Source organism: Quercus suber, unplaced genomic scaffold (genome assembly GCF_002906115.3).
Source record: "Quercus suber isolate HL8 unplaced genomic scaffold, Cork oak 2.0 scaffold_249, whole genome shotgun sequence".
NCBI lineage: Eukaryota > Viridiplantae > Streptophyta > Magnoliopsida > Fagales > Fagaceae > Quercus > Quercus suber.
The window spans coordinates 37,909-90,333 of NW_027069705.1; the positions used below are offsets into that span (position 1 = coordinate 37,909).

At 33.4% G+C, this 52,425-nt stretch overlaps 2 protein-coding genes and 1 long non-coding RNA gene across 6 annotated transcripts; 2 read left to right on the forward strand and 1 right to left on the reverse strand.

Moving 5' to 3' along the window:
• The first annotated feature begins 12,338 nt into the window (after window positions 1–12,338).
• On the forward strand, window positions 12,339–14,488 carry LOC111999980 (fasciclin-like arabinogalactan protein 7). The gene is made up of 2 exons (XM_024032084.2): window positions 12,339–12,565; window positions 13,490–14,488. Exon 2 carries the CDS (start codon window positions 13,533–13,535, stop codon window positions 14,325–14,327), a length of 795 nt encoding a protein of 264 aa, XP_023887852.1. The 5' UTR covers window positions 12,339–12,565; window positions 13,490–13,532; the 3' UTR covers window positions 14,328–14,488.
• Window positions 14,489–26,829: 12,341 nt separating this feature from the next.
• LOC136070643 (uncharacterized) lies at window positions 26,830–28,476 on the reverse strand. The gene is made up of 2 exons (XR_010631884.1): window positions 28,006–28,476; window positions 26,830–27,464 (listed from the first exon to the last, which is right to left on the reverse strand). It is a non-coding gene; the product is annotated as an uncharacterized LOC136070643 (long non-coding RNA).
• Window positions 28,477–43,192: 14,716 nt separating this feature from the next.
• Window positions 43,193–51,751, forward strand: LOC111999982 (fimbrin-5). Of its 4 annotated transcripts, none has more exons than XM_024032087.2 (15): window positions 43,205–43,454; window positions 43,883–44,014; window positions 44,148–44,318; window positions 44,544–44,782; window positions 44,878–45,049; window positions 45,168–45,206; window positions 45,369–45,437; window positions 45,553–45,669; window positions 46,121–46,332; window positions 47,653–47,808; window positions 47,885–48,084; window positions 49,422–49,588; window positions 49,677–49,773; window positions 49,922–50,013; window positions 51,191–51,751. In XM_024032087.2, the coding sequence occupies exons 2-15, from the start codon at window positions 43,928–43,930 to the stop codon at window positions 51,446–51,448; spliced, it is 2,076 nt and encodes a 691-aa protein (XP_023887855.1). In that variant the 5' UTR covers window positions 43,205–43,454; window positions 43,883–43,927; the 3' UTR covers window positions 51,449–51,751. The 4 variants fall into 4 exon arrangements, with proteins under 4 accessions (XP_065636917.1, XP_023887855.1, XP_023887854.1 ...); XM_024032086.2 differs by having other exon boundaries at window positions 43,888–44,014; XM_065780844.1 differs by lacking the exon at window positions 43,883–44,014.
• Window positions 51,752–52,425: the final 674 nt, after the last annotated feature.

Below are 52,425 nucleotides of genomic sequence, written 5' to 3' on the forward strand. Positions count from 1 at the left end.
CTACCTCCCTCCTCTGCCCAAAAAAAATAAGTAAGAGCAATATACACAAAAATTTGAACAACATTTTTTTGCTCTTTTTGATGTGTCAAGGGCAAGTTTTATATTGGTTCTTATTTAGGCCTACAACTAACATCAACTTTTATATGTTAATGCGTTTTATTTTTTAAGTATTTTCTATTTTTATAAGTGTTATATTATGAACATATAATTTTATAAGTGTATATGTTATGGAACATGTAATGAATTTTCATTATATAGTGATATATGTATGAAAAACATAATTTAATAAAAAGATTTGAATTTCATAGTTATAATATGTTTTACATTTTTGGAGAAGATGTTATTAAAAGAGATATTTTTTAATGTTAAAATGCAAATTGCACTCTCTAATTTTGACTGAAATTCATTTCAGTCATTTAACTTTACTTTCATTCAATTGAGCCATTTAAGTTTCAATTTTATTCAATTTAGGTCTTCCCTCCAATTTCATTGAAAATTTGCCATTAAAAATATATCATTCTCACATGAAAAAGATCTATAAAATTAATTAAAATATTTTATATATTTTTCTGTTTCTTTTTTTAAAATTTTCATTAGTTAATTACAAAATTTTTAACGAAATTGGACAAAAGACCTAAATGGAATAAATTTGAAACTTAAAAGGCTCAAATAAACCAAAGTAAAGTAAGTAAAGTTAAAGATTTTGAAATAAATTTCAATCAAATTTAGAGTGTATAATTTGTATTTTAACTTTTTTTATATATATAAATTTGGCCATAATCAGTCGACTAATTTGAACCTCTTGAAGAATAATAAAAAGAAAAAACTGTACATCTCCAAATCCATTCACATATTACATGTTACTTTAAATTTAAATATTACATAAGTTTAGAATTGTAACCAATTTTTGTTTTCTTTATGAATATCAATATAATGCCTATAATTTTTTTTTTTTTTGGAGAAACAAAATATATGTTTTTGTGCTATTAACCACCGTATACGTAACAATCAAAAAAAAAAAAAAAACCACCGTATACGTACCAAATTTTAAGGAGCTCAAATATGGAATGAAATAAATTCATTTGTTGTATTTATGCTTATTTGTGATTATTAAATATTTATCCTAATCAATTCCTTTTGAATGGTTTAACAATCTTCTCTTTCTCAAGATTGCGTTTTGTCTTTCCTTGGCTGGTTATTTATTCATCTCCTTAAGTATCAATTTCACATAACATTAGAAATTTCAAGTAGAAAAATAGCAAACATACCTTCGGTAGTTTGAATTCAATATCTAAAAAGGCTATGTTCATTGATCTTTAAAATAAAACTACAAAACTTTTTGTGAAAGACATATTAGTCCAACAACGAATGGCAATGCACACTTCGAGTCTATTTGGTTCAGCATTTTGGGAGCCTAAATGCACATTTTAAAATCTCAAAACTCTATTTTTGCAATAGCAACTTCTCATAACTTTTTTACAAATGCTTATTTTAAACTCAAAATACTGTTTTGCAACAGTTTATCCAACCACACCCTTCAAAGCATTGTGCATTCCTCATATGGCCAAAATAAAAGAATAGCTACTCAAAAACCAAAACAAAATTGTAAGAGCATACTCGCTACACTTTTTTAAAACATTACACTTCCTATCCATAAAGCCATAAATAAGACATTTTTTTTGTGTGGATAATATTGCCCACTTATAATTTAAATAGGAACAATATGTTCAAGCGCTTGGTCTGTGCTTTGTATAGTACTTTAATTATTAAAAGAAATACATAAGTTTTCGTTGGGATAAATTGGAGAATTAATTCTGTGAAATTTAGGAGCTTATCTAATACAATTGGTGAATATATGCAATACCTACATAACATTTTCTCATATACATTTTTCATGAGATATAAAAAAAGTTGAAAACAAAATTGTAATCTCTCTCCATAATTTGTTTTGATTTGTTATATTAAATTATCAATGGTATATCCAAGCAAAGACAACGTCTTGAAGGACCAAATAGGATCCATGACAAGAAGTGGGTAGTGATTGTCTATGGTCTCATCATTTACAAATTGTTCAAGTTGACGATGACAAAGTTTGGAGGTTCAATCCTTTGATTCTAAAAGCTTTTGGTTTTTTTTTTTTTTTTTTTTTTTGGGTGGGGGGGGGGGGGGGGGGGAGGTGGGGTGGGATGGGGGTGGCCTGTTTTGTTGCTAAGAACCCAGGACAAATATCCATGGCGTCAAATATGATAATTTGGTGGGGGCTTCCTAGTGGGAAGGATTGGATTTTGCATTGGCCATAGGTTAGGCTATTAGGCTCCTTATCTATGGAGGGAGAGAAATTACAGATATATATAGAAATAATAAATCAATGGGTGTTTTATTTCAGAGAGGCAACAATTCAACATTTTGAAAAACCTCTTGATCAGGAATGGGAAGAATCACCACTAATCAAGAGGTACATATTTGAAAAATGGCTGAATTAGTGCTGAATTAGTTTTAATTGTAAGGCAAAAATAAGGGAACGGTTTGGTGAAGTAGATGGGTGTTGTGTTGATACCCATTTTCACGACACATTTTCTACAAGCCTGATTCAACCAAACCCGACTTCCTTGTGAGTTCAATTCATGTATTATATTATATTTTATTTTTTTAAGCATGACTCAAGCCTATGCGACTTATTGGGGGAAATTGAGGAAGTGCGGTTTGGAGGGTATGTGTCGGTTTTTTTGGGACCTTATGCATGAGCCCAGCCAGTGAGTGCTACCAAGTGGGCAAGGGACACTAGTAGCACCTCAAGCTCATGAAGGAGGTCTTGTATTCAAAATTTCCATTCTAAAATAGCTTTTATGCTCTAGGTGACTATGACCCAACTTTTTTGCTCTACCATTTTTTTGCCTAAAACACAAAGCTGACCCTAAGTGGCTGGCCTTGTCTGCTACAACAACTAAATGCAATCTCCAAGGACCTGCTATGTCTAGGAAACATCAACTCATGAATTTAGGCTACTTTATTTCCCAAATTATGCAAAAAGCAAGGCATCCCTCTTACCCAATTAAATCAAATCTGACCATGGCTTCTTTGATTGATACCTTGGGGTTCAAAATCTCTTCTATTGACCAAAAATAGTCACTTAGAGCACCCCAAGTTCAATACAAAAGGCCCCAATCAAATTCAAAAAGGACCAACCACATTCTACTCACAAACCTGAAACTTCAGAACAAAAACTCATTCAGTCAGTCAACAATCTTATAATTCCAAAACTTGGTGGTGGAAATATGGGTACAGGGGAACTTTCACTCTCTTCCTCACAACCTCTTTCAATTTTCTCTTCTCGTTGACTGTGGGTAGACATTTCAAACCTGTTATGTTTTTATGCTTTTTCTGCACTTTTGTTATTAGCATTTTAATTCTCTCTTGTCAAAGCACCATTAGCCTTTTGTTCATTATACATTTGGAATTTTGGGCTTGATTCTTCACAATAATTGCAAAAGGAAGGGAAAAAAAGAAAGAAAGAAATGTGTGGATCTGATGTGGCATCTTGAGAGAAGAGCAAAATTAATTGCAGATGTTTTAGTTTATATATAATTTGTCACATTAGTAGGTCTCAAATTTTTTGTGTTTATAGACTCTTTAAAAAATGAGAAAGAAAGAAGAAAAAAGGTGTATGTAAACAACATATTCTTGTGTGAAGAGGGGGGGGGGGGATTTTGAATTGGATTATGAAACTATAACTACTATTATTTTTTAATTCATAGAGTATTATTGCAAAGTCAAACATTTTAAATGTGTCCCATGGACGATTTTAAATACACTTAGCAGCAGGATGTGTATCAAAGTTTTCTGACTAACGCAACCATGTCGGTGCAGACAATATTGTATTGGTAGGTGGCAAAACTCACATGATAATCTCCCAAAAAAAAAAAATTTTGAGCAAGAAATAAATTTTTTTTTTTTTTGGGTTCGAATATTGAGTGATAGAAAAGTCTTAATTATTCTTCTTCTTATTATTATTTTTGGAGTTGAGCATTAAAAATTATGAAAATAAAAAATAAAAATGGTTAAGCCCCAAGATTGAAAACTGTTAAAAGATGCAACAAATATTAGGTAGACCGTAGACCAGAACAATAAAAATGGTTCTCACTTCGCAAAGTTTCAAATGTGACCCTCGAAAACAAGAGGCTCAAATGCAAGATGCTCCCCTTTCCAAATTCCAATATAGCAACCGTAGTTTTCTAGAATGAACGTATTAAAATTTAAAGGGCTCCTATCGTATCTTCTTTGTCATGTCATTTTGTTTGAATTTGATAGAGCACTAACGTAACGAGGTTGAGAGTCAAGACCAACCAATTTTAGACGGGTACTAGAATCAGCTTTTGATACTTGATAGTGCTATGCCAGCTGCTACCCCACATCTGAAAATTACCTTTTATCTTCTCACCTCATTTACTAATTCTTAGTTGACATTTATGTATAGTGGACTAGTCATTAAATTTTCTTGACTACTTCTTAAGTATCAATCTTTCTTTTTCCTTTTGCATTTCTTGTTTGTTTAGCAAAGGAGCTTGAAAATGATATGATCTGTGCAAAATAAGCTTAAATTATTTTATAATATTTTTACAAACTATTAATATTATAAATTCTTACTAGTTCTAATCTAGAACTACCACCAACATTATATTTTTACTTATAAATAATTTTTTAGAATTTTGAATTATGTAACATTACTCAAAACAAATTAATATCTTAACTTGATGATAAAAATTAATCATTATAGAGCCGACGTCATAAGTTTAAAATACAACTTTCCAATAATAATAATAATAATAACCTCTAATTAACCCACTTAAAAAACTACTAACAACTTTGAAAAGCCACCGGCTTTCATGGATCAACTTGACAAACACAAGCTTACCTATAATTAACACATTGAAAAGCCCCTCGAACAAAGCCATTCCATGTAGGGAATCACGTTTATTTATTTATAATTGGAATTGCTTTGCTCATATCAAACGAGGAACATGTGCATTAACCCATATCCCAGCCCCACTGATCGGCAGGATTAGACATTGCCAGTGCCACCACACCTTCCCGGATACTAGTACACCAATCTAACCTCTCTAATTCAGTCAAACTTCATTTACTTAAATCATTAAATTAAATTACTAAAAACTAGATTTGACCGCAAATTCCAATGAGCTTGCACATGCCTCTACAGTACTTCAACAAGAGGGATCTTCTTATCGAGCTTCGAAGTATGCATTGTAAGCTTCCATTACGGAATACCCAAAAGAGACAAATTAACGAATAGTAAATAGGAGTATTAATTTGAGCTATAATGTCTATTTTTCGAAAAGTCAAATATATTTTTCGAAAAGTCATTGGTTTATAAGTATAAATTTATTGTGATTGGTTATGTTTTTGTTCATATGTGTGCACAACTTGATTTGATTTCTTTTTTAAAATTCATTAATACATCATTTAATTTAGCATTGAGAATCTGTTTACCATCAAATTTTTGGTTTTTTTTTTTTTTTAAGTCAAATAAATGGCCGTTAAATACATATTAACTTTAAATTTTGGAGGGTAAAAAAAAAAAAAAAAAAACCACTTTAACTTGTGTCTTTAGGATACTTAACAAAACTCATTATTTAAGACTAAAGCTTAGATGTAGTTTCTTCAGTGTTGTATCTTATGTTTCTTAATTAAATTTAATAAACGTGATTGCATTGACCAAAAAACCATCTTGTTAAATTTAATTATTCGTAAAAAATGATAACAGTATTATTATTGATTTAATTAAAGAATAAGTATGATTACAGTCAATTAAGAACTTAAGATAACCTTTAAAAACTCTACCTAAGTTTTGTCTATCATTTAGGGTGAGATTTGAGTCTAGTGTCCAGTTGCACTGGACCCATTAAGATTATAACACGTTTCTACTTTTGAACACATGTCACTATCTTAACGGGTCCAGTGCACTACATGCACTTGACTCAAACCTCACCCCATCATTTAAACCTCTTAATTCATCATGAACAAGTAGTTTTGATCTCGAGCCACCCAATACAAATAGTTTATGCAAAATTAAATTATTTCTTAAAGTCATACCTAGAACTTACCAAATCTTGTCAAATTAAAATTAAAGGATTCAATTAAATCATTGTTTGAGCGGATCCATGAGTAGAAAACACAAAGTTAATGTTGCTCCCAACCCCTTTTAGAAAAGAAGAAAGAGGAAGAAACAATTTTAGATTCACATTCTATAATTTGACATAAATAAAAAAATGATCTTGCTAACAAGTGCCTTTAAGGTATTGGTTAATGACCCATTTTAGGAAATTTTTTACACCACTTTTTATGGGAAATGAAAAAACTGTCAAAATATTAATTATTTTTTTTTCATAAAAATTTTCTTTAAATGAATTATTAACCAATGTTTTAAGGGCATTCGTTAGCATTTCTCATAAAATAAAATAAAATAAAAAATAATGTTAGGTGGCTAGATGTATCATGTCCAAACGCTTACAATGATTCGTAATTATATCATAGAAATATTATTAATTTCTAATTGTTCCTATTAATAATGATAAAAAAATTATAGTATTTATTATTGGCATGTGATTTCAAATTTGGAATTGTGATTTTATGACATGAAGCTAGCGTGGCAAGGGAGGCGTGGTTGGCTTGGGTTGGGAGTGTCGGCACGGCAAAATGTATAAGTAAAACATAAGGAAATGGTGTCGTTTCGTTTTGCCTCGGTCTTTGCTAGCGTGAACCAGGGGGCCTTAGGGTAACTGTCTTACTGAGGTGCGCATATTTGCATTGCGGTTTTGCCAAATCATTGAACACAGTTGGCATTGGGCTTCTCTCTCACTCTTAGTCGTCATAGCAATGATCCGACAGCCAATGTTGGTTGCCCAAATCTCATGGTGGGGCCCTTCAAGAAAACCAAGCTTGTTTTTTCTTTTTTTTAGGGGAGAAAACTAAGGCCCCAGTTTGGTAGAGTTGTTAAACAATTCATTTTCAGTTTTTAAAAAACATTATATACATTTTTACACACACGTATTTCAAAAAGTTACAAATAACATTACTTAAACTCCTCTACTAGACAGGCCCCAAACTTTTTAAACCCATGATATTGTGATCAATATTTAGTCCTTTATTTTTACTATTTTTTTTAATGAAATATGTGTCAAAGTTCAATTTTGTCTCTAAATTATCTATTATGTTAATTAATTTTATAATTTTTAGAAATGATTTTCTGTAATTTTCTCAATTTTAAGTATTCCATTGAGGGTAATTCGAATTGATTCCTATTACAAAAAATTTCAGTATTGTGATATAGTGTTGGGACATAGTTTGTACATTTGAAAATATGAATATTTTCTTTTTCTTTTTTTTTTCTTTTGAAAACTCTCATAAAATAAACTCTCATTATCGAATATAAAAGGTTTATAAGATGAAAATCATGAACAATAATCAAATCTTTTCAAATACTCATCCTATAATTATTCTCAAAAGAAAAACGAAAATAAAAATTTTTAAATAGAAAATTAAAAACTAAGCGTACTTGATTAAGTTTGATTTGGGGGAAAAAGGTTATCAAAACGTTCAAAGTCTGAAAATGCATTTATACAATAAATGCTGGTCAAAACATAATCGAGTTCAAAGCATTGGTATTGTTTACCTTTACTTTCTTTTTTCGAGAGCAAATAATTTTTATGAATTTGAAACCAGATGATTCCATTTTTATCCCTACTATATATGACACTAAGAGCATCCGCATCCGGATCTTATATCCCATCCTATTTTACCATTCCAAAAAGCTACTTTATCACTTATACCATATCATTTTACAATTCACCTAACATTTCATATTTCATTTTTTCATTCTATTTATTAAAATAATATAAATTACACAATAAAATAATATAAAAAATCTATCTCTCTTCTCTCTTCATCTCTGTTCCCCGTCTCTCTGTTTTTTCCTCTCTAATCCAACCACCACCAACCCAAACCCAGAACAACCACCCAACACGCCTGCAACTTGAAAAAATCCTTGATTTTTTTTCTTCTCTTCACTGCTAATTCAGCCATATTCACAAAGAAAGAAAGAGCAGAGATAAAATTCAAACACCATCCATATCAAACACATACCCAATTCAGCCATACCCACCTCTTCCTTAAGCCATCGGTCACAAAAAAAAAAAAAAAAAAGAACCCAGATCGCAACCCAGAAGAACCTAGACCCCTTCCTTTAGGCATCGGTCACAATGAAAAAAAAAAAAAAAAAACACACACACACACACACACACACACACAAACCCAGCAAACAACGAAACCCACCATCGAAACAAAATCCAACCCAACGCTGGAAACCGAAACCAAAAACCCAAATAAAAAAAAAAAACAAATAAAACCCACCAAAATATGAAAGCAACCCAACCAACCAAACTCCGGCCACCAAACCCAGAAATCGACCACTATATCATCACCACCAAACTCACCAAACACCGATCTCTATGCCGATCTCCACATCGGTCTCCAAGCCGATCTCCACTGCGTTGACCTCCAGCCACCACGCCCATCACAGCCGCGCCACCAGCATCGCCACCATGCCGATCTAAAAATCCGATTCGGCGTGAGCTTCGATCTGGCTTGGTGATTCGGCGTGAGCTCTAAGAGAGAAGCTTGACAATGGCGAGAGAGAGAGGCAATGAGAAACAGAGAAGGGCAGAGAGAGAAAAGAAAGAGGAAAAATGAGAGCTGAGAGAGAAAATTGCCGAGTAAAAAAGCATTAAAAAATTATTTTTTATACCATACAGCTATAGTACCATCTTACATTTAAGATGGTACTGTAGCTAAATCTTAAAAAAAAAAAAAAATAGCTTTTCCCATATGGCCTCCCAATTGCAGAGTATTTGTTGGACTTGTATGCCAAATATATCTAACATTTAGCATATGGAAAGCCCACTGCGGATGCTCTAAAGGTTCCAAAATGCATAATTTTTATGATTTTGATAATTTGCTTCAACATCAAGTGGAGATAAGGATCTCAAAAAAAAAAAGTGGAGATAAAGATAACATTGAACCATTTTCAGAACTTCTAGATTAAATCAACATAATTGATAGTTTATGAGCGAAATTGAATTCTAGCAATGTCCAAAGACCAAAATGATAGTTGGTCTTCTTTTATTTTATTTTTTATTGTTTTATGTGCACCTAGTACCCTAAACGAAATTTGACCTATCTTTCGCTCTACTCATAAGTCATAAATGTTCGGGGTACATTTTTATCCAAAGATTTTTTTTAAGAAAATAATTCAATAGCTACAACAATGGGGAGTCAAGAAAGGGATTAAAATCCTAATTCTTCTTGTTAAAGAGTACACACAATGCCATTAAATTTGTACTTTCAAACATAGTTATATATAAAAGTCCAATTTGAGCCATTGTTTGTTAAATAAAATCTATTTTGTTGTTGGTCTAATATTAAGTTACTCTATTTATAAATTAAAAAAACAAAAACAAACAAAAAAAAAAAAAAAAAACAAAAAAAAAGGGAAGAAGAAGAAGATATTCTAGGCCAAAATATGGGTAGCAACTCTTTCCTAAAAGGAGCTAATCTAATTGGTTGGATTCAATTCTAAGATGAAATCTTTACACGAGTATTACCATGTCTCAATTATCCTCGTCATATATTATTGTGTGGCTTAGTTTTATTTTTATTTTTATAACAAAAAACTTTATTGAAAACCAAACAGGCAAAAACAAAACAACAAAGGGGCTGCCAATAAATTTACAGACATGCCTCACCCAAGATTACAATTACAACAACAGAAGGGCTATTTTCCAAATCAGAATATCTAAAAACGGAATTAAGCATAAACCATCAAATTAAGGAGTGGGCTGCTCTATTTGCTTCGTGACTACTAATCTATATATATATATATATATGATTGATTCTCCTATTTGTCTGGCCTACACAATGGCCAAAAATGCTACAATATTAAAAAAAAAAAATGCTACGATGATTACCCATGCTCTACTGTGAAGTCCTATGCTCTTTTGACAAGTCCTTTGGAATATAAAGATTCCTTAGGCTCATAATTATGTTCTTGGAAAAAAGAAAAAGGAGTTTACTCTCAGACTTTTGGTCTTCTCAAGCTCTCTTTCGGCAAAAACTTGGCACTTTAGGTTGAAGAAAATGATAAGAATTTGCTGCTGATTTTTGGAGTCAAAAAGTGAAAAAAACATTGTTCACTTTTACTGTAGGGTTAGGATTTATGGCTCAAGTCCAAAATAATGAATTTGTAGAGTAAGAGTTAAAGAGCTAGATTGACTACGAAATTGACAACAGATAATCACAACCCCTAAGTATAAACCAGCATAAATTTACACGTAAAAGTGAAATGAATTGGTGTCCGAAGAGGCATATCATTGATTATGTAGTGATTACAGTTCTTAGAGCTACAGTAATGCCTTTCTTTCTTTCCTATTGCTCTTTTTTCTCCTCCTTTTTATCAGGAGCTTCTTTCCTTTATATGTCCTCCTTTCTCATCATCTTCATCGTCCACTTGTACTTCATCTGTGAACCTACTTGAGTATATGTCACGTCAAGCATCTCCTTTGGCTCTGTGTAAGTGGCGGTAGGTGAGGTTAGACTATTTAGGGTCTTCTCTATATAAATGCGGTCAGAAAAATTGCTGCAGTGCCTTAAATATGGTGGTATCAGCTTTTCCTTTAGATATTTCCTCATTCTTATCGTCTCCAAATATAGTCAGAGCTTATCTTGATCAGTAGGAATGCTCGGAATATCATTCTGACCTTTTATACGTTCTATTGATCCGTACTTATTCGCGTCCGAGGAATAAAATCTCTTCGGACGGACGACGATCTCCTCGGATTGTAACCATTTTTCTTTTCAGGGGATCCTTCTTCTAGATGGGCCTTGCCCTTACCACTTCCTTCTCTTCGGATGCACAGTAACCCTCACATGGGGCTCTAGGCCCACTACGTTAGATTGGGCCTTCCCCCCCCCCCCCCCCCCCCCACATTTACTATTCAAAATTAATGTTCACGGATTACTGTTCACAAATTACTGTTGATGACACTGTTCACTATGACTTTTTGCCTATTTAAGGAAGGTTGTCCCTTAAGTTAAGACATAATTCTCTTCTGGAAAAACCTTATTTCTTTTAGAAGCCTTCCTTTAAGTGAAAGAGTTCCCTATTACTACTATTTCCTTACAATCCTTGTAAGTAGAACTAGTACAAGCTTTATAACTGTTAACATATTTTGTTGAGATCTTGTAACTATTACTATCTGTTGTAAGTGTTTTATTCTACTTTCAATAATAAGTATTTTCAACTTTTAATTTAATATACTACTTATTGTTATCGCCATCTTTGACTGTTCTAAATTTTAATTATATACTACTTGGCTGGTTCTACTGCCTTACTATTGCTTTAAATTATTTTGATCATACTTGCAATACTGCCTTCTTGGCGGGTTTTACTTTGCTTACTTTACTTTCAACATATTTATTATTGTGCTTCCATTTCTTCAGCTGTGCGTCCCTTCCCCCATTATTGGTATATATATAATGTGTAAAGGAGTAACATGATCTCTAATAAGAGATGATATTTGGTGTTTTGTAACTTAGATGTGGATCTTAGTTTTGTGATACCCACATATCATACTTAAGCTGCTTTTGCAAATAATATGGACTCTTTTGTAACTTAGATGGAAGAATGTCCACCTTTCTTTGCATCTTCGGTTTTGCAAGATGCTATGTATTGTATCGCAACTTAAAATGAGTGTATTTCTTAAAAAAAAAAATATATATATATATATATATATGAGTGTATTTCTTAAAATATATATATATATATATTAGATAGTTATTTCTCTAATATGCTATCTAAATTTAATATATATATTTTTAATGGGATATAGGAAAATTTGCGGAAGAGTGACTACCATTCCATAATACATACCAAAGCGCGTAGCATATATATGCAATGGCAATCATCGAATGTCCAGTAAATAATCATGAGATGATAAATTGATGAGAAATTAAGGGAGATAATGATATTGATGGGGGTAGAGTGCAGCAATGGCTGGTGTGTGGAGTAATAAAAAATGGAATTAGTTGCTGTGGTTGCGGTGATTTAGAAAGCCCACCCTACATATACAAAATACATAGGATAGACTCTTTTACTTTACGTGTGAGAAAGGTCTTTCCAATAAAGTCTACCGATTAAATATTTTAGAATCTTCGAGGAACGGAACAAACCAAAAACCATTGCTTCATATATTTTGTTTTGTTTTGGGGTATTTACTCCAGAAGTAGCCCTCTCATCTCATCTCATCTCATGTTACTCTGTCCTTGTCCCTACCCTTTATATTTGTAATTGTTCAGCACCAGCTGGTACCACCACAATTCCCATTAATTAATCCATCTTTATATAGACTCATCACATTCAATCTTCATTGCACTGTCATCACTGCTACCGCCTCTCTCTCTCTCTCTCTCTCTCTCTCTCTGAATTCCTCTTGGTCAGGTCGGTGTCCCTCCCTCCATCTATGCTCTCATTGCACCTCTTTGTTATGGTTCTTTCAGTTTCATGTCTTATGTCTCTCAATTAACATTTTGAGATTTACTAATTTATTGCCTTATATATATATATATATATTTTTTTTTTTTTTTATAATGGGTATGTTTTTATATTTAAGGGTGATATTCTGAGCCGATCTAGATCTTACATTTTGTTGCTGTGGACTTCACTTGTTGTTTCAAAATATTTGTTGACTCGTTTTACTGAGAAAACTTCTAGGGCATACATGCATATTTTTTAGGGAAAAGAAAAGACTAGGAAAAGTAATATACACTGAAATGGGATTTTGATCCAAGTTCTTGAAAGTGATATTTGATCTTCTGGGAATAGCTAGTCTGGTATTTTGTAGGAGTGTTCCCATACAAGAAAATGGCTCACTTATCGATAGATCTTTGATTGCAATTCATGTGTCCATTGTCTCCACATTCCAATTTCAGCTGTCATTGCATCCTTTTCTATCAGATTTAATTTTAATGTACCTTCTTAGACCTTCATTTGAGCTTTCTTTACTCTTTATGAGCTTCCTCTGCTGCTTTTATTATCATTCTATCATTTTTTCCCCCTTCTTGTTAGTACTAAAATTTCTTGATGAGCTGATTAAGATCTGGAATTCGCTTACTAGTGATGCTTATTTTGCATCTGGGCTTTTTCTGGTTCCTGTAGTGGTCTCTTGAGTTGGGTTTTTTGTGTGGAGTATATTTCTCCCAATAAAGTTGGGTTCTTTTTTTAATCTGGTTTTGGAAATGGGGTTTTGATCCTGGAGTGAATTTGGAAGAATTTTAACTCACATTGTTGTTTAAATGAATTTGGACCACTGGTTTTGTGCTAATAGGCTAAAATCCATTTACTCATTGGTTTTAATTACTGCAGGAATTTGGGGAGTCCGGTCACATCAGGAAGCAAGATAAGATCTATGAAAAACATGGAATCTCCAATGATTTTTATTGTCTGCAGTGCCCTGCTTCTTCTGTGTACTTCAACAGCTTATGCTCAGACTGCTAAATCTCCCTCAATAAGCCCAACCCCAATCCCAAGCCCAGCACCAGCACCGGCACCAGAGTATGTCAACCTCACAGATTTGCTCACTGTGGCTGGTCCATTCCAAACCTTCCTTACCTACCTGCAGTCCACCAAAGTCATAGATACCTTCCAAAACCAAGCCAACAACACTCAGGAAGGTGTTACCATATTTGTACCAACAGATAGTGCCTTCTCATCTCTTAAGAAGCCTTCTCTATCCAATCTCACTCAAGACCAGCTTAAATCACTCTTGCTCTTCCATGGCTTGCCCCATTTCTACAGCTTAGCTGACTTCAAGAACCTTTCCCAATTGAGTCCTGTACCTACCTTTGCCGGTGGGCAATACACATTGAACTTCACCGATGTATCCGGGGTAGCAAAAATTAGTTCAGGATGGTCAAACACCAAGGTGAGCAGTAGTGTGCATTCCACTGACCCTGTTGCAATTTACCAAGTTGATAAGGTCCTCCTCCCTGAGGCAATCTTCGGCACAGACATCCCTCCAACCCCGGCTCCAGCACCGTCTCCAGACATTGCACCTGCTGCAGATACTCCATCTGGGACAACCAGTGGAGGCAAGGCATCTACAACATCTTCACCAAGCAATTCTTCATATAAAATGATCAGCTGGGGGATTTGGAGTCAGTTGGTTTTGGCACTTTCAGGTGTGCTGGTCTTGTTCTTGTGAGGGAGGATTTGTTGAATCAATTCATTTTTATTAAGGGGGTATATTCGGATTTGGTTCATTTGCTTTCATATGAAACCATTTTTTGAACATAATTTGTTTTGGAATTTATGTATGAGAATGTGATTTACCATTATTCAAAATGCATTCTGTTTGATTTATAATTTATAAGGGGGTTGGATCTATAATTATTATATTTTTGAGGGGGGGAAGGAACATTGTAGTTTATGATGTTCTATGGAACATGGTTCCTGAGTTATCTCCCTCATTGATACAGAATATTTGCAAGTGGGATATTGATATTACTTCATGTACTGCATAATAAGATGAGCAAGATGTCCCTTTTTGTTGTAAAACAAAATAATCCCACATCATGGTGGTTTTCTTCGAAGGGACTTCTGAAAGTTTCTGTTAATTAGTTCGTTTGCTTTAACAATACTCGAGGTTGAGGGAATAACTGCCACAAAAAGTGACATGTTCAATGATAAAAAAATAAAAAATAAATAAAAGTATCATAATGTGTTTGGTTAAGGTTGTCGCTTTCCCCTTTTTTTTAAGTGGACTAGCCATCTCCATCTGGCTAGTCCAATTAAAATTTTGCTTATAAACTTAAAAAAAAAAAAAAAATCCAATATTACAGTGGACGTTTCATGACCACAATCATGACGAGTTTGACGATAGTGGGGGCGGTTGATTTTCTCATTATTGAGAATTTGAGACAGCCAAGTTTGGTAGGGGCGGAGCTATTAATGTTTAAGAATGAGATTTTTGGCTTTATGGTGACTTTTGTAAATTGTAATGATTTTGGCTCTTACAGCAAATCGACTTAGCTCATTTGCTTATAAATAAGCCAAGTGTAAGTCTTAATTTTTGGTTTGTTTAATAAACAAGCCAAAGTCCAAGCAAAAAATAAAATTGTTTACAAACAGGTTCATGAACATTAGGGCTCGATACAAAGCAAGTTGAGTCTAAACTCTTCTTATGAGCTTGGAAATAAGTTTGATATGAGCTTAACAATTAAACTCATATCCTACTTAAACTTTGAAGTAATTGAGAATTATGATTTACTCATTCAAGACATATAGACTTTATATGAATTTGATAACGTACTTGTGTTGGATTTCAAATTCAAAAGCTTGATATTGAACTTGAGCTCGGCTTGACTAATGAATCAGTTTGATTCATTAGTCAAGCCGAGCTCAAGTTCAATATCAAGCTTTTGAATTTGAAATCCAACACAAGCACATTATCAAGCTTTTGATTGAGTTACTTATAGATCCTCCTCCATTTCTCCAGCTGGATAAAGAGCAAAGAAATGAATTCCTGTTATTTGGTGCTCTAGCTTTAGATTTGATTTGGATGTGGAGAAACAAAGCAATTAATGAGAAATCTCTTCCAATGGAGGGTCAAATTATCAGAAGCATTCAGAAGCTGTTTTTGGAGCATTGGCAGCCCAAAGTTCCAGTGTTGACAAGCGTTCTAGCTAGAAACAGTGCTAGGTGGTGTTGTCCAAGTCAAGCAAAACAAAAAACAAAAAAAATCAAACCGAGCTCCAGCTTTTAGACTTTTTGATGACTCAAGCTTAAATGTCATTTATAGGCTTGGTTCAAACTCGATTCAAGCTTAAATACTCACTACTCGACAAAATTTGGCTCGTTTACTATTCTATTTTTGGTTTCAAATTTGCAGTGAATGTTTTTGTTTTTAGTTAAGAAAGAGAGAAGCATGGAAATAAATAAATAAAATATATATATATATAGTATTTTAATAGAATGGAGAGAGAAAGTAGATAACTGGATGTGGAAAATATACAAGAGTGAAGAGGAAAAATAGAAAATCCAACTTCTTAAAGTTAAGGTGCTGCTACTCTTTTGCCAGATAAATTAGGCCAAACTCAGTTGATATTAAAGCTCCACAGGCAACAGAAGCCGGATTACGGACCACCCATTATGGCACAACAAATATTATCACGGACTGGGCATGTTCACCATCAAATTTAAATCATATGTAGCCGCGACAGACAACTACCATTTCTTTATCACATAGTAGGTGCCAAAAAAAAGTGTGGACTTCTCAAATCCTTTAGGTGTTTACTATTACTATTATTATTTAGACTATTTTTATCACAAGGATATTCTCACCGATTTATTGTTCCCTTAAATATATTTTTTTTAATTCTTTTTTTCCGTAACTGTTTGTTAAACATTTAATAAATCAAGTTCATACTCACAATTTTGTTCAATAACATATTCTTATACTTGAACTTGATTTTTTTAATAATTATATCTAAACTCATGATTAAGCTTAGTCCAAAAACACTCAGAATTAAGCTTGATTTTTTTGTTAAATAAACGAATATATATATATATATATATATAATTTCATTTATATATAAAAAAATTTTAAACAAGTATTTTTCTAAGTTGAGCACGGTATATCTTATAATTATCTCAACACTCAACTCATATTCAGTGAATATCAAAATTAGGTTAAAAAATTTTCTATAGACTTTTTATTTTTTATTTTTTTGCACATTAACATATAATAGTTCCTTAATTTTCTTATGTGTTGATGGGAGGTTTACTTTGTGTAAAATTCTTAGAGGAATCTAAATAAAACTAAGAGAATTTTATTGATCAAGAAAAGAGTCTTACAATCAATTGAATTGAAATACATAGCCTAATGCTACTTATATACAGTTCAAACCAAGCAAAATAACTAACTTCCTAATCTGGCGCTAAAACTGTTACTAGAACCATCTAAACTGTACACGTGGCATCCAGAAATAACAAACTCTTTAACTGCCTAATTTCGTGGAACTAACTCCTCAAAGCTCTGGATGAATAGCTCATGATAGGGAACTTCTTCAATTACTTCTAGAAGATCTGAGCTAACCTAGGTAGGCTCTAATACTATCCTTGTTGCTTGTCTTGTGCACCTTTGCTCATCAGGTGCTGCACTTGCTGCTGCTTGTCTCACGTACCTTAACTCACCAACTTTGTTATGATGATCAGCACTGCCATCTGTAGTGTTAACACTCCCCCTCAAGAGCAGAGCTCTTGCTTCTTGACTTAGTGCAGTAGTCTGGGGATATTCTACAATATGAGCAAAGATATTAATGATGCTTAACTTCTTAATCAGCCTCAAGTAGTCTTCTATCCCAAGGGCCTTAGTGAATACATCTGCTAGCTGATTTTTAGTTGACACATAAAAGGTTTTGATTGTACCATCCAAAATTCTATTCCTCAAAATGTAACAATCAGCTTCTATGTGTTTTGATCTTTCATGGAACATTGGATTAGTAGCAATATGGAGTGCAGCCTGGTTAACAGTACATTAACATAGGTTTGTCATGTTCAGCATGTAAATCCTTCAGCAAGTATAAAAGCCAAGTCAATTCACAAGTTGTTGCAGCCATAGACCTATATTCTGCCTCTGCACTGGACCTAGACATTATGCTTCGCTTTTTGGACCTCCAAGAAATCAAAGCATCACCTAGAAACACATAGTAACTTGTAAGAGACTTCCTTGTATTAGGGCAACCTGACCAATCTGCATCACGATAAGCTTTTAAGTGCAAATCAAAATTCACAGGAAAGAAAACTTCTTGCCCTGGTGTACCCTTAATGTATTGAAGTATCCTAGTTGCTACCTTCATATGTGGTACTCTAGGTTGTGCCAAAAACTGGCTAAGCCTATGCACTGCATATGTGATATCAGGTTTACTCAAGGTCAGATACATCAACGTCCTAATAAGTATCCTATATTAACCTGGATTTGGAAGCAACTCTCCATTGCCTTTAGATATCTTCAATTGTTGTTCCATTGGTGATTGGACTAGCTTACAACTTGTCATTCCTATCTCCTTAAGAACCTCAAAAGCATACTTCCTCTAATTCAAGCTAATTCCTGTCTTATTCCTTGCAATTTCTAATCCCAAGAAATACTTGAGTGAGCCAAGGTCCTTGATTCCAAACTTCTGATCTAAGATTGACTTTAGAGAAGCAACACAAGCAAGGTCATTGCCTGTGATTATCATATCATCAACATAGACTAGCAATGTAGTAAACAAGGATCCTTTACTATAAACAAACAATGAGTGATCTGCTTGAGACTGAACAAACCCAAGCTGCATGATTATGGCTAACAGCTTTGTATACTACTACCTAGAGGCTTGCCTTAAGCCATAGAGAGATTTAACCAACTTGTAGACCTTGGGAGCAGCTGAAGATTTCACAAGTAAAAGATTCAAAAAAATTGAAAAGGGGTACACCATTATTCTTCATTAAAGCCAATTTGGAGTGCCACACATGTGGTGGAATTTTATTTACAGAAAGACCTGCAAAAATGGAAGGTGAAGTTGATTTGCTCTCTTCCAACAAGTAAAGACCATTGCATTCCTTACCCAGACCAAGTGTGCTCCAAAAAGTAAGGTCCTAGATAAAGCACAGATTTCCAAAGAATATAAGACAACATAAAATGGATTTAGCTAACTGACTGATTGAAATGAGGTTGAAAATAAAAGAAGGAACACATAGAACATTATAAAGGGTGAGTTTTTCTGAAATTTTGACAGTTCCTATGTGTGTGACTAAAGCAACTTCACCATTGGGCAGATTGACATGAGTATTCAAGGTAGCAGTGATTGAAGTGAAACATGAAATAGAATGTATCATATGATCAGTGGCCCCTATGTTTATGACCCAATCAATGGTATGAAAAACTTTTCTATTCACTATTTTAGCAGAGAAAATTGAATGTTTTAAGGTAGGTGTGAAAGATAAATTGGGAATGATACCTGACATAGTTTCAATGAAATTGGTATTAGCTAATGGTTGGGAAGAAGTGGAACCCACACCAGCAGCAGCAGACACACTAGAAGCTCCAAAAATTAAGCTAGAAACACCATCACTTGCACTTACAGATGTAGCATGATGACTGTTACCAAAACTAGCTCCAGTGTTGAAAAGGGCTAATAGCTGTTCACTATGTGCCTTAGAAATAGGACATTGAACGGATGTAGTTGAAGTGACCTTAGCAACATTGCTTTGGGCATATGTTTGTTACTAGAGTTACCTTTGGTGTTGGCCTACATTGCAACTGAATCGGGTCTTAGTGTGAAGGAAGTACCATGTCCAATGCTCTTATGTGACTCTTCTTGAAGAGTCAAAGCATACACCTTGCTGATTAAGGGAAAAGGCTCAGACATGAGAATCTGACTCCTTACAGTCTCAAAATTCTTGTTCAGCCCCATCAAGAACCTCATAACATAGGCCTTCTCGTTTGCAACACTCAGAGTCTTCATTGCTCTACAAGTACATGCTGGTAATGGTTCATAATTGAGTAATTGATCCCAAAGCTTCTTGAACTTGGAGTAATACTCAGTTACTAACATTTGGTTTTTGAGAAATATGTGAAATTTCTCTCTGTAAATTGTAGATTTTGGGACCATTGCTCTGAGAAAAGAGATTCTGCTGCTCAATCCACATCTACCTTGCTGTTTCACAATACATGATGCTGCCAGAAACATCAACATGCATGGAATTGATCAACCAAGAAAGAACCATTGTATTGCAACTTTCCCAATCTTCATACAAAGGAGAATCAACATCGGGCATTGTAATTTTTCCATTCACAAAGCCTATCTTCTTCTTGTCAGTGAGAGCTAAAACCATAGTCCTAGACCAAGATTGATAGTTCTTCATCCCAAGTAATGGTTGAGTAACCAAAATATTGCCTAGATTCTCGCTATAGCACTAAGCAAGAATGGATTGGGAGAATTAGGCTCAATATTAGAACTTGAGCCTAGTTGTGTAGATTGAGTGTGATTAGGATTTGAGTGATTACTTGCTTCATCAGAGGCCATTGATGATCTTCACAAGCTTCAATGGAACCTTAATTGGGAAAATTGATAGAATTGGAAGAAAGTAAGAAACTTTCTGAGAAGAAATTCTCTTGACTAACACAAGAAGATCAAGATTCTTTGAATCGAAGAGAAAAATGAGAAATTTTCTCAGGAAAATTTATGTTTGGAGATAGAAGAAACTTCTAGAATCAAAGAAATAAAGCTAGGAGATCAGTAAGAACTGTGCTAGCTGCTCTGATACCATATAAAATTCTTAGAGGAATCTAAATAAAACTGAGAGAATTTTATTGATCAAGAAAAGAGTCTTACAATCAATTGAATTGAAATACATAGCCTAATCCTGCTTATGTACAGTTCAAACCAAGCAAAATAACTAACTTCCTAATCTGGCACTAAAACTCTTACTAGAACCATCTAAACTGTACACGTGGCATCCAGAAATAACAAACTCTTTAACTGCCTAATTTCGTGGTACTAACTCCTCAAAGCTCTGGATGAATAGCTAATGATAAGGAACTTCTTCAATTACTTCTAGAAAGTCTGAGCTAACCCAGGTTGGCTCTGATGCTATCCTTGTTGCTTGGCTTATGCACCTTTGCTCATCAGGTGCTGCACTTGCTGCTGCTTGTCTCATGCACCTTAGCCCAGTGGCGACGCCACGTTCATGTCAGGGTGTTCCCAGGAACACCTTGACCTGAAAAAAAAAATTATATATAATAATTAAATTTTTTTTATTTGTTTACCCTTTAAAAAAAAATTAGGAACACCCTCAAATAAAAATAAAAAAAAAATTTATTTGTTTCATTTTCAACGGGCGACACTACTTATGTCAGTTATGTTGTGTGCTGCATATATGCTTAAATGGTCCTTGAAGCCTAATTACCAAAAATCAGTAATCACACACACACACACAATTTTTATTATTATATAAATATGATTAAATATAAGTGTGTGATCTTCGTTTTATAATGAATATTTTCTATCATTTGATTAACACATCAATTAGTTTTTGAGGGTAAATAGGATTGAAATTCAAGTCTATTCAAGGGACAAGAAACATTACCATTTGGGCTAACTTAAACCAACAAAAAATAGACCATTGTGATTAAAAGGCTTTTGTAGTAAGTTTCCTTCCTATCATGGCATATTAATAAAATGTTTGATGTGTACATTGAGCATTTGCATCAGTACGCTAACAGAAAAATGTGTCAAATTTACTCATTTAACCCCCGAAATACCCATATTAGTCAAGCTAAAGATGTGTAAATTTGCAAAATTACTAAATTAAATGTGTAAATATACACATTAACTGTAGCTTTGTATATCATTATTATTTTTTTAAAATTCTCTCACCTCATCAAATTCCTCTCTCTCTCTCTCTCTCTCTCTCTCTCTCTCTCTCTCTCTCTCTCTCTCTCTCTCTCTCTCTCTCTCTCTCTCTCTCTCTATATATATATATATATATATCTGTGTGTGTGTGTGTGTGTGTGAAGATAATAATAAGTGTGTGTGAAGATAATAATAAAAAAAAGAATGAAAAATGATTATTTAAATAAAATAGAATGTTTGAATAGATAATCTGATGTATGTATTTTTTTAAAGTGGTTGTGTAAAATAGAAAAAAGTAGGTCCCTATCAATGATGGCTCTAGGAATTTTTTCTAGAGTGGTCATTAAGAAATTTAAATTATATAAAATCTAATAAAAAGATAACTTCATCTATTGACAAAAAAAAAAAAAAGAAAAAGAAAAAAGCAAATACATAAAGTTTTGCAATTTCCTTCTACAAGTTTTCTAATTTTGAAATCGTTTCATGGTATTCTCATTATTAATGTTGCAAACTACACATCTTTCAAATTTTTAGTTTAATAAAAAAAGTTTTGGGCATTTTCTTTTTATTTGTAAGGTCCTAATATATTGCTAAGGGAACCAAAATTTAAGGACAAAGTTTGACTACAAACTTAGTTGTAGCCTAAGAGCTAAGACTACAACTCTCACTAAAATAATTAAGATGGCTACAAAATTTGAAAATTTAACTTTTGAATTGCATGTTAGGCAATTCAGGGATGAAATACTTGAGCTAATTGTCATGGTGGCTTGGTGCTTGTGGTTTAGCTGCAATGAATGTCGCCAAGGTTGATCTCGGCTTCAGAGTTTAGTGATAGCTCAGAAGACCAAGTTCTTGTTAGAGGAGTTTCAAATTGCCAATTTTAAATTGCCACATCTTTCGTCTAGGGAGGAAGCAACTTGGATTCCTCCCGCTCTCCCATGGTACAAGATTAATGTCGAGGGTGCCACATTCTCCACAACCCATTGCTCTGGAGTTGGAATAGTCATCAGGGATAATGCAAGGAGGGTCACGATTGCCATAAGCATGAAGATACCTTGTCCACTAGGACCATTGGAAAGCGAAGCAAAGACAATTGAGGAGGGGGTGATTTTTGCATGGAATGTGGGAGTTCGTGAGGTCGTGTTTGAATGTGACTCCCCGATTGTAGCTGAAGCCTTGAACGGGACTTGTGAAGCTCCAGTGACTACAAGCAATATTATTGATGGCATTCGACATCGAATGAATGACTTCAGAGATGCAAAGATAGTACATGTTAGAAGATAAGGGAATCGTCCGACACATCTCATAGCACAAATATGCTAAGAACGTTGATGGTTATGATACATGGATTGAGGAAAATCCCCCTATCATTGAATCAGTTTTGATTCAAGATATATTATTTTTATCCTCTTCTTAATAAAATTATAAGTTTCTTATAAAATTAAAAAAAAAATTGTAAAAGCATATGAATTTGATGGTACTTTTGACATACAAAAGTACTAAAATCCAAACAGAAGAAATCTCTTATAACTATAACCAGATGTTTTAAATAGTAGTTAAATCAGATGTTTGAATGATTTTTTTTTTTTTTTTACTAAAAAAGAGCGTGTGCAGTGCTCACCCGCGACCGACCAATACTATAACGGTATAAAAAGTCAACAAATTTTTATACATGAAGGGCCTGGGCGGTTTGTCCACTTTCTTGCCTGCCGCCTCCCAAATAGCTGAATCATGGGGTTTCAAGTTCAACTTTCAACTTTCAATTACAATTAGGCATAAAATATTAATATTTAAAGGACATTTAGCCATTTTAATTTTAAGTTATTTTTTTCCTTATACACATTTTAAGTAGGGGGAGAGAATAGAAATACTTGGTTAGATCTCAACTTTCAAAATGATTTTTTTTTTTACACAATATATGTTTTATGCTCTAGCAGTAATTACAACTAAAATATACTTTTTTCTCCAAAAAAAAAAAAAACTTTTGACCCTTTCATACCTACTATAATCATAATTCTCGAGCAACCTTAGACCATTGTTCACTGTATTAGACCCCTCCCTAATGAAAATCTTGACGCTTTAATTTTGATATACCTCCACCAGCACATGCCACCGCTACCGACAACCACACCAGCCAAATTTGTGATCTTCTTGCGCATCCAAAAGAAAAGTAAGTACCATAACAAAGCAATTGAAAGTACTCTATAAACTAACAATTAATTGATAACGAGATGGTGAGTAAGAGAGTGTAAGGGACGCAATTTGATTAAGAAATGAGGAAACCAAATGTTTGATTGAGAAGATGGTGGGAATCTAAATCGATAACCAAAATTAGATAGAGAAGAAAATTCTTTCCATCCTAGCTGCTACTCTTGGGTTGATTTTCACCCATTTGATATAACCAACTTTATTTACTTTTGTTCTTTTCTTTTATGCCACAGTCTACTATGATGTCACTTTTAGATTTACACCTTTTTTTTTTTTGTTCTTCGAAGCATTTGGTGACATTCCTTAATAAGTAAGCATATGTTTTTGAGACTACTTNTCCGATTGTAGCTGAAGCCTTGAACGGGACTTGTGAAGCTCCAGTGACTACAAGCAATATTATTGATGGCATTCGACATCGAATGAATGACTTCAGAGATGCAAAGATAGTACATGTTAGAAGATAAGGGAATCGTCCGACACATCTCATAGCACAAATATGCTAAGAACGTTGATGGTTATGATACATGGATTGAGGAAAATCCCCCTATCATTGAATCAGTTTTGATTCAAGATATATTATTTTTATCCTCTTCTTAATAAAATTATAAGTTTCTTATAAAATTAAAAAAAAAATTGTAAAAGCATATGAATTTGATGGTACTTTTGACATACAAAAGTACTAAAATCCAAACAGAAGAAATCTCTTATAACTATAACCAGATGTTTTAAATAGTAGTTAAATCAGATGTTTGAATGATTTTTTTTTTTTTTTTACTAAAAAAGAGCGTGTGCAGTGCTCACCCGCGACCGACCAATACTATAACGGTATAAAAAGTCAACAAATTTTTATACATGAAGGGCCTGGGCGGTTTGTCCACTTTCTTGCCTGCCGCCTCCCAAATAGCTGAATCATGGGGTTTCAAGTTCAACTTTCAACTTTCAATTACAATTAGGCATAAAATATTAATATTTAAAGGACATTTAGCCATTTTAATTTTAAGTTATTTTTTTCCTTATACACATTTTAAGTAGGGGGAGAGAATAGAAATACTTGGTTAGATCTCAACTTTCAAAATGATTTTTTTTTTTACACAATATATGTTTTATGCTCTAGCAGTAATTACAACTAAAATATACTTTTTTCTCCAAAAAAAAAAAAAACTTTTGACCCTTTCATACCTACTATAATCATAATTCTCGAGCAACCTTAGACCATTGTTCACTGTATTAGACCCCTCCCTAATGAAAATCTTGACGCTTTAATTTTGATATACCTCCACCAGCACATGCCACCGCTACCGACAACCACACCAGCCAAATTTGTGATCTTCTTGCGCATCCAAAAGAAAAGTAAGTACCATAACAAAGCAATTGAAAGTACTCTATAAACTAACAATTAATTGATAACGAGATGGTGAGTAAGAGAGTGTAAGGGACGCAATTTGATTAAGAAATGAGGAAACCAAATGTTTGATTGAGAAGATGGTGGGAATCTAAATCGATAACCAAAATTAGATAGAGAAGAAAATTCTTTCCATCCTAGCTGCTACTCTTGGGTTGATTTTCACCCATTTGATATAACCAACTTTATTTACTTTTGTTCTTTTCTTTTATGCCACAGTCTACTATGATGTCACTTTTAGATTTACACCTTTTTTTTTTTTGTTCTTCGAAGCATTTGGTGACATTCCTTAATGAGTAAGCATATGTTTTTGAGACTACTTAACAGATAAATGGCAAGACATTTTTGAAAACGAAACCTAGCATTAAGAATCAAAATGTAAAATTTGAAATTTTAAGGATCAAAATGAAAATAATCCGTATTAAGGTTAAACTTAAAACTATATTTAAGTTAATAATTATCAACCATATGTATATTAATACAGTCAACAAATGTGAAACTGGGATGGCATGATAATGGGGTTGAGACAAGCTCAAGGCTCAAGCCCAATATAAATTGATATTAGTCTCTACCCACTTGAGCTAATCGAGCTTTGATTCTCAGTAGGTATATATGGATGGGCCAATTCCAATTTTATACCAATCTGCTCGTGACTCGTGACTCGTGACTCGTTAATCGATATTTATGTTTTGCATTTAAATAAAATATATTTCTTCCACCATATTGTACTCACTGGGCTGCTATACCGTATACCTTCTAAAGTTTACAGTGCACATGAGCATCGCGGTATGTTAAAGATGATGCCATTTACAAAATAATAAGAAATATGAACGTCTTATGATTTATCATGTTATGCTTATTGATGCCTAATGCTTATGAAAATATCAAATGTTACTGATTATTCACAGTAGGTAAACCATGCAAAGGTAGATTTATTTATTTTTTTCCATCAATGGTTCATTACGTAGGTGAATTACCGAGAACTACAGATAATTTTCTCTCTTCCCGAAGTGTTAAAACTACAGATGGCAGTGCTGATCATCATAACAGAGTTGGTGAGCTAAGCATTGGCGACTCTAGGAAATTTGTTCAGGGTGTTTTTTAGGAAGTATAAATTACACAATCTTATTTCTTTTTAGCCTTTAAGTAATTAGATTTAATTCAATGTTATTAATTTCATTCCGTTCTGACCGTAACAGCCGGAAAATACCGTGCCGGTAAACAAACTAGAACAATAACCCACCCTATTCTACTTCGGAAAAAATTTTGGGTTATTCCAGTCTATTTCGGATTTTTTGGTAAATAATGACTGTTCTAAAAATATTTTTTAGAGTGATCCTTAAAAGAGCATAAATTACGCAATATAGCACACATCCCACAGTCTAATTTGCTTTGCACAATGTAAAGACAAAAAATATGCATCATCCACCCGTCTCAACCCACTGCAAAACTACTTAACATAGTTTTTTTTTTTTTTTTTTTTTTTGGGTGTCTTTTATAAATTATAATGTGTATTCACTTTTTTTTTTTTTTGGAGAAGCATGTGTATTCACTTACTTTTAACTTTTAAGGGAGCACAGACCACTACCCAATTCAATGCCACAACCCCATCCACCCCAAATACTCCATCCGAGAGTTATCAGTATTTATCAAATCTGTTCCTATCTAACGGAACGCTATTGGATCAAATGACAAAGACATTGTTGAAAAAAAGATGGCTTTTCCATTAGATAATGAACTATTGGTTCTAAGCCATCTCTGGCGATAAATCAACAATTCGAAGTGCTTTTCTTGCGTATTCTTGATAAACCAGTGTTTATATATAGATGTAAGAAGGTCTGTTTGGTAAGTAAGAAGCCCCTTTGGCATCTCTTCATCTACAAAGAATTCTCGATGTGAAAACACAGAGACAAAGGGCGGATCTTTGAATAGGAAAAAAAGTGGATCCGCAGGGTCCCAAATGAATTGGCTTATTAGTAAAAAGCCTTGTTCTTTGGAAGATCTATCTCTTGTCTGGTACTGCACAGTTCCACTCTGCAAGAACACCGAATCATTCTCTTGAAGCTCATCCTCTTCATCATAAATGATCCGCTTGCCCCGAAATGACCTAGCCCAATAGGGAAATCCCAATTCATTGGGCCTTTCGATACAATCAAATAGAAAGCCCAAGGGCGCCATATTCTAGGAGCCTAAACTATGTGATTGAATAAATCCTCCTCTATCTGTTGCGGGTCGAGGACTCCTTCTCATTCCCCTTCTTCTTCAAACTCCAATTCGTATTGTTCATAGAGAAATCTCTGATCAACGATAGAACAAGATCCAGTTTGCATTATATCTAAGGGATTCCTTGGTTCGGGCCGAAGAAGCAATGTCATTCGATCAGAGACAAGAGCCGATCATCAATTTCAACACAATTACATATTTTTATATTAACATACATCTACACAAAAAGACAAAAGCTAAGCAATTTATATTGTCAAAAAAATAAGTCTAAGTGAAAAGACTCACAACACAAGTCAGACAAGAAAATGAAAGCCAATGAGCCACGTACCTAGCTGAAGTAACTGAGATTACCTTTTGCTTTTGTAGTGTATAGTTTTAAAACCATACATGTGTGGTCCTCTAGGATTAGAGCAAATAATAAAGTATTTTTGGCCTTAAAAATCCGTGAAGCACTAGAAGGCTTTAGAAAACAACTCAGAGAAAAGAAGAAATAAGTTTCCTACTCCTAATACTTTCCCAGAACACAGATTTGAGACAAGAAATTGTCAAGCTCGTAAGCTACATTCCTAAAAATTCAAAAAAAAAACGTGGCTCCGCCACTGTGAGTATGAGAGAGAGAGAGAGATAGGGAAAAGGAGAGAGAACTGAAATACCTTGAGGTCAGGGGCGGCACCGCCGCGACACGTTGAAGGCTGAGGTTCTTATTTCCCGATCTCGCTTTTGCCGTCGCCGATCTCACAATCTCCGATCTGGGCCAAGTCAATCTCCGATCTCGCCGTTGCAAAGCTGCACTGCGTGTTCAGTGTTGCTATTGTTGCTTTGCTGAGTCGCTGCTGCTGTTGCTGAGAAGTAAGGACGTGAGGTTCTTTTTAGGTTAGGAATTGTTTTAGTTTAAAATATGATTGGGTAATGGGTATACGTATTAAGTTTATAATTTTTTTTATTTATTATTATATTTGTTGAGAATCCGTGGGTTTGTTAGGCTTGCACTGATCAGTTTTTTTTTTTTTTTTTTTTTTTTTTTTTTTTGAGAATATATGGGTTTCTGTTTTCAATATATTGGGCTTTTTTTTTTTCCCTGGTGGGCTTGCCTGTTACAATTTTTTTTTCTTTTCAGATTTTAGTTTAATTTTTTTTTTTTTTTTGGCGGGGGGGGGGGGGGTGTTTTCGTTGCCAATATGATATTTGGGAAGCCAAGATTGAGACTCCACTTTAGGCTTAGAGTATAGCCCAAAGGCTATCGGTGAAGTGTGAAAGACTCATTTTTGCTCAAGGTCCAGATTGCATCCAACAAAAATCATGATAAGACCTCAAAAATACTTCTTGCAAAGATAAGCTAGCACAACGGATAGTTCACCACGATAAGTGCTTAAAAAATAGTCTAGCAGTAGATGTTTGACAAATTAATAAGTGTATTTGCATAATAAAAATTATGCATTTCCTCCATTATTATTATCCCCTCAGTTAAATATTTAGGGAGGTCAAATCCAAGACTCAACATTGGGCTTCAAGACATGGCCCAAAGGCTTTCAGTATCATGTGATGGCATGGGTTCATCCTTAGCTATGTAGGTTGCATCTCATCAAGAACAACAACAAAACCCAAAATGCATTTCCACAATAGTTTATTAATATAAAAGTGGGCCCATTATAACAAGTATACAAAAGGAAAATGATCTAGTAGTAAATATGATAGACTTCTAGTGGTAACATTTGATAAGTTAATAAATGTGTTTACATGATAAAAAATCATTTATTTTTCTCATTATTATTAAGTTAATGTAAGCGAGCAAAAACACTTAAGCACTCCTAGATTTCATATTGAATAACATCGGATTTCATTTATTGAAACACATATACAATTTGATAGAGTAAAGTATTACATTGCTTTGGTCCTAAATACAATCTAAGTAAAAAAGATACAAAATTTTGGTCCTAATAAAATCTACTAAAAGAAAATGATAAAACACTACTTTACGAACCAAAACCTTAGGTTCAGGGGCTTGGTTATAGAATAGAAAGGTGTTAGGCACCCATTCTGTTCAAACAAAGTCTGGTCTTCTAGACTCTAAATGACCATTTAAATACCCATGACCAATGATATGCAACAGATTATGAAATGCAACATGTTATGTTAGTTTTCTTAGATCTATGACTAAATGTTATTTAGAGACCTTAGATCTATATTCTACTCTATGTAAAGAATCAAATCTAATGTTTAATGTGAAAAACAATGTTTTGAATAAAAATATGTAGATTTGAGGTTAATTATGTCAAAATAAATAAAAAAGTGTTTTGATGACAAAGTGGAGATCTGGATTCTAATGTAAAAATCTATGAGTTTTGGTAAGAACAATTTAGATCTTATTTAGATATGAAAAATAATGAGTTTATTAATGAGAACATTGCAGATCTGATTTAGACATGAAAAGGAATGAGTTTTTAATGAGAAAATTTCAGATCTGATTTAGAGATGAAAAATAATGAGTTTTTAATGAGAAAACTGAAGATCTGATTTAGACAATAAAAAGAATGAGTTTTTAATGAGAAAATTGCAGATCTGAAACGTTTAATAACAAATAACCATAAATCTAAGATTATGTTTATGTTATGAACAACACTAAATCTACTTGTTCAAGCATATGAATCAAATAATCATTGTATTCTAATCATGGAATCAAGACTTAAAGAAAAGAAAAATCATGCTAGAGATTGATATTTACATGCTAACATGGAATGCACAATTAAACATACATGCTACTAAAGAAATAAAATTTATACAAGCATCATTGCACGAATGAATTCTAAAGGGGGAATTACTTTAGATCTCTCTTTGAGTTCTAAAGAATTATTACTTAACAAAAACTAAAATCTTAAAGTCAAATTTCTAGAGTTTCTTTAACGTTAAGGGGAGAAGGGCTATTGAATGTTAAGAGGTTTCCTCTATTTATAGGTGTTAGTTGCTTGAAAAACAAGTTAGATCAGCTAAGAAATAAGCAAAAAAATGTATGGGGAAAATCCTAAAAAAAGAAAAAAGAAAAAAAAAAAGATTTGCATAAGAATTAGGTTGAAATTTTGAAAGCTGAAGGAAAATTTGATTCTCTACAACCTTGCCAGAAATAGCCTCCTCCGAATTTCAAAGTTTACTATGCCAAAAGTGCCTTGGAACGTGAATCTGAAAATTGCTACTTGATTAGCATATTTTTGAAGTGTTTTCCAACTCTAAAATTGTATTTGGACAAATTTTAGAGTTATATTCCTGATAAAACTCATCCCAAAAATCTAATTATCTGTAGTCTTTAACTATTATCAGCTTATTTGTTTAAATCACATGCAACAGATCTCACTTTAATTTAAATACTTAACCAATCACAAAATTCATTTAATTAGTTTTAACTATTAACCAATCAAAATTAATTTCAATTAATCACGCGTGATCAGTTTCACCCAAATGAATGCATGCAGATTGTTAAAACTTGATCTTATGATATCTTTCGATCCAACCGTTTGATTTGGAAACCGAACATATCATTGTGATCACTAGAATCTCAAGATCATTTTAATGATATATGGTGAATGACTTAATCTCTAATATGCAACCTTGATTTTTGGGTACCTAGAATGGTTATTTTGTTTACCTTCCAATGTTAAATTATGAGTACAAAATTGAGTGTATACAATGTGATTTGTTTTTTGGGCATTTTATCTTTTTTTGGGTAATGTCATTAAGTGCTAGAATTTGGAGATTGATCTCAGCCAATAAGATCAAGATAGACATGTGGCTAGAACTTGGTTGCTACAACTAAGATTTGAGCTTCAAAGAGTAGGAGCTAACACCCTAAGCCAGGTGTCAAGCTTTTAGCCTACTTTAGGAAGCTCCACTGGAGATCTTTTTATGCCCTCCAAACCACATTTCCTTAAATTTTCCTTTTTGGAATTCATGGACTTGGTTCATAAATTAGTTTTTAGAAATTTTTAGTACTTCAAAAGCTAGTTTGTTGGGGTTTAGATGATTTGGTCATGGCTTCCTCCAGTAGTAACTGAAACTTAGGGAGGAAGAATGGTATTTATTGCATTTAAGCCTTTTGGTGTTAGCCTACCCTCTAGTTCTGTTCACATCAGAATTGGCAATGGTAGAGAGGCTGATGGGATAGGTGGCTAGCTCCTAATTTGGTTTGGGGGCTTGGTTGCTTCTTGAAGTGCTCTCCAGCGAAAGGTAGAATTGAAAGGGGTTCTCTAGTTGGGTCAGTTTGCACACATGAGCAATTTTTTCTAAGATTTTAGGTTGGACTTGGCTATGAGGGCTGAGTTTATGGTGGGCCTCTAACTTGATGGTTCTCTCCGCTTGAGCCTATCCTTTTGCTTTTTCATTATGAGCCCTACAAAATAGATAAAGTTACCATATATTGCCATGAATTTTTATTCCACATGGGCTTTAGTTGTTACTAAAGATGAAATGTATTCATGAGTTTTAATTATGACTGAGCAAGGGACCTGACCTACCCAACAACCCGACCTTACTTGACAGGTTTTGGGCAGGTTTGAGAATATTCGGGTTCGGTTTTAGGCCTTAATTTTAGGTTATTTTCGGGTTCAGGTCGGTTTCGAGTTGGCGTCAGGTCTTATAAATATGCTACTTCTAAACCCCTTTTTTTTTTTTTTTTTTGGGAAAAAATCCTACTCTTTGTTGGTCTCTCTCTGCCTCCCTCAGCTACTCTCCCAAGTCTCAATCTCACCCATTTCTATCTCTACATGTGTAAGTCATCCTTCTCTTTGTTAATTTAGTTGGGTTTTTAATACTTTCAGATTTTAGGTTTTATTCTATGTGAATATCTTGTATAGGTTTGATTTTCTTGCGTTTTGTGATGTGGGTTTGGCTTGAATCGTACTCACAGGTTGCAAAACTAGTTTTTTTAAGGACCCATTTCAATTTTTTTTTAAGGTTTTCAAATAAAGAGCTTTGCTCCTCTACCTCTCTCACTGAGTTCTCTCTACGTGTGTAAGTCATCCACTCATCCTTCTCTTTGTTGGGTTTTTTTCTTCTTCTTAATTTCCTTGTCTTAGTCTTTGATTTTGGGAATTTTTTTTTTCATTGGTTTATTTATCTCAAAGAGGAAAGCAATTTGGTTTTAGTAAAATCTTTAACAGATTGGATTCTAAGGTACAATTATTTTTTGATCTGAATATCCTTTGGGTTTTATTTTCTAATATGTCCTAGGTAAACTCTGATATGTACTTTGTTCTTGCTAATACTCTGCTTTTTTTTTTTTTTTTGCTCTGTTTAAATGTTTTTTCTTCTATTCTCTTTTGGGATTTTTGTACATTTTGGTTTTCTGTTTGATTATATGAATTGGGTATTCTTTATTTTTATTGATATTGAAGATGAGCTACAGTTTGATGTTTCTATAATTTGTTTATGAAATTGTTGTGTGGATTGTAAATGTGATTTTATTGGATTTGTATTTTTTTTTTTTTTTTTTTACTTTGGTTGTAATAGTTGCTATTTCTCTCTAATAGAACTATAAACAAATGATTACGCTTTTATACATGTATATTTTTTTTTCTCTTTTGTGTGAGGATGATTGGACGAAAAACTGAAGTGAAAAGAAATGGTTTTGTAGATAATAGGCTTTGTTTAGGTTAGGGTTTTGCATATTGAATTGTTTCAATAAGTGGGTCTCATGGTTTTCAAGAACCTTATTGAAAAGAAGCTGCTTTGGGTTTTGATCATCTTGTTTTGGTATTTTTGCTTATTCTGTTCTTGAAAAAACAAATGAATATAATCTCCTTGATGGCCTTTAAATGAATGATTGGACCACTTGCATTATAGGTAATCCTTATTTTCTATTGCTTAAGTTTGGAGCATTATGTCATATCTCTATGCTTTTCTTTTGTGAATGCATTGTTTAATGATTGATTTGTTTTATGTGGTACTAGGTCATGAATTCAATAGAGCCTACATAACTTGATGTTGCCACTGCAAGACCAACTATGAGACCTCATCCACCGCAGGTGATATCTTCTTCTAATCCTAATAAGAGAAAATCACCATCATCGGTTTGGGACTACTTTGAGAAGCTTATAGATGAGGAAGGTAAAACTAAGGCAAGATAGATAGATAGATATATATATATATATATATTGTAGCAAGGAGTACATGGCTGATAGTAAAATTTATGGGACATATAATTTAAAAAAATCATACACCCATTTGTCCTAAATATATTTTTAATGAATTGCATGATGGACAAGACCCATTGTCCAAGAATGTAGAGGAGGGAAATCTAGTGCCTAGGACTTTTACGAAGGTTATGGGTAAAAAAGTTCTTGCTGAGATGATAATATTAGATGAGCTTCCATTTAGGTTTGTAGAGAATCAAGGATTTAGAAGGTTTTGTAATGTCTTCTAACCTAATTTTAATATCCCATTTCGCTTCACGATACCTAAAGATGTGAGTCATATTTATTTTGAAGAGAAAGATAAGTTGAGAAATGCCTTGAAAGGCCATAGGCTTTGCCTTACCACTGACACATGGACTTCGATACAAAATTTTAATTATATGTGTCTTACTTGTCATTTTATAGATGATGATTGGAAGCTATATAAAAGAATTTTGAATTTTTGTATTGTTGATAACCATAAGGGGAAAACCATTGGCAAAATGGTTGAATCTTGTTTAGAAGAGTGGAATATTGAAGGGATTTTCACCTTGACGGTGGATAATGCTTCCTCAAATAACGTAGCCATTAGTTACTTGAAAGAAGCTACTAATATGTGGAAATGTATTGTTTTGGGGAATGAATTTGTTCACGTAAAGTGTTGTGCTCACTTCCTGAATCTTATTGTGACTGATGGCTTAAAACATCATAATAAGTCAATTGATAGGGTGTGTCATGTGGTTAGATATGTGAAAACTTCTCCAAATGGGTCACAAACCTTCAAGAGGTGTGGGGAGAAATTGAAAATAGAGTCAAAGCATATTTGGATGTGGCCACTAGATGGAACTCCACCTATAAAATGTTGGAAAATGCTGAAAAGTTTGAATATGCATTCAAGCAGATGGAATATGAAGATTTTGATTATATTCTACACTTTCGGGATGAGGACTATGATAGGAGACCTCCAAATGAGGATGATTAGGAGACTTGTAGAAAATTTGTTAAGTTTTTGAAACTTTTTTATAATGCCACAAAGAGGTTTTTGGGTTCTTTGTATGTGATATCAAATGCATTTTTTGATTAGATATATATGATTAAAAGAAAGATAGATCTATTTTCTAGGAGTGAGGACCATTTTTTGTACTCAATGGCAAAAACAATAAAAGAGAAGTTTGACAAGTATTAGAGGAGCGGGGAGGATTCGTCAAATATTGAGGGGATTTTCACCTTGACGGTGGATAATGCTTCCTCAAATAACGTAGCCATTAGTTACTTGAAAAAAGCTACTAATATGTGAAAATGTACTGTTTTGGGAAATGAATTTGTTCACATGAAGTGTTGTGCTCACATCCTGAATCTTATTGTGACTAATGGCTTAAAAAATCATAATAAGTCAATTGATAGGGTGCATCATGTGATTAGATATGTGAAAACTTCTCCAAATAGGTTACAAACCTTCAAGAGGTGTCTGGAGAAAATGAAATTAGAGTCAAAGCATATTCTATGTTTGGATGTGGCCACTAGATGGAACTCCACCTATAAAATGTTGGAAAATGCTGAAAAGTTTGAACATACATCCAAGCAGATGGAATATGAAGATTTTGATTATATTCTACACTTTCGGGATGAGGACTATGATAGGAGACCTCCAAATGAGGATGATTGGGAGACTTGTAGAAAATTTGTTAAGTTTTTGAAACTTTTTTATAATGCCACAAAGAGGTTTTTGGGTTCCTTGTATGTGACATCAAATACTTTCTTTGATAAGATATATATGATTAAAAGAAAGATAGATCTATTTTCTAGGAGTGAGGACTATTTTTTGTACTCAATGGCAAAAACAATAAAAGAGAAGTTTGACAAGTATTGGGGGAGCGGGGAGGATTCATCAAAGAAAGGAAATGTGCTTTTGTATGTTGCTGTGGTGCTTGATTCTCAAAAGAAGTTGGATTATTTGAATTATTGTTTATTAAATTTGTATGGAGAGAATGTTGCTAAGGATATCACTGACCTTGTGAAAGGTGTATTGGAACACCTGTATGAGTATAATAATTTAACTCATTCATCATATATCTATATAAAGTGCAAGTGAGATATCAAGAATGGAAGGTGTTGATGTTGATGTTGATGATGATGATGATGATCTAGACGGATTTATTGCCTCTCAATATAAGACCTTTAGGCAAGGAAAACAATCTGTTGGGTGTGTAGATGAGGTTGCAAAATACTTGATGGAGAATAGTGAAAGGAGAAATGACAAAACCTTTAATATACTGGCTTGGTGGAAGTATAATACTAATAAGTATAGTATACTATCTCGATTGGCAGGAGATATGTTGGTTGTATCTATTTCTACTGTGGCTTTTGAGTCGGCATTTACTATGGGAGGACGTATAATAGACCCATTCCGTAGTTCATTTGCCCCTGAGATGGTACAATCTCTCATATATACTCAAATTGGCTTCAATTTTCACTACAAATTTCACTCTGACAAGTCACGGATGAGGTTGCGCTATTTGAAGATTATGGAAAGTGTAATGTTCTTAAAATTTATTAACTAGTGCTTTAACTGAAATTTAATATATAATGTGTATTTAATATATCTTGTTAGTGCATTAAATGAAATTTAATATATAGTATTGTTCTAAAATGTTTTGAAACTTTTTTGGAAGCGAAGTTAGCTTCACCTTCAGGAACATCACCTTCACTATCAAGCACAGTTACTAATCTTGACTAATCTCCTACATACATTGGTGAGTTTTGCTTCTTTTTTTTTTTTTTTTTTGGGATTGGGTGTCATTTGCTACCTGCTGCTATTGTTACTGATTGAAGCTTTTATCATTTCTATTTTCTTCAATCTTTTTCTATGATATGTTTAATACCTATGATGCAATTATCAAATTTTTTTTTCTTGGATTTTGTTTGTGTTAGGATTAATTAATATGATATTAGGTTCACTGCTGAATCTCACTACTTAAAGCTCTCATCCTTGAAGCTTGCTATCAATTACAATTAGTTATCTAAAAAGTTGAATCTATGTAGCAAAATTATTTATAGGGTATATATTGTTTAAATAATTTCACATTTATAAGGCAAGAAAGTTAGTGCTTTGTGGATGATTTCCTAGTTTGCTAGGGTATATGAATGTGCAGATTTTCTACAATATGGGATATATTGTTGTTACTTATTTTTAACATATAATATTTCTTGCACTTTCACCTCTCATTTAAATTTACTTGTCATTAAAGATTTTAGCTTGCTAATATGATACCCGACTGACATGGACTACATCTTATGAACTAGCCAACATTTTTGACATGAAAAATGTTTGAGTTGTGACCCCAACTCTACAAGAATGGTGCGAGTATGATGCTTGATCTGTTTGGCAAGAAAATCATAGATCATGTGCACTCTGCCTGAAGTTCCATGTGATTTTATTTTGTACTAATGTTTGTGTATGGTGATGTCTCTTTGATTATTGCATTATACCATTGTGTAAATATATGTTTCGCATTTCAATAGTCAGATAGTGGAATATAAGCAATGAATTCCTTGTTCCCCCAATTAGGATCTTCTTCACCATAAGAATGAAGAGGATTCATTTTATGATAAAAATTATGTATTTTCCTAAATCTAAATATATATATATATATATGGTATCATGTTATTTAAAATCTCGTTTCACCAATAATAAGTAGAAAAGATTGTTAATATTGTTCGTTGATGTTTTAGGTCTACTAGTGACAGTAGGTTGGCCATTGGCAAAGGGCAGGGTAGCCTTATTATAATAAAGTTTTCCTTTGCTTAGAATACCTTATAAGGACAAATCATTTTCCTTTTTGTACCAATTATAAGGCCAAAAATATGCCATCCAGCTTTGTTGTTATTTTAGTTCTATGTCTCTATCTTGCTTGTTCATGTGTACATAAGCTCTTTGAATTTTGGTTAGGAATGATATGGTACTTTGTTGAATGCTTGACTTTGCATAAGAGCCGTAACTTTTTTCAAACATAAAATTAGAGGGAGAACTTAGCTTTTTCTTTGTTTAGTGTTGCAGTTTTGATTATAATCTTGGAGGTAAAAGAGGTTGGGTCCTAAGCAGAAGGTCGTGACGTGCTGATTATTGTTTTTTGGAGAACGGCAAAGGTGATTCTTGCTTGATTTGCTGGACTATTATAAAGAAATCTTATTAAATAAATCTGCTAATGCAAAAACTTATATACTTTGTAATGATTTGGGTTTTTATGCTTGTGGATGTAGCCATAACTTATATACTTTGTAATGATCTGGGTTTTTCTTTTACTTCTTCAGACCTATGAAAAGCTCTTGCAAATCCTGCTCAAGACCTTTATTTTGATATCTAACATATAGAATCTAGGTTGATGAATTCAGGTTGTTTTATTATTAGAATCTAGGTTCTTATTATTGATTTTTTTGACAATATTGGATGATTTGGGTTTTCTTTGAAGATGTGAATGATGGTTTTGTTATGGAATTGTGCTTGGTTCTTTTTATCCTCTTCCCTCTTCCAGAAATCACTCTTCACTATTTCACTTTGGTACTCTCTCTTTGGCACGCCAACTAGTTTGATTGATTGGTTAGCTTCTATTCTTTGTTTTATTGCTTGATGACTTGTGGAGCTTGTTCGTAGAAGCATTTGCTCAAGCAAAATAAAGGGTTAGTCTCATTTTTTTTTTTTTTTCATTGGACCAATATGGTCACATCAAAGGCAAGTTTTTTAATAATCTGATCAGTTGAGAGTCACTTACCCAACAAAGATCAGCTCAATTTTTCAAGGACCCAGTTGATAAATGTGTTTTTTTGTATGATAATGGTTGATCAGATGGTTAGAAATCGAATCTTTCTTATTGAGTTATTGTAAATGGTCTCTACATTATTTGATCTGTGGAGGTTAAGAAGGTCTATAATAACTTTCTATTTATATATGTCTTTGTTTCTTGGTGTAACTGTGATAGGCAAAGAAATTAAAATGTGGTACTGATTGCTTTTAGCATGGTAAATGAAGTTGCTTGTAAGTTATGACTTTATTGAGATATTTTAGTTATTTGAGTGCTTATTATGATTGAGACTATGTGGCTTAAATGAGGCATACAGATATTTCGCCATTATCATTTCAAAAAAAAAAAAAAAAAAAAAAGTCCAACTAAAGACCCGACCCGAGACCCGAAAAAAAATGAGGCATACAGATATTTCGCCATTATCATTTCAAAAAAAAAAAAAAAAAAAAAAGTCCAACTAAAGACCCGACCCGAGACCCGAAAAACGGACCCGATTACAAACCCGAATTTTCAAGTTGGGTCGGGTCGGGTTTTAGGCAGCCAAACCCAATTTCTAGTAGGTCGGGTTTCGAGTCACAATAAACTCGACCCGACCCAATATCACTCCTAGTTTTAATAAATATTTATGATAGGTTTTGGGTATTAATTTCCATGGGCTTTAAATAACAATTTTTATAGTTTCTCATAACATTTATAAATAATTTTTGCCATGGATTATTTTATATATGATATTTTCATTGGGTCTTTTAAATAATAACCTCCAATGTTTCTTGTGAATAATATTTACCATGGGTTTTAATAGAGGCAATATCCATGGGTTTCAAATAAAATATGGTAACAACCACTATAATGGGATAATGTGAGATTCTCATGGGTTTTTCTATAAATAATCATAATGGGCTTATAGGATGAACAATTACCATGAGTTTTGGAAATAAATATTATGAATGTTGTGATATAAGATAAATAGTGACTATAGGTTTTTATTATATAAATACCATGAGTTTATAATATGGTATGAAATACATAAATGTCATGGGTCTAAGATAAATAATCATAACTTTTCATGGGCTTTTATAAGATGATTGTCATGGGTTTTGAGAATAGATAATTGTCATAGATTTCGATGTTATTGATATTGTTCTGTTTCAATAGGAACGACTGGAAAATTTTGTACCAGTCAACTTCTCGGTATGAAGCACCACTTTGTTCCACTTTGGACCAAATTCTAGTCTATTCCGGTCTATTTTGTTCATTTCAGCCAATTCCGGCAAAATTTTGATTAGTAAACGAATTTCAACTGATACCCTGTATAGTCTTAATTTTCTCTTTTTCCCGTCGTCAATCACAATTATTTCCCATTCCATCACTCATTTCTAACTTCTAAGCTTACCTATCTCTCTCCATTACATATTGCAAGCCAAGAGCAGAGATGAATTTAGGAAAGGACCTTGTTGTTGCTTTGGATGTTGAGATTTGAGATCCATTACAGTATTTTTCTGTGCTAAGATGATGTTGTTGCAGATAGTTGGTGATGCTTTAGAGTCGTGGATGATAATGATGAACCAAAACATTTAGCTTCAAGATTAGCTTTTCATTCTACTTTCCTAGGTGATTTTGGGTATTGTTTAGTCAACAATGTGAGATGGGTATTTTGTGCATATGGGTAATCTTAGAGTTTATCAATATGTGGTGGAGAGCTAGTGAGTGACTATTCCTACCACCTTTTTTTTTTTTTTTTTTTTGAGAGAGAGAGAGTTTCAATTTATTATGTCCGCTTCTAATGATAAGAGAGCTAGTGAGTGACTATTCCTACCACCTTTTTTTTTTTTTTTTTTTTGAGAGAGAGAGAGTTTCAATTTATTATGTCCGCTTCTAATGATAGCTCTTTATTATTAGACCAAGACACCAATCGGTTTTTGGTGTAGGTGGGGGGATTGAACCCCAGATCTCTTATTCCATCATCAAAGATTTTACCAGTTGAGCTAACTGAAACCTACTGCCTATTTGTCAGCTTGTGGTGGAACCAGTAATTAAAGGGTGACACACAAGTAATACTACTTACCAGAAGTTTTCCAAAAAAACCAAATAATAATAAATACTAGAAGAATAACTGTTTGGATTTTATTGCTTACTTTAAATTGAAATGTTATAAAATAGAAGTGCTAGTTCAACAACATTTTCACAACAAATCATATGTGGTAAGTTGTTATTAGTTCTAATTTGAATCCACAACTTGAATTGCCTACCTATACAACCAATAATAACCTATCACATAAGATTTGTTGTGAAAGTATTGTAAAAATGTTGTGGACATAGCATTTCTCATGTTATAAAACTATATGAGATCAATAAACCGAAATGGGTCAAAACGGTACGTCGAAATAAACCAATACTGAAATATTCAGTTCCATTGGACAAACCGAAATAGGGTCTGAAACGGTATTCATAACTTTGATAAATTTCATGGGATTGTAATATTATAGTAATAGGTTTAAGAACTTAAAGCATTATTCATCATTGACTTTAAGTGAAATACTTATGATATAGTATTTTGCTAAGTATCGATAACCTTGGGCTTTTTACTAAATTGTGCCAAGTAGCTAGCTTGAGCTTTTAATAGTACCAACATAAATTGGGTTTTTGATATTGCCAATGAAAATTGAGCTTTTGATATATTGCCAATGTTAATTGGGCTTTTGATATTGCTAATGTGAATTAGGCTTTTGATAAATAATTTGTCATGGGCTTGAACTATAGGCTTTGATTATGGGATTTGAATTCCATTGATAAAATTGTCATGGGTTTAAATCATAAGCTTTGATTATGGATTTGAATTCCATTGATAAAATTACTTTGTCATGGACTTAAATCATGAGCTTTTGAAATATTACTAAGCATAAGCAGTCTTAGGTTTTAAAAAGAATGAGTAGTGTGTATTGGGCTTGTAGGGCCGGTTTTGAATTTAGCTAAATAATGATAATGGAATTGGATAAGATATGAGTTTTTGGGTTTTTTGTGATAGTTTATATCATGGCCTAATTTAGATAATGAGATTAGAAATATCAGAAATATTCATGGAGACCCTAAATCATTTATGGGTGATATTTTGGTATTTTTTGGCTAATAAATAAATTTGATTACATAGGATTGGGGCTAGTGGCGGCTCTACGTGCAAGCCAGGGTGGTCACAGGACCACCCTGACTTGCAAAAAAATGTGTATATATATATATATATGCCAAAAAAATATTATATGCTAAACTAACCTATTGTGACTATCTTAATAAAAATTTTGAACACCCTGACTTATGAATTACAAAAATTTATGTTCAACAAAAATAAGTATAGTGTTACTACATTCACAACATTTTCACAACAAATCTAATGTGGTAAGCTGTTAATGATTTTGATTTGGGCCAAATACTAATATTATTTTTTTACCCACCAATAATAGTTTTTTGCATAAGATCTATTGTAAAAATATTGTAAACGTAGTATTGCTCCAAAATTAATTATGCCCCCAAACATTATTCTTAAACCTTTTTGTTAAAGCTTAAATAACAATAATAAATATTAACCCAAATAACAACAAACATAAATCAAACAAAAACAATACAAGACCAAACAACAAGAAGTAAAAAATTATTCAACAAAACCTATTATAAAAATAATTAAAAAAAAGGATAAAATTTGTAGCTCGTTCAACCTATTTAATAAAAATAATTTCTAATTTTATTTTTACTTAAAAAATGGTACCAAGAAAAATAATGTGGTAATTTAAATTTTTTAGTGACCACCCTAAATAAAATTCTTAGAACCGCTACTAATTGGAGTACATGGCATGAGTGAAAAAAGTACCTCAACAAGCAGTTTTTTTGTTTTTTTCACTGTAAATATTCTTTTTATTCCAAGGCACTAACTAGGTGATCTTAAAAATTTTAAAGTTTATTTAATAGGATAAAAAAAGAGAACCTAAATCAAATTTTATAAATCAAACACATATTTTTGCCATTTTCTTATGACTAGTTTAAAAAATTGCCTGCGATCCCATGGAGGATTTACTCCACAATAAACGTTTTGAAAACTCAAGCCATGGTTCATACTTCATGCTTCATACACAAATTAAGACAAAAAAATCATGAAAATTTGAAAAGACTAAAGAAAAAGTTTTTTTTTTTTTTGAGAATCTGACTAAAGAAAAAGTTGATTTTGCATTAATTAAAATTTTTTGATTAATTTGGCCCCCACCTAGAAAAAGTTTGTTTCTTCGCCCGTCCTTTTCTATCAAACTCGTGAAGGATTCACACCGTCACACCGTGGGAAACGTTGAAATATGATTTTTTTTTTTTTTTATTTGGAAATATGAAAACTTACCTTAAGCAATAAGTAAAAGAAACAAAAATAATGTATTTATTCTCAAACAAGAAATTTTTTTTTTCTACAGGAAAAAAAAAAAAAAAAATCAATGGAGGATTCAGCCATCATAATTCTCATGTGAATGAGACAAACACTCTCCGACAAAGATACCTGAATGAAGGGTCGGGGAGTTTAATATAGACAAGGCAATGTATTCAATTCTGCAAAGAGACAAAAGAAAGGTTTATCTGGCAGTAAACGAAAGACACAAACTTTGAAAAAATTATATGGCCCTCACACTTAGCAATTTGCGGAATTAAAGGTGGACAGAAGAAATAGCCTAGTATGAATACATTTTTTTTTTTAATACAAAATAAAAATTTTATTATAAACTAATCTAAATGTATTTATATAAAGTTTTTTCTTGAATACTTTAACCCGATTATTTTCTCACATTTGATACGCACTTCTACTTATGAATTACCCATCACCCATCGGTGCATGAATACAATATTATTTCTTCAAGTTCACCAAAAAAAAAATATATTATTTCTTCAAACTTTGGCCCCCTCTCTCTCTGTTTGCTTCTCCTGGGTCCTCGGCGGTCCTACAGGCCACACGCTTCTCTCTCATACCCCATAACCCCCTGTTCCATTCCTTCCATATATACCAAAATCAAAAACAAAAACGAACAAAAACAAAAACTCATTCTCTCTCTCTCTCTGGATAAAAGAATGAGAAAATCAGAAAGATTTCATTTTTAGGACTACTTTCTCTGACTCTATAAGGTACTTCCTCATTTCTCACTCTAAATGCCCATTTTGCTTCGTGGGTTCTTATCATATTTATTCAATTTTGATTCTTTTTCTTTGTGTCTATTGGTTCTGAGGTTCAAAACTTCATTTTTCTACATGGGTATTGATTAATTTCTTACTTTGGTTTAATTTTGGTTCATTTCATTGAAATGATTGCTTCTCTTATGCCCCTTGTTGGATTTCATTATTGGATCAGTCTAAAACCGCTTAATTAGATATTCATGCACGTTAAGTTAGACTTAGATGTATACTATGGTTTTTTAATTGGGTTTTTATTTATTTTTACACGTATGGATCTGAGTTTGTGTTTTGTTGTTCTTGGATTATTGAATTTTATGCCACCTTTTTGTACTTCTGATATGGTATATATGTATTATGTGACTATGTAAATCTTGTTGAAGTTTAGCGTTCTTGGTGTTGGGGAATTTGCGCAAACAAAGGTCAAAATGTCTAGTTTTGTGGGTGTTCTTGTTTCTGATCCATGGCTTCAGAGCCAATTCACCCAAGTTGAGCTTCGCACCCTGAAATCCAAAGTAAGCATTTATTTGTTCTCCAAATATGTGCACTTTGGATGATATTGAATTATATACATTTGTTTTGTTTTGTAATAGCTTATGATTAATTGTCAATTTTGGGATGATATTAACTGGGTTGCATTGGTTTTAGTATGTTTCTGTAAGGACTCAATCTGGCCGTGTCACGGTGGGAGGTTTACCAAGCATTTTTGTGAAGTTGAAGGCTTTCACTGAAATGTTTAAAGAGGATGAGATTAAGTCTATCTTGGAGGAGTCTTATAAGGATATGGATGAAGAAATTGATTTTGAATCCTTCCTTCGGGTGAGTTTTTGAAGTACAAGGTTTTCATGCTTTTTGCTCATTTATTCACACACTTATAATGGCATTGATCATTGGAGAATGAATTATGCTCTATTTTTTAATAGTTTTCATGCATCCCTCTCTCTCTCTCTCTCTCTCTCTCTCTCTCTACCACACACACACACACACAGAGTTCATATGAAATGGATTGAACTGAGCAAGTTGTGGAAATTTATTAATTGGCAGGCACATATAAATTTGCAATCCCGAGCAACAGCAAAATCACCCAGTTCAAAGAATTCCTCTTCATTTCTCAAGGCCACCACAACAACTGTCCACCACTCAATTAATGAATCTGAGAAGGCTTCCTATGTTGCCCACATTAACAGTTACTTGGCAGAAGATCCATTTTTGAAGAAGTATCTTCCTCTTGATCCATCTACAAATGCTTTATTTGATCTTGCAAAGGATGGGGTTCTTCTCTGGTAAATGTGCTGGATCCACTTAGTTATTTTTTAAGATATTCTTATGCTTGTTGATGGATTTTGTGTTTGTTGACGCTTTTAATTGCTTCATGTAGTAAGCTTATTAATGTAGCTGTTCCTGGGACCATAGATGAGCGAGCTATCAACACTAAGAAGGTCCTTAATCCATGGGAGAGGAATGAAAATCATACCCTCTGCCTCAATTCTGCAAAGGCTATTGGCTGCACAGTGGTTAATATTGGCACACAGGACTTGATTGAAGGAAGAGTAAGTTCAGATACTACCAGCTACCAATTGGAATTTTCTTGTCTTATTTTTCTTTGTGTTTTAAATTTTCTCAAGTTTTTTATTTTCTCTTTTTGTCCCCTTTATGTTGGTTTTGTAGCCACATCTGTTACTTGGCTTGATTTCTCAAATAATCAAGGTATGCAACTCGAACTTGTTCCTTTATGCATTGCATATTATCTCTTAGGACTTAGACATCATGATAAAGGTGGTGATCTAATTTCAACCTAAGAGGCTTGAGTTAGGTTATCAGTGTTTACACCATTGATTCTGTTGTGTTTTCATATGATGGCAACTTTAGATTCAACTACTAGCTGATCTCAATCTGAAGAAAACTCCTCAACTTGTGGAATTGGTGGATGACAGCAAGGTCATTTTTTTCTTTTTGTTCTACGTTATCTATGTTTTGAAAATATGCAAGGATAATACTTTTTGCACTGGTTACATATTTATTATGCTAATGTAATCCTATAAAAAATCAGCAGGATGTGGAGGAGCTTCTGGGCTTACCACCTGAAAAGGTTTTACTTAAATGGATGAATTTCCATCTGAAGAAAGCTGGCTATGAAAAACAAGTTACAAACTTCTCTTCTGATGTGAAGGTAAGATAATGCTCACTTGTTGATGAATCACTGAACACTTTATGCTTGTATCTAATAGCAGAGAATTTATTTTTAAGTTGGCATGGCTTAGGGATAAGAATAATTATTCTGGTTTGACTATCTCATGTATATAGAGTTTCCAGCTGAGATTTTACAGGTTCTGGACAATGGTGAATAAATTGTGAAAATATGGTTATATCATACTGACTCACAAAAGAAAATAAGATTTGTCATCGCATTCCTAATGTCCTGTCATTGTTCTAGGAAATAGTAAGATGTTAGCATTAAGGAAAAGATTTGTATTTGTAATAATGCATCATATATTTGAGCCACCACATGGCTAGAATTAGACTCATACTTAATGATTATAGAAAATAGTAGATTGAGACATTTATATCTCATGTTTTGGATGTGCTGTGTACGATGTTATCTTAACCTCGTTCATTTGTAGGATGGAGAGGCATATGCATTCCTTCTCAATACTCTTGCACCTGAACACTCAGGTCCCGCTGCTTTGGATACAAAAGATCCTACAGAAAGAGCAAACATGGTTCTTGCGCATGCAGAGAAATTGGATTGCAAAAGATACCTCACTCCTAAGGACATCGTTGAGGGTTCACCAAATCTTAATCTTGCATTTGTTGCACAAATATTCCAGCATAGGTGAGGAATGACATCTTAAGTTTATTCCTTTTTAGGTTTGCATATATGCTTGTCATCTCCCCCCTCCCTCTCTCCCCGCCTCTCCTCTTTCGTAGTCTGAAACCATGACTTCTTTTTTTTTAGGTTTGCATATATGCTTGTCATCTCCCCCCTCCCTCTCTCCCCGCCTCTCCTCTTTCGTAATCTGAAACCATGACTTCTTTTTTTGGGTTATTTTTTGGTTATTGAACTTTTGACCTCTTATGAACTGATTCTAAGTTTTTTGGTAAGTATAGACTGATTCTAAGTTTCTCCCACTTATTCTGTCTTCTGATTTATATGATATGATCAATTCATTATTTTAACCTGCTAGTTATTGTAGTAGACCTGTCTCTTTTCTACATTTTGCTGATTGATTTTTATCTTATGCTTTTCTATAAAGATTTGTTGCAGGTTCAAAATGTGTCCTAGTTTTGCATAAGTTGTGGGAGACACACGAGGTTTCTAAGATCCCTTATGTGCCCTTTGGAAATATGATGCCATTATTTATTGGTTTAATATGTTCATTCTAAGTCAATCTTATGACCTTTCAGAATAAATATGATGATGCTGATATTAAAAACAACAATAACAAATTACTAGGAATTTATTAATTTTGTTATTAGGCTTAGTTGGTTTTTATGTAGAGCTTCTGTTAGATTTGGTCTAGAAATATGCACCTAGTTTTGTGCATGTGTATTTGCTATTTACAACAATCAGCCATGTAGGCTTGGACCAAAAGATGAAAAGAAGAGACAAACTGATTGTGAATTCTCTCTCTGTTGTAGAAGAATTAGCATGGTGGCTGTTCTGAATTTCACAAGTTTGTGCATCATAGTAAATTTAACCTATACAGCCACTTCATCCCCTTCATTCACTGGTGCTTGTATTTTTAATCCCTTAAATGGCACGGTAATTTTATTGAGAGACCTGTTGATCTTTTGAAGTCTTTGATAGTTGGGAGTCTTGGGACTTTGTTTGAGTGATCTTGTATTTGGGGTTTACACAATGTATTTCCATTTTTTATTTTCTACACTCTGCAAATTGTTCTCTTTGATTTGTTTGTAATTGTTTCGAGTACAATCTATTCACCATTGTGAACATGATGTTTTTCTTTTTCTTTTTCTTTTTTTCTCAATAAAGTTTTTATTACCTATAAAAAAGGGTTCTTTTTGTGCAGCTCAATTGTCTTCATGGTAATTTCTGATGGTACAACAATATAAAATTGTAATTATTTTTTGTGCATGTCCTAGCTCTGTGGTTCTTTTAATTTATGTTGATGGCATATAATTTTCTCTGCAGGAATGGCTTGACAGTTGACACCAAAAAGATGTCCTTTGCTGAGATGATGACAGATGATGCACAAACTTCTCGTGAGGAGAGATGCTTCCGATTGTGGATTAACAGTCTTGGAATTGCTACATATATTAATAATGTTTTCGAGGATATCAGAAATGGGTAAGGTTTTTGTTTTCCCCCAGTAGTGTCAAGCCCATATGAATCTTGATGGAAGATGAATTCATTTTGCTTGCAGATGGGTTCTTTTAGAAGTTCTTGACAAAGTTTCACCAGAATCAGTTAACTGGAAGCAGGCATCAAAGCCTCCTATAAAGATGCCATTTAGAAAAGTTGAGAATTGCAACCAAGTTGTAAAGATTGGGAAGCAATTAAACTTCTCCCTTGTGAATGTAGCTGGAAATGATATTGTGCAAGGAAATAAAAAGCTCATACTAGGCAAGTTTCAAAACCCCTTAACTTCTGTTATCTTGCTTATTACTACTGCTCTATTCAATCTATCCATATGACTCATGCCTATGCTTGATGGAGTCATGGAAGATTAATATGCTATTACTTTGCAAATTCGCTTATTCAAGAATTATTTTATTGAGTCCAATTGAAGTGAAAGACGTGCCCTTATAATGGTCTAAGTATGAGTCTTTTAGGGTTAAAAAAGTTTTTAATTTGGGTTTTTATGTTATTAGTTATGGTCAGTTTTATATTGAGGGGCAAATCTGTAATCTCTGCAATTCTTGTGAATTAAGGGTATTTTGGTAATTTAGTTGAGTCTAGAATCTTATAGGGTTTTAAGTATCTTAGGTTTATTTACTTTGGGTCCAAGTTAGTATTTATTAGGTTTTATTAGTAGTCCTAATACAAGTAAGAGTCTTTATATATATTGTGCTCAATGTATTCAAAGAGAATAGAATGAGTTGATTAATAAAATTGAGTGTTTTGAGCCATAGGCACGTTGGCCTTTGTTGTTTCTCCTTCTCTCTTCTCTTTATTTTCTCTTCTTTCTTTCTAAGGTTACTGTTTACGGGAATTGAGCAATATAACCTCTGTATTTTGCCAATGAGCTTAATTTCAAATGGAACCTCTTTCCTTTGTAACAGCAGGGGGCGAGTCCGATCATGAATTCAAGATCCTCCAAATGCATGTGTAGACTTCCCAATTAAAAAGAGAAATAAATAAAGTCTGTTTTTTCCCATTAAGTTATTCTTTTGGCCAACTTAAGAAAATCTTTAGACAGGTCCTTTTGTTTACATATTCTTTAATATGAACAATGGAAACTGAACTGTAAGAAAGGGTCAACATGTAATATATGGACATATGACACAATTGTGTGTAATCCTTACTAATTATATTTCTTAGTTGCCAGGCTTATAGGTAATGAAAATCTTTTCCTAATTTAGATTAAATGAACCCAAATCTTTGAAATGGAACACTTGTACATATTGATCAGGCAGTGCAAAGGTTGGAAAAATACAGTAAATCTTGCCTGTGTGATGGTTGCCTTTATTATAGAAGAACATTAAGATGCATAAATTGGGCCAGAGAAGAGGCCATATATCAAGGCTATTAGGTGCTCACACCACAGGATCAGGCCTTTTGTTTGATTGGGTTCATTGGTAATTGGGAACTCTCTAACTGTCTAACCTTTCAATTAATCTTTACAGTACTTTGGTTCTTTTCCACTTTCAATGACACTTTCTACTCAAGAAAGTTTAATTGGTAGAGCATGCTATACTATTAGAAACCACTGAACACTTTGCCTCCTGTCCCACCTGCAGCATTTTTATGGCAACTCATGAGGTTCACCATGCTCCAACTCTTAAAAAACTTGAGATCACACTCTCAAGGTAAAAAGGGTAAAGAGATAACAGACACTGATATTCTAAACTGGGCAAACAACAAAGTGAAGAAGGCAGGTAGAACCTCCCAAATGGAAAGCTTCAGGGTAATCAAGTAATCAATGACCTTGTTTTACAATCTGATTCTAACCTATGATTGATGATATTTGTGTCTAAATTAACTTTCCTTTTTAGGATAAAAACCTTTCAAATGGAATTTTCTTCCTGGAGCTTCTTAGTGCTGTAGAGCCAAGGGTGGTTAATTGGAGCGTTGTTACAAAGGGAGAAACGGGTATGTCAGTTTTTTTAGGGTTCAAGTGCACAACACAATGTGGAATTTGCCAAGCTTGCACCTTTTTGGCTTACTACATAAAACGAGAAGAATAGATATGCATGAAACAATGGGAAAGTTTCTCACTTAACTGTTTCTAATATTGCAGAGGAAGATAAGAAGTTGAATGCAACATATATAATCAGTGTTGCACGAAAGCTGGGTTGCTCCATCTTCTTGTTACCTGAGGAAATTATAGAGGTAAGATTCTTCTAATAATGTTGGATGTGTATATTTCTCCTTACATTTTGCTATCTTTCCTCTCAAAAAAAAAAAAAAAAAAAAAAAAACCTTCTCACATTCAACACCATGATGTAATGAAAACCTTACATTTTGCTATCTTTCCTCTCAAAAAAAAAAAAAAAAAAAAAAAAACCTTCTCACATTCAACACCATGATGTAATGAAACATTTGGAGCTTCTATTCAGTAGTCCATTTTGTGGAGATTATGATTCTGAGCCTGTATACTCACTCATCTTATAGAGAGATAGAGAGAGCATATTCCAATTGTATTATTTTGTAGTCTTTCTTTTTGTAGTGGATTTTAGACTGAAGTGCTAATCAACCTAGTTGCTCTGCACCTCTTTAGATCTTTCAGTCCAAAAGTTTGTGTGCATTTGGGAGAGTTTGTTTTTACTGGCTTATTGGGCTTAAAAAATAATCTGGCAAAGCAAAGCTTTAAAAAGTTGTACATTAGCTATAAAAAGTTAAATAAGCTGGAAATAGGCTCTGGGAAACAAACCTGCAGCCATTGCACAATGTTACGTTTCTTAATTGATGGTTTGTATGAAGGTCTCTGGTGTACTCCCTGTATACAGTGTTTTTCCCTTTTCAATAAAGAACGTTATTCATAAAATAAAATAAAATAATCAACAGTTTGTATGAAGTTTTGTAATTACCCCTTTTTAATGAAGGGTGAAGAAGCCAACGGGGGGCTTGGCTCAGTTGGCAAGGTTCGGACGCTTTGTGCACCACACCTAGGTTCGAATCCCGCTACCAGTAAGAGTCCGTTGGTGGACATCCTTGGTGGGTAACCCCCACACAGGTGTGTAAAGGGAAGGCCGGCACCTAAGAAGGACCCGCTGACTTGGTTGCCACCTAGCGCCCTGCCCAGGGGTGTAATATAACTATAAAGACCTCCATTTTTCCATTCTCAAAAAAAAAAAAATGAAGGGTGAAGAAGTCCACGAGCAGATGTTATTGAGTTGACTCACATATTAGGAAAAAGAAAAGAAAAGATGATTAAGTTGACTTCTTTCTGGCTAACAAGTGAACTGGGTTCAGCTATGCTGCAACTGCAATTGACATTTACAAATGTATAAAATACATGACTCTTAACTAATTTTTTATTCTTATGCCATGTTTTCCATAACAACAGGTAAACCAGAAGATGATCCTTATTTTGACAGCAAGCATCATGTACTGGAGCTTGCAGCAACCAGCAGAGGAGTCAGAGTCGTGCCCTGCTGAAGACAGTAACATTCCTGATGCATCCCCTGCAGCTTCGGTGGATGGCGAAAGCGAAACACCCTTGGATGGTGAGGTCTGTAATTTGGCCATAAACGATGCTGCTTCAGATACTGCCCCAGAGGTCGAAAATGAGGAATCCCCTGATAAGGTTGAAGGAAAGGACTAGGATAGTCCTGATAGAGAGTGGACAATGTTTTTCCCTTTCTTTTCTTTGTTCATTACTTTTACAAGAGAATAGGAAAGAGTAAAATTTGGCTGCAGTTAGGATATGATTTGTTGCTCCATATTTAAAGAGAGCGTGTGCTTCTAAACCACAGGGGGAAAAAAATTAAAAGGGTCCTGTAAAATTTCTAACTTTTAACTAAAGGTTTCTTTTGTTAGGCATATTCTTTTTATTGAAATTACATTAATACTGGTGAATAATGTAAGTGGGTCATAATCATAATGCATTATTTGTTCATTCTTCTAAGTATTGGTTGTGTTATCGCATTTTTCAATCTAATGCTCCTGTTTGATACTAGCTTGGAATACCATAGAATGTAAATTGTTTTAGATTCAGGTCTCCCAAGTGCATTGACACTGGCATTATAAACAATTGCTGTCAACAGAACAAACATGTGCTCATGATTGCGTTTATCTAAGTATTTAGTCATGCCAATTGCTTCCATGCACCGGGAGGTACTTAGAATTTTTCACTATGCAGTTTTGATTATTATCCATTATATTACAAGAATTGCAGGAGTATTGAGAATTTATAATCATACGGGTAAAGTGCCATGAACACCTAATTGAAGTAACTTATTAGGAGAGAGGAAGCGAGGGAAAATAATTTTCTCTATTTAAAATTGATTCATTTCATAGTTTACATTAAATATTACAAATATATAGTGCATAGGCTATCAAACACAAAAGGGGCAACTCATGTCACTAGCCCATACTACACATTAAATAAATAAATATATATATATATATATATATTATGTATATTTATTATTTTCAGGACACCTAAATATCCTTAGTTTTCTTTTATTTCTAACTTTCACGATATTTAGATAATTATGCATGTGCTAGGTGATTCTTTCTAATTTGTCTTCTTTCTTTTCAATCTTTTTATATATAGTTGTAATTCTTTTGTAAGAAAGC

Bases quoted from the DNA above. Each gene is read 5' to 3' on its own strand.
- LOC111999980 (XM_024032084.2), top strand. From the start codon at position 13,533: ATGAAAAACATGGAATCTCCAATGATTTTTATTGTCTGCAGTGCCCTG.
- LOC111999982 (XM_024032087.2), top strand. From the start codon at position 43,928: ATGTCTAGTTTTGTGGGTGTTCTTGTTTCTGATCCATGGCTTCAGAGC. The intron at 44,319-44,543 runs GTGAGTTTTTGA...ATTAATTGGCAG, and splicing joins ATTTTGAATCCTTCCTTCGG to GCACATATAAATTTGCAATC. The intron at 45,207-45,368 runs GTATGCAACTCG...TGGCAACTTTAG, and splicing joins TGATTTCTCAAATAATCAAG to ATTCAACTACTAGCTGATCT.